The sequence below is a fragment of the Sceloporus occidentalis genome, unplaced genomic scaffold (genome assembly GCF_023333645.1).
Source record: "Sceloporus occidentalis isolate IW3139 unplaced genomic scaffold, rSceOcc1.0.p SCAF_1, whole genome shotgun sequence".
Classification (NCBI taxonomy): domain Eukaryota; kingdom Metazoa; phylum Chordata; class Lepidosauria; order Squamata; family Phrynosomatidae; genus Sceloporus; species Sceloporus occidentalis.
In genome coordinates this window covers 5,764,305-5,824,289 of record NW_028316981.1, presented here as the reverse complement: position 1 = coordinate 5,824,289, position 59,985 = coordinate 5,764,305, and the positions used below count along the sequence as shown (strand labels likewise).

The 59,985-nt window shown below is 43.0% G+C and overlaps 2 protein-coding genes, 1 non-coding gene and 1 pseudogene across 5 annotated transcripts; 2 read left to right on the top strand and 2 right to left on the bottom strand.

Annotated features, from left to right (window-relative positions):
- Positions 1-6,446: 6,446 nt before the first annotated feature.
- Positions 6,447-34,043, bottom strand: LOC149320487 (uncharacterized). Of its 2 annotated transcripts, none has more exons than XM_089500619.1 (8): positions 33,974-34,043; positions 30,613-30,695; positions 17,589-17,715; positions 17,353-17,436; positions 16,123-16,199; positions 15,603-15,729; positions 12,733-12,810; positions 6,447-12,077 (listed from the first exon to the last, which is right to left on the bottom strand). In XM_089500619.1, the coding sequence occupies exons 2-8, from the start codon at positions 30,640-30,642 to the stop codon at positions 9,781-9,783; spliced, it is 2,820 nt and encodes a 939-aa protein (XP_089356745.1). In that variant the 5' UTR covers positions 30,643-30,695; positions 33,974-34,043; the 3' UTR covers positions 6,447-9,780. The 2 variants fall into 2 exon arrangements, with proteins under 2 accessions (XP_089356745.1, XP_089356752.1); XM_089500626.1 differs by having other exon boundaries at positions 6,447-12,074.
- Positions 25,399-27,608, bottom strand: LOC149320488 (uncharacterized). The gene is made up of 3 exons (XM_089502169.1): positions 26,979-27,608; positions 26,357-26,536; positions 25,399-26,209 (listed from the first exon to the last, which is right to left on the bottom strand). The coding sequence occupies exons 1-3, from the start codon at positions 27,082-27,084 to the stop codon at positions 25,572-25,574; spliced, it is 924 nt and encodes a 307-aa protein (XP_089358295.1). The 5' UTR covers positions 27,085-27,608; the 3' UTR covers positions 25,399-25,571.
- Positions 34,044-34,140: 97 nt separating the features above from the next.
- LOC149320485 (uncharacterized) lies at positions 34,141-53,187 on the top strand (annotated as a pseudogene). The gene is made up of 6 exons (XR_016278083.1): positions 34,141-34,222; positions 45,531-45,825; positions 46,547-46,610; positions 47,039-47,124; positions 47,321-47,441; positions 49,342-53,187. The product of XR_016278083.1 is annotated as an uncharacterized LOC149320485 (transcript).
- Positions 43,900-44,002, top strand: LOC149320486 (U6 spliceosomal RNA). The gene has a single exon (XR_016279636.1). It is a non-coding gene; the product is annotated as a U6 spliceosomal RNA (small nuclear RNA).
- Positions 53,188-59,985: the final 6,798 nt, after the last annotated feature.

The following is a 59,985-nucleotide window of genomic DNA, read 5'->3' as shown; positions in this document are numbered from 1 at the left end:
AGAATTTGCCAGTCAAATTTCCGATCCAGTGTAAGGCAGCTTCCATGTCCCAAGGTACTAGAAACATACAGAATAACGAGGAGAGAAAAATATGATGTCCTGAAGGCAGGAAACAAGAAACTATGGAGGTTTCCTATCTTGCTACATCTGCTAAATAGTGTTGCAAGTGATGATGAGGTCATTATGCTTTTTCATAAACACACATAGAGGGTAAAACAAATATGTGCAAGAGAAAAAAACATTCCAATACTTGAGTTTTAAAGATTGCTGAGAACAATGTGTCATTATCAAAAATTAGCCAGGCCAGGCTGTGCAGCCATGGAAAATGTATAAAAATCTAAATCCTCCAGTCTCTGCTTGATTTACTGATAAAATCCCACTTCTGATTCTGTGCACATGCTCTTGGGATCAACTGTCCTTCTGTTTTTGGTTTGAATCTTATCTGTTACTTCTGTTTATGTAGCCAAAATTGCATCACCCACACGATTGAAGAGGCATTGGCAAAGAAACTCTGAGTGAGGATGCAAAGGGATCTTGTAGCACCTTTGCAATAAATAGAAGGTAGATGTTAGCTTCTTACAGTCTCAGAAGATGCCACAAGATCTCTTTGCATACTGATCCGGACTAATGGCTGTGTCTTTGAATCCTAAATGGGGAAACTGCCCTCCAACAGCCCCCAAAGTGTTTAATAGCAGTGAATGTTAGGTGACTAAAAAGCAAAATACCGAGCAGTTGGAGAAGGTAACAGAATGGAATGATTGGATGACAAAGACAGGTATCGAAAGACTGGAGAAAGGGGAAGCTCAAGCAGTTTCTTGGGGCCTGATTTTCCCCGTAAATTTTTGAAAGAGCATAATAATCTCATCACTTGGAACTCCAGATTTTGCTAGGCTATTTAGCAGATGTAGTAAGATAAGAAACCTCCACAGTTCCATGATCCCTGGCTGGAGTTCTTTTTAAAATTAATGGAAATGTTTCTAATATCTGCAGGAACATATAATAATAATAATAATAATAATAATAATAATTTGTTTTATTTATATACCGCTATTCCAAAGATCATAGCGGTGAACAGCAAGTAAGCTAATTAGCAAGTAAGCTAATTTGCCCCCAACAGTCTGGGTACTCATTTTAGCTCCCTCCTCGGAAGGATGCAAGCCTGAGTCGAGCTTGGGCCCTTTTGCTGGTCTTGAACTCGCAACCTTGTGGTTTCGAGTAAATGGCTGCAGTACAGGCATTTAACCACTGCGCCACCAGGGCTATCTCTAGGCAGATTGTAAATTCATCAAAACACAAGCAGGTGGAAGCAAATTAAACGTGGTCTGTAACCTGTAATATCATTCCACAGATGTCCATGTTGATGTGAAGCTGCAAACGAGTCATTGTACAGGTTTCTGTGACTTATAAATGTGTATTCAGTAAAAGAAAAAGTGGTATTGACTTTTGAATGGTCCTTGCCTTTTATACCTTATTGTGAGGTGGTTTTAAGTGTGCCCCTCAACCTGTTTGTGTGGAGGCTTCAAGTCTCCAATGAGCCAACAACCCTGCTTTTAAAACATGGGTAAGAAATCACACAGTCAATTGCTGCAGGTTGCTGTCTTACACACACACACACACACACACACACACACACACACACACCCCAAAATCCACTGTCGAAAACAACCAAAAATTAAACTGGAAGTGACTTCTGGTTACTTCCAAGTCCCATTTTCAGGTATGCTGTACCCCTCTGGGGTGATGGAGTGAATCTTAACTCCCTAATGCAGTCACTCAGGGTTATTTTTATTATTCAGGAGCAGTTGTGTTTGCCATGCAGCAAAATAAAACAAAATACAAAAAAGCACACCATAGTGATACCTTTATGGGAACAACTAAAATGGAGAAAATGCCTTGGGTGAGTTTTTGAAGCACCACAGAATCATACAGAAAAAAAAGGAGAGAGAGAGACAGTTAAGGCACAAGCATACCTTTTGTCTCAAATGTTATTTCTGTTGTCATTTAGGATTAGGGATCCTGCTGCAAGCAGAGGCCATTCCCCTTCTTAGTCATATGGGGACAAAGGGCAATAAAATACAGGTAATAACATTTCGACTTCATTAGAAACAAAAGTAACTCTTTGAGATTCAGGCTGTCCTGCTCCTGTGCAAAGGCTAATTTACCTGTTGGATTTGCTTGCTAAAACCAGGGTCATCTTTCATTTAGTTGGCTTTCTAGACATTGTGATCTCAAAGTGAGTTACTGAGATAGGCGTCCTGTTTGTCCTGGAAAACCAGGAAAATCCCCGATTGAAGGATTGAAAAAATGTCCTGATTTGCTGAGCCGGTTGAAGCAACAGATACCAAAGCCCAGAAGGCAAGAAGGGACACCAAATTAGGGAGGAGTAGCTAATAACCCAGAGGACAGGAGCAAAATTCAAAATGACCTGAATAAACTAGAGAGATGGGCCAACGCTAACAAAAAGACATTCAATACAGAAAAATGTAAGGTACTACAGTTTGGGCAGAAAAATGAAATGCACAGATATAGGATGGGGGACACCTGGCTTAAGGGGACTATGTGTGAAACGGATCTAGGTGTCCTAGTAGACCACAAGTTGAACATGAGTCAACAGTGCAATCTGGCAGCTAAAAAGTGCTGTTTTAGGCTGCATCGGTATAGTGTCTAGATCAAGGGAAGTAGCAGTCCTACTCTATTCCATCTTGGGCAGCCTCACCTGGAATACTGTGTACAGTTCTGGGCACCACAATTCAAAAAGGATGTTGAAAAATTTGAGTGTCTTCAAAGGAGGGCCACCAAAATGGTGAAGGGCCTGGAAACTATGCCTTATGAGGAACGCCTTAGGGAGCTAGGGATGTTTAGCCTGGAAAAGAGATGGTTAAGAGGTGATATGACATCCCTGTTTAAGTATCTGAAGGGGTGTTACACTGAGGATGGAGCAATCTTGATTTCTTCTGCTCCAGAGAATAGAACACGGAACAATGGATGCAAGCTACAGGAAAAGATTCCACCTTAGCCTCTAACATTAGGAAGAAATTCCTCACTGTTCAAAAGTGGGACACACTCCCTCGGAGAGTGGCAGAGTCTCTGGATGGCCATCCGTCGGGGGTGCTTTGATTGTGATTTCCTGCATGGCAAAGGGTTGGACTGGATGGCCCTTGCAGTCTCTTACAACTCTATGATTCTATGATATAAATTCCAAAAAACAAACCTTGATTTTGGCATTTTATATAAGAGACACTATCTTATTATGTCATTGTATTTAGTAGGACTTGATTTTGGTATCCACCGGGAGGGGGGTACCAGAGGCTCACTGTATAATTATGTGTTGTCATTTTAATTTTAAACTTACATTTATTGGGATTCGTTATGTTTTTATGTAGCCCCCGAAGAAGGCCACTGAAATATATACAGTGGTACCCCGGGATACGAATGCGCCGCCTTACGAAATTTCCGGGTTACGAAAAAAATTCACTTAATTAATTGTTTCCGGGTTACGAAGGTTATTCCGGGTTGCGAAAGAAATTTTGGTGCTTTTCGGCGCGATTTCACACGGAATCGCGGCTTTCGCTATTAAAGCCTATGGGCTTTTTCGGCTAGCGAAAGTTTCCGGGTTACGAAAGCGGCGGCGGAACGAATTACTTTCGTAACCCGGGGTACCACTGTATAGGACAAAACACATTGGGCTTCTTCCAAAATAAAAACAGCTATCCACTGAGCACTTTTTCCCTACTGCAAACAAAAGGCAGAATTATTAATAATAAATAAAATTTTTATTTTTATACCGCCCTTCCATAGATCAGGGCGGTTGACAGTAAAATATCAAACAACATATACATCAGGGTTAAAAACAATTACACACAAACAGAATAAAACCCCCGTTAGCCAGTCCTCTTTGCCACAGAAGAGGAAGGGAGGCCCACTGGACTTTAATCGGGGAATGCAAGCTGAAATAGAAAGGTTTTTAGGTCCTTTCTAAATTGGGCCAGGGAGGTGGCCGAGCGGAGCTCTGTGGGCAGCGTGTTCCAAAGGGCCGGGGCGGCGATGGAAAATGTCTTCCTCGCGGTAGAGGTCAACCTAGCCCCTGGCACCTTAAGTAGTTGCTGCCCAGATATTCTGAGGGTGCGGGACGGAATGTACGGGGAGAGGCGGTCCTTCAGGTATCCTGGGCCCAAGCCATTTAGGGCTTTATAGGTCATCACCAACACCTTATATTGTGCCCGGAAGCGAATAGGCAGCCAATGCAGATCTTTAAGCACCGGTGTAATATGGCTGGCCCTGGAAGTTCCAGTGACCAGCCTGGCTGCCATATTCTGTACCATTTGTAGCTTCCGGGTTTGGTATAAGGGTTGCCCCATGTAGAGTGCGTTGCAGAAATCCAATCTCGAAGTTACCAGAGCATGTACTACCGTTTCAAGGTCCCTCTGGGCCAGGTATGGGCGCAGCTGGCGAATAAGCCGAAGCTGATAACAGGTGTTCTTGACCGTCGCATTCACCTGAGCAGTCAGGTGAAGCGACGAGTCAAGAAACACCCCCAGACTGCGCACAGAGTCCTTCACAGGGAGCGTGACCCCGTTCAGGACAGGTGGAACTACCACCATTCCTGGACCAGGGGAACCTATCACAAGTACCTCCGTTTTCTCTGGATTCAGCTTGAGTCGGTTTTCCCTCATCCAGCCCATTACTGACTCCAGACAGGCCACGAGAGGAGAGACACCATCCCCGGTCACTGCATCAGTCGGAGACATAGAGAAAATTATTTGGGTGTCATCAGCGTATTGATAACCCCGCGCCCCATGTCTCCGGATGATCTCTCCCAGCGGTTTCATGTAAATGTTAAATAGCATGGGAGACAGAATGGCTCCTTGAGGGACCCCAGTTATAAGGGCCCTCTCATCGGAGCACACGTCTCCCAGCTGCACCATCTGGGACCTCCCGGAGAGGTAGGACCGGAACCACTGGAGCGCAGTGCCCCCGATTCCCACCTCTGCCAGGCGTCGCAGAAGGATACCATGGTCTATGGTATCGAAAGCCGCTGAGATGTCCAAGAGCACCAACAGGGACACGCTTCCCCTGTCGAGGCCCAGACGGAGATCATCGACCAAGGCGACCATGGCCGTCTCAACCCCGTAACCCGCCCGGAAGCCAGTTTGAAATGGGTCCAGATAATCCGTTTCATCCAAGACCGCCTGAAGCTGGATTGCAACCGCCCTCTCGATCACCTTCCCCAAAAATGGCAGCAGCGAAACTGGCCGATAATTGTTATGTACCAGGGGGTCGAGGGAGGGCTTTTTTAATAAAGGTTTTACTATGGCCAATTTTAGTTCAGATGGAAATTGCCCTTCCCTCAAAGATGTGTTAATAATCCGGCGTAGCAATAAAGTTACCGCCGGTCCCCCCTGGGCCGCTAGCCATGAGGGACAGGGATCGAGAGAGCAAGTTGTCTTCTGAACACTTCCGAGGATCTTGTCCACATCATCGGTACTTACCAACTCAAACCGATCCAGTTTAATGGAGTCCACGGAGGCTCTGGACACCTCTACTCTAGGTTCTGCTTGAATGTTGGCGTTAATTATCAAATTCCTTCCTTTCACAAAAACTCCACGCAATGGTGAATGAGAACAGCATTTACAGATAAATATTTTTTAAAGAAAAAATCTGAATGGTTTCTTTGAAAAACTAAAATGTGGATTTTATCACTCAAATCAGCCATCTTGGAAGCTGGGCAGAATCTCTCTCTCTCTGGCTTTGCTTCGCGAACGAAGATTCGGGAAGGACTCATCCCACGCTTTGTACAAGCGCGTTGATGACTAAAAAGGCCAATCTGGGATAAACAGGTCCGGTTGCAGAAAGCACAGCAGAAAGTCTCCTTGGGTGATGTTTCCGGGTTGCGGTTCTTTCTGCGTTGTCGTTTCTCTTTGAGGCTCGTTCGGCGTGAGCTTTCGAAGAAGGCTGAAGCGTGATGGATAGTGCATCTCCATGCCTCCCGATGCGAGGCCAGGGAGGACCATTGTTGGTGATCAATTTGGCCAAGCCTGAGATGTTGTTTCAGGGAGTCCTTGTATCTCTTCTTTGGGACGCCCCTCTTACGCTGACCCGTGGCGAGTTCACCGTAGAATACTATTTTGGGGAGGCGATGGTCCTTCATCCTAGAAACGTGTCCTGCCCAGCGCAGCTGCGTCCTCAATAGCATAGCCTCAATGCTGGCGATCCCTGCTTGCTCAAGGACAGCAATATTTGTCACATAGTCAGTCCAGTGTATATTTAGAATTGTGCATAAACAGCGCTGATGAAAGCGTTCAAGGAGTCGTAGGTGTTGGCGATAGGTGACCCATGTTTCAGACCCATAGAGGAGAATAGACAGTACAATGGCTCTCTTGTTCAAATAAGATGAAGAAGAAACAATGGAAAATAATTTCTTTTTTAATTAATATTTTTAACTTTTATAATACAAAATGTTACACTTCCTTCATATCCAAATATGCTTTAACATTTTACTTATTTTATACTAAAAATACCTCAGTGCACCCCTTCCCCAGAGCTATTCCCATCCATATAATCCAACCAAAATCTCGCAAAGGTAATTTTCCATCTTCTTTTCTTAATACTTTTTCAATAATTTTTTTCCATATTTCATCAAAATCATTTCTTTTCCATAATCCTTTTTTCACTTTCAATTTATATATTAATTTATCATTAATCGCTACTGCCCAGACTTCTTTATACCAATCCTCCAGTTCCACATTTATTTTCGTTGTCCAACTACTCACTATGATTAATCTCGCTGCTGTAAGCAAATTTGTTACAAGACTTCTTTCTTCTTTTTTCCATTTTACATCATTATATAGTGATAGCAATACTATACTTGGTTTCTATCTATTCTTATATCCATAATATTTTCAATTTCTAATACTACTATTTCCCAATTTTTTTTACATATTTACATTGCCACCACATATGTATATATGGTCCCACTTCATTACATCCTCTCCAACAGTATTTTGAATTATCTAAATTATGTAATCTCCCTGGAGTTAAGTACCATTTCCAGATCAGTTTATAATAATTTTCCTTAATTCATACCGATAGATTTTTCAGATGTCTTTGTTCCCAAATTTTATTCCATTCATCTTCACAAAGTTTACATCCTAATTATTCTTCCCATATTTCTTTCCAAATATTTTGGTTTATTTCTCTTCTTTTATTCTATATTAATATTTTATAAATTTTACTAATTATTCCTTTCACATTTTCATTTTCTTTTCTGAATTATTTGTTCAAATTGCATATATTTTTCCTTTTCTATATTCTTTTTCTTCCAATTTTTGAACCATTGTTCTATTTGAATGTAATGAAACCATGACATTTTTATTCCCTTAAGTTTTTCTTTTATATTTTCTCTTCCTACTTTTAATTCTATCCAATTTTCTATTTTATCTATCCTCCTTTCCTTTAATTCTTTATCTAATAAATTTCTTAAATTCTTTGGGAATGACTTTACCATTATTATTGGTACTATCAATGAGTTTTCATTCAATAATTCTTTTTTATATTTGCTCCATGTTTCTAGTATATTTTTCATAAGTGGGTTCTCAATTTCCTTGATTTCTTTCCTACTAAATTCTTTTTAAAATATTCAATATTTTCATATGTATTTCTTCTTTTCCTGTTTCTAACCAGTCCAGATCTGATACACTTAACATACCTTCTATTACATATCTTAATTGATTAGCCTCATAATATCCCTTTATATTAGGGAGGCCTAACCCTCCCTTTCCCTGAGATCTATACCAAAACTGCTTATTTATTCTAGTTCTTTTTCTTCCATTACAATATATGTTTACTAATTGTTGCCACTTATTTAATTCAGCTTCTGATATTTTTAATGGTATAATTCTAAACAGAACATTTAATTTTGGTAAAATTTTCATTTTGACTAATGCTATTCTTCCAAACCATGATAGTTTTATTTCCTTATATTCTACCAATTTTTTTTCAATTTCTTTCCGTAATCCAACCAATTTTTTCCTTCCATTTCATTTAAATCTTTCGTAATAAATCTTTTATATTACTTTTTAATCTTATCTCTAAATTTTTTTGTTTTGCGAACTCTAATTCTTCTTTTGTATAGTTGAATAACATCTTTTCTGATTTATTCCAATTAATCTGAAGTCCCGTCATCTCACCAAATAAATTCAAATGTTCTTTTATTTTCCCCATTTTGTCTTTTAAATCTTTAATAGTTAATAAAGTATCATCAGCAAATAAACTAATTTTATGTTTTTCCCCAGTCCTATTCCTTCCAGATTTTTATCCTTTCTTGTAACATTTGCTAACATTTGTTACCATTGCAAATAATATTGGTGAAAGCAGGCATCCTTGTCTTGTACCTCTCATTACTTTTATTTCATTTGTTATCCCATCATTTACTATTACTTTAATTGAATTATTACAATATAATTGGTCTATCAAGCCCTTTATTTTCCCCCCATTCCAAACTTTTTCATAATTATTTTTAATGTTGGCCATTCCACACAGTCAAATGCTTTAAATATATCTAATGTCAAAATCACTGCTTTTGATTTTGTTATCCCCATTACATATATTTTACTCAAAACCATACTTACTAAATTAGACATCTGTCTTCCTTTCACAAATCCACATTGATCTTTCCCTATAAATTTATACATATATTTATTCATTCTATTTGCTATTATTGCTGTTAATATCTTTGCATCCTGATTTATTAATGATATAGGTCTATATGATCCTGAATTTGTTAAATCTGTATCTATTTTTGGTATTAATATTACTAATGATTGACACCATGATGCCAGGATTTTTTCTCCATTTATTATTCTATTATATAACTCTAACAATTTTGGAACTAGTATTTTTTCAAACATCTTATAATATTCAGGTCTTAAACCATCTACTCCTGGAATTTTCTCATTTTTATTTCTTAATTACTTCTATTATCTCTGCCTTTTCAATAAGTTTTTCCAATAGTTCCTTATCTTCTTCCTTTAATATTTGTCGCCAATTTTCTTCTACATATTTTTCAATTTGATCTAATGGTTTTTTCCCTGCTTGATATAAATCTTTATAAAATTCTTCTAAAAATTTTCTTTCTTTCGTCAATCTACACATCCTCTCAGCTTTATTCTTCACTATATTTATCATACTTTCCATTTCCTTTTTTTGTGTGGACCTGGCCAACATTTTTAAAATTATATTACTACATTCAAAATATTCTCTTCTTAAATAAATCAAATTCTCTTGTCCTTCATTTATTTCCATCTTATCCAGTTCCTGCCTTTTTGCTCTTAATTCAGCATAAATCTGTTTGTCTCTATTAAATATATATTTATTTTCCAATTGTTCTATATCTATTTCTAATTTCCTTTTTCTTTCTTCTCTATGATTCTATGACTGTATGTCTGCTGAAGTCCCAAGACCACTTGGATTTTCACACAGTACTTTTTACATTTACTATGTAATTTCTTCTCCATATAAACCCACCCATCTTTTAAAGCTGATTTACTGCCAAAGTTCTTCTTACAAACCTGAGCATTCATAAAGCTTCCTCCTAGGTAAACCCTTAGCTCTTTGTGAAGATCTATTTTATTAGGCCAAATTTCATCAGACTGGCAAAATTTTTACTAGTTCTTTGAAAAGAAAGTCCTTCAGGTTTTGATTAGATGTTAATTTTTGTAATCTGCATTTACATCGCTTTTGGTGTCTTTTGGAGGCTGAATTTAGGCTCTTCCCAGAACCCTTTCAACTGGGTTTCTCCTGAATGTGAATTTTGTGATGTCTAGTAAGACAGTCACCCAAGCGGAAGCTTTTCCCACATTCCAGGCATTTAAATGGCTTCTCTCCTGTGTGAATTCTTTGATGGGAACGAAAGTGATCACGTCGATTGAAGCTTTTGCCACACTCCAAGCATTTAAAGGGTTTCTCTCCAGCATGGAGTCTCTGATGTGCTATGAATAGCTCCTCCCCTCTGAAGCTCTTGCAACATTCCAGACATTTCCATGGATTTGCCAGTGCGTGTTTTCCCTGATGCACAGTAAGACCTGTTTTCTGGGCAAAGCTCTTTCCACACTCAAGACATTTAAATGGTTTCTCTCCTGAGTGGATTCGTTTATGTTTAATGAGGTCTCCACTCCAAATGAAGCCCTTTCCACACTCCAAGCATTTATGTGGCTTCTCCCCGGTGTGGATTTTTTGATGCGAAGTCAGGACATATTTCCGACCAAAGCTCTTTCCACAATCTAGGCATTTATATGGCTTCTCCCCTGTGTGGATAAGTTCATGGCTGGTCAGGTGAGAACGTTTACTGAACCTTTTCCCACACTCCTGGCATTCAAATGGTTTATCCCCTGTGTGAATTCTTTTGTGTGTAGAAAGGTTACTTCTCCTTGCGAAGCATTTTCCACACTCTGAGCATTCAAATGGCTTCTCTCCTGTGTGAATTCTGCGGTGTAGGGTAAGGTCTCCACTCCGAGAGAAGGACTTTCCACACTCCAGACACTTAAATAGCTTTTCATCTGTATGAGTTCTTTTATGGTTAGTGAGCGACCTTCCCAATCTGAAGGTCTTTCCACATATCAGGCATTCAAATGGCTTCTCCCCAGTATGGATGCTGTGGTGCCTAATAAGATCTCCATGCTGACGGAAACTCCTTCCACAATCAAAACATTTAAAAGGCTTCTCTCCTGTATGGATCCTTTGGTGGATGTTGAGTTGTTGTCTTGTCCTAAAGCTCCTTCCACATTCTAGACATTCATGTGACTTCTCTCCTGTGTGGCTTTTGTAGTGTTCACGGAATTGCCCACTCTGTGAGAATGTCTTTCCACAATCCAGACATTTGTATGGTTTCTCTCCTGTGTGGATTTTTTGATGCGAAGTGAGTATGGACTTTCGACTGAAGCTCTTTCCACAGTCCAGACATTTGTATGGTTTCTCTCCTGTGTGGACTCTTTGATGCAAAATTAGTTTGCTCTTCTGACTGAAGTTCTTTCCACAGTCCAGACATTTGTATGGTTTCTCTTCTGTGTGGCCTTTTTGATGTGAAGTGAGTAAGCTTCTCCGATTGAAGCTTTCCCCACATTCAAGACATTTATGTGGTTTCTTCCCTCTGTGACTTCTTTCATGCTTAGTGAGGAGTGTGAACTCTGAAAAGGTCATTCCACACTCCTGGCATTCAAAAGGTTTCTCCATTGTGTGGGTCTTTTTGTGTGAAGCAAGATCTATGCTTTGATGGAAGTTCTCTCCACATTCCAGACATTTAAATCGTTTCTCCCCTGGATGGATTTTTTGGTGTGTCAACAGGGCTCTTTTCAACTGAAAACTCTTTCCACATTCCAGGCAGTCAAATGGTTTCTCTCCTGTGTGGATTCTTTGGTGTATCATTAGGGTTCCTTTCAACAGAAAACTCTTTCCACATTCCAGGCAGTCAAATGGTTTCTCTCCTGTGTGGATACTTCTGTGGATGAGAAGGTGTCCCTTTTTACAAAAGGTCTTCCTACAATCTGGACACTTAAATGGTTTCTCCCCTGTGTGTACTCTCTGGTGGATAAAAAGCAGGGTTTTCATTCTAAAGCTCCTTTCACATTTCAGGCATTCAAATGTTTTCTCTCCTGTGTGGATTCTCTGGTGATTCGTAAAGTCTTCTTTAAACTGAAAGCTCTTTTTACATTTCAAGTATTGAAATGGTTTCTCTCCTCTGTGAATTCTGTTGTGGGTTGAGAGCTGTCGACTTGAAGAGAATGTCTTCCTGCATATTAGGCATTTAGATGGTTTTTCCCTGGTATGAGTACTTCCATGGTTATCATACGCTGATTTCTGAGCAGAGATTTCCTCATACCTTTTCCTTTTCTCTACCTTGGATCTTTTTTGATGGGCTGGTGTTTCATCCAGACAAGCAATGGCTTCCCCCCTCTTCTTATTTCTTTTCTGCTTTTTCATTCCATCTTGAATACCAATATTTTGATCTGCATCTATACACTCCTCACTTTCGTCTGAGACTTGAGGTGCTTCAATTTTATTTCCAAGCTCCCAAACATCTCCTGCTGGAAAAAAAAGGAGCATGAGAGAAAGAAGAAATGATTTCTTGAGCAAAGAGCGACCAAATGAACCGCTGTGGAGAATGTCAGTATGAAAGCATGCTCTGACTGAACCTGTCTTCCAAATGAAGTAAGGAGACTTTTCTCAGCCTCAGAGAAAGGCAAAGGCAAATCCCCTCAGAAGAAATTCTTACCAAGAAAACACTGTGTTATATTTGCCTTAGGGCTGCCATAAGTCAGAAATAACTTGAAGGCACATGGTATTATAGTTTTTTGTGGGTTTTTCGGGCTGTGTGGCCATGTTCCAGCAAAGTTTTTTCCTGACGTTTTGCCAGCATCTGTGGCTGGCATCTTCATATAATGCTTTGACTACCCTATGAGTTTCCATGGCTGAGCTAGGATTTGAACTCTAGTCTCCCAGAGTCCTAGTACAACCACAGAACCACTATGTCACACTGGCTCTCCCTGCCTTGCTACCTTGCATACAATTCAAATCCCCCCTTCTCATGTTCCTCACAGTCAGTGGAGCGGGTGGGCTCCTGTAATATATTTTTATTGTCTCTGGCCACATTCCTTGCTATACAGAGTAAGGCACAACATAAAATGAAATAATAAGAGAAAGCAAAGAAAACGCATTCTCCTAATATACCAAAGAACCTACCTGTCATTCTCTGCTGGTGAACCGCCTCTCCTCCTTCAAGCCAGGAGATGAGGAGAGATTTGGGTGACAGAGATCCTTCTGTATGAGAGAACAAAAATGTAACTTGTTTACAACACTTCCACCTATTAAAAAAAATATCAGTAAATCTAACCTATTTTGTCTGGTTGTCCCACTACAAGAATCCCACAGAAAAGAGAATTGAAAGTAAAATACTGTATTTCAAAAGAAGATTAAGAGGTGATATGATAGCCCTGCTTAAATATTTGAAGGGATGTCATATTGAGGAGGGAGCAAGCTTGTTTTCTTCTGCTCTGGAGAACAGGACCCGGAACAATGGATGCAAGCTGCAGAAAAAGTGATTCCGCCTCAACATTAGGAGGAACTTCCTGACAGTAAGGACTGTCTGACAGTGGAACACTCTCCTTCCTCAGAGTGTAGTGGAGTCTCCTTCTCTGGAGGTCTTTAAGCAGAGGCTGGATGGCCATCTGTCAGGGATGCTTTGATTGAGATTTCCTGCATGGCAGGGGGTTGGACTGGATGGCCCTTGGGGTATCTTCCAACTCTACGATTCTGTGATTCTATGATTATATGATTCTGTGATATAGTTTTGCTGGAGACTAAAAACAGGGACACACTGGAGGATGTAGAGATAACTAGTGAGGTTTTCTCTCTAGTCCTGTCTAGGTCCTCCAGCACAATTCTATGGTATGCTTGGCCAAATGGTGATCATTTCAGTAGGATTCACAATTATACGCACTCCGGGAGCATATCCCTGACAGATACAGGAGTCATACTATATTAGTCTTCATCTCTGAATCTCAGAATGATGCACAATGTAAACACTTCCAGAAGAAAATAAATAATTGAAAAAAGATAAGATGTATTAAATAAGGGAACTGTTAAAATACCTTTAAAGGCCACAGCAATTTAATACCACATAGACAGACATTTTAAAAAATATTTTTTTAGTATTAAAACAAATAATAATACAACAAATATACAAACAACAATCAATCCCATCAATTAAACATAACACTTCCACCCCAAATAAGAAACAACAGCATTCTATTTTTGTTATGTGGGATTATGATGTTATTGTTTGGAGGGAGGGTTAATGGGTTTATTTTGTATTATTGTATGTTATTATGTTGTAAGCCACCTTGATCCTGCAGGAGAGGTGGGATAAAAATAAATTATTATTATTATTATTATTATTATTATTATTACTAATTACATTCAATCATATAACTATGCTGTTTCCTAAATAACAATAAGGGTAACCCCTCCCTCATCCCTCAGACTCCTACTTCCATAAAATCCTAATTGTTTGTATTTTTCATTTTAATACACATATATAACATCTAAATAAATCAAAACTTTCATAATAACATCCTCACTCTCCTTTTTTCTCTCTTCACTCATACTTTAAATCACATAACTTACTCTTTCTTTCCAGTCCCTTCCCTTGTGTGTCCTCAAGTTGTTTCCAGCTTATGGTGACCCTAAAGCAAACTTATCACAGAGGTCTCTTGGCAAGATTTGTTCAGCAATGATTCATCATTGTCATAGAATCACAGAGTTGAAAGAGACCACTAGGGCCATCCAGTCCAACCTCCTGCCATGCAGGAAATCCAAATCAAAGCATCCCTGACAGATGGCCATCTAGACTCTGTTTAAAGACCTCCAAGGAAAGAGACTCTATCACCCTCCGAGGGAGTTTGTTCCACTGTCGAACAGCCCTTACTGTCAGGAAGTTCCTCCTAATGTTGAGGTGGAATCTCTTTTCCTGCAGCTTGCATCCATTGTTCCAGGTTCTGTTCTCTGGAGCAGTTGAAAATAAGCTTGCTCCCTCCGCAACATGACATCCCGTCAAATATTTAAATAGGGCTATCATATCACCTCTTAATCTTCTTTTCTCCAGGCTAAACATCCCCAGCTCCCTAAGTCGTTTCTCACAGGACATGGTTTCCAGACCCTTCACCATTTTAGTCACCCTCCTCTGGACATGCTCCAGTTTCTCAATGTCCTTTTTGAATTGTGGTGCCCAGAACTGGACACAATATTCCAGGTGGGGCCTGACCAAAGCAGAGTACAGTGGAACTATTACTTCCAGCATCTGCAGACGGCAAGCCTGTGGGGGGACGGTGGTGTAGGAAGAGGAGGAGGAGGAGGCAGCAGCAGGGAGGAGGAAGAGGAATAAGAAGTGGAGGTGGTGATGACAGTGGGGAAGAGAAGGAACAGGAGGAGGAGAGAAAATGGGAGGAGAAAGTGGAAAAGGGAAGAGGATGATCCAAAGGAAGAGGAGGAAGAGGCAGCCCCCTGCTGCCCACCATGGTGAGAGCGGTGAGGGGAGCTTGGGCGGGGGGCTGGAGTGGCAAAGTCCCATTGTCCATGCGGCAATGAGAGAATAATACAAAAAATAATACAAAAAATTCCCTTCTCTTCAGTGAGCCTCTGAAGCCTTGTTAAGTCTGGAAAAAATTAAAAAAGAAAAAAAGAAAAGCCTGGAAAAGTTAACTAAGGTCCAAAACACATTGCAGAAATAATTCAGTCTGAGACCACTTTAGCTGCTATGGCTCAGTGCTAGGGAGTCCTGGGAATTGTAGTTTATTATGGCCCCAGCACACTCTCTGACAGAGAAGGTTCAATGTCTGACAAAACTACAGTTCCCAGAATTCTCTAGCACTGAATCAGGGCAGTTAAAGCATTCTCAAACTGGATTATTTCTGAAGTGTGTTTTGGATCTAAGTGCAGCCACAACAGCAAAGGCATTCCTTGTCAGCCACAGAGTTCCCACTTTGTTGTAATTAATGAGAGTACAAAAAATAATTGAAGGATTCTTGCATCTTTCCAGAGAATGGCTTTCTTACCCAGAGAGGACACATGACTATAGTTCTCAACCATAACTTCCTTGTACAAGGCCCTTTGGTCTGGATCCAGGAGAGCCCACTCTGCCTTGGTAAAATGGATGGCCACCTCCTCAAAGGAAACAGAAACCTGAAAAGAAAAGAAAAGAATGTTTATTACAAATAAATAAATATGCAGGTCTCTAGATTATTGCCTCTTTCCCTCTCAAATGTTTGGTTCCAGGGCCAGCCAAAATGAGAATGTTTTCTGTCTGGGATGGTTGTGTCCTCTTGCAGGATAACAGCTGGGTGTGAGGACCATCCACCCATCCCACCACTACCACTAAACATGGAGACCTCTGCTTGTCCAACCACTGTGGCACTAAACATCTGGACATCCACTTGTCCCACCACGATGCCACTAAACATGGGTACTTCCACTTGTCCCACTGTTATGCTACTAACTGTCTGGACATCAGCTTGTCCCACCGCTATGACATTAAACATGAAGACTTTTACTTGTCCTACAAATATCTGCCCTTACCTGAGCTGGGAGGAGAGCAGCTACAACATCACGACTTTTAGAGGATCTCGCATACTTTACTGATGTTTTACCAGGCCCTATCAAGAAGGAGAAATAAGAAGGCAGTGAAAATGAAAATCTCTGTCCCAGTGAGTAAGAAGCTGAAAATAAAACAACCCAAGACTATACAGAAGCGTACTTAATTTTAGCAAGTATTGAAATCACAGCAGTTAGACAGGGAATTGGGCCTCTGAAAAGGAGACATAATATATTAATGGATTTCAGTGAAATTGCAATATAATCATACAGGTTAATCCACAATACTCCAAAATCCAAAAGTGTCGACATGGGTGAAATCTTGAAGCCTCCATACGTACTAGTGTATTAGAAAATAAACTGCCATATCATACACTTGGATCATATACCATGGGCATATCTACAAAGGCCAATTATACTGGTTTCCCATTGCTCTCAACACGATCTGACTACACGAAACAGGGTCAAATCCCCAATTCAAGTGTGGACTGTCTTTATCTTGGTTCTGCACAAATCCACACTATCCTTGCCTAAATTAGATTTTAAAATAACTACCTTTTGCTCTGAATTGTATAGGAAAATCTGGAGCACTCCATAGCGACTCCAGGCAGCTGTTTATTCATGCATCCCACTGTGCTGCTTGGTTTCAGACAAGGTATTTGTGGTGGAAGCACTGAAGGTAGAAAGGTGGTGTATTTGGAGGGATAAAAGTAGCATAAATCCTCATATGAACCTTAAGGCTACTGCTGCCCATGCAAATCACTCCCAGTCATGTGATTAATGTTTGGGCCTTGTTTTTGACCTCAGAGATAGTGCTTTGGGTAAGCGATAGTAGGAGGCAACATAGCAGACGTGTATGTAGACACTATCAGTGTTGCTATGAACTGTGGAGGTAACAGGGGGAATCTTAGACAATTCCAGAGCCAGAATACTCCAGGAGCAGCCAGTGCAGCAATAGGAAATACATTTGTATACCACTTATCAGTGCACTTAAGCACTCCCTAAGCAGTTTACAATGTGTAAGCTAATTGGCCCCAACCTTGTGTTTGTGAGTGGCTGCAGTACAGGCATTTAACCACTGCACCACCAGGGTTCTTACTGGGCCACAAAGGCTAAATGAAGCCCCTGTTTTGATTTAGAATATCCATTCCTTACAATCTGGACCACTTCTGGAAGCAAGTGAGAGAGTCCAAAGCCACAAATCAGTGCACCCACCTGGTAACTGATCCTGGACGAATTGGCACTCTTCTCCTTCTTGTAGCCAAGAGATGAGTTGTGGTTGAGGAAGGAGAGGACCTTCTTCAAGGGAAAACCAAAAGGAACATGATTAGTTCGTTCTAATTATCAAGGATGCCCAACTAGCCAGCTGGTCCACTGCCTAAACTGGTTCAGGGCACCCCAAAATTAGGGCATCCCCCCATCATTCAATCAAGATCAAAATGGGTTATTACCCAGAGAGGCCACCTTCTCATAATTATCCAGCATGATCTCCTTGTACAAAGTCCGCTGGTCTGGATCCAGCAAGGCCCATCCCTCTTTAGTTAAATGGACTGCTATCTCCTCAAAAGACACAGGCACCTGCAATAAATAAATAAATAAATAAATAAATAAATAAATAAATACTGTATTTTGTCTAGGGTTGGAGAAAAAACAGTTAACTCCCCTACCAAGCCCCCAGGGCTTTTGTCTGCTAAATTAATAAATAAAATATTTTTAAAATTTCTATCCCGCTTTTTGCCAGGCAATCAAAGTGGAGTACAACAAGCTAAAATACATCCATATATACATAGTGCCCCCCTTAAAACAAGATTAAACAGTATAACATTAAAAACTAACATGCTAACATCCAAATAATCCAAATAATAACCATGGCTAGAGTTCGACAGATGGAAAGTCTTCTTCGTGGCCGAGTATTTTATTCCAGGAAGGCCTGCCGGAAGAGATCCTTCTTAATGGCTTTTTATAAGCTCTCTAGATTGGTACTTTGATGGATCTCGTCCAGCAGGCCATTCCATAAGTTGGGAACGGCTGCAAAAAAATGTGCTGCTTGTTTGTTTAAACCTTTTTATACATTTTGTTGTTGTTTAAACCAGGGTTGTTGTTGTTGTTGTTTTGCATCAATGTGTAAGAATACATCAGTATAGGACTACTAGCAAAATGCAATCCAGATGTTATTGCCACTAGCTTTAAGGAGCTCTGGTGGCGCCATGACTATGTGCCAGTTTGCAGCCACAATGTTGTAAATTCAATCCTGGAGGGCTCCAAGATCCACTTAGCCTTCCATCCTTTCAGAGGGTAGTAAAAGGAGTACCCAGCTTGTTGGGGGCAATTGGCTTACACATTATAAATCCCAGAGAGTGCATAGTTCACTATGAAGTAGTATAGAAATGTACTATAAATATTGCTATTCCTATTAAATAATAACTGTACTTTTAAAAAGTGCTCTTTTAAAGCAAGTTGTGTGGGTTGAATTTATGTTAATTGAAGGATTTGTTTCTGAATGCCACTTCTTGCACTATAAAATAAAGTGATTGTAAAGAGGAAACTTTTTTCTTTAAAAAAACCTCTTAGGGTGCATTCCCACTCTTCATTTAAACCAATCAGTGATTCGCTTTCATTCCTGATCAATGAATCAATCTACTGGAGGCATAGTTCTCTATGAAAGCATAAGGGGGGAGGGAAATATATTGTTTTTATGTTATTTTAATGTTGTAAATCGCCCGGATTGGTTCGCCACAGGGTGGTTTATAAATAAAAATTTATTATTATTATTATTATTGTTATTAAATCTTTTCCCAATCCCGTGCAAGGGGGTGTGTGTGTTTGACCCCAAGTTATAGTTCCCACTGGTATTTGCCCCGCGTACTCTGAATTGTTTTTTTGAGATGTCAATCAATCTATGATGCAGTGAAACGTCATTTTGGTGAGATGGTGTGTTTGCACGCACCCTATTGTTGCTATTTCTGATCAATGTAAAGTTGAAGGCTTTCATGGCCGGCATCCATAGTTTTTTGTGGGCCACATAGCCCGAAAAACCCACAAAAAACTATTTCCGATCACTTTTTTAGCCATGTGGTCTGCCGGCAAGAGTAATGGATCCTATCTCCATAGCCATTTTGTGGGCAATGCTTACATATTTGAATTCCACTTTGCTGATTTGTCTCTTGGTGAGAAAAACTGGGCAGCACAGAATTAATATTTTGCAAGCATTCTTGCAAGAGAACGTGGATGATAGGAGTGTTTGCTGACAGATGAGACACAATGCTGATGATAACATGAATGCTTTTTCCAATTTTGTTGCAGATACTCGGTTTTGGACTGTCATGCCATGCTGTTATGAACCTATGCCCAGGAGATGGTGGTATACCCTAAATCAAGGGAATTGTGAAACGTTTTTGCCACTATTGTGTGGTCCGACAAGAGGTGAGGCAGATGTTCTGAATGAAGCGGGGAGTCTTCAACATGATTGTCAAGGAGCTATTCCCACATCTTTAATGCTTTCAAAATGACAACCACCAGTTAAGTGTTGCAATGGTCGCATAGGATCCAAGAAATATACAGCCTTGGGGGGAGGGGCAGCTGGGAGACCCAGCTGGTGTGAGAGGCGATCAGCAGGAAAGTAAAATGCTTTCATGTTTTGGTGTCAAGGGTGGGTTAAAGAGGTCCATTGCTTTGCTAACTTGTCCCTTATAAAATTTCTAGGTGCTAGGCGGAGGAGGGTAGTGGACACTTCCTCCTCCTCCTCTGAAGACTCACCTGCTGCTTCCGCAGCTCGAGTACCTGTGTCTCCAGAGGAAAGTATGTAGCATGGCTCATATTACATACATACATATATATGGTATATAATGTAAATATTACATAATCTATCTATCTATCATCTATCTATCTATCTATCTATCTATCTATCTGCACATATATAATTAGGATATATATATGATATATATACTATCAGAATCTGATGTGATGCAAGATTCTGCAGATAGTGGACGTCCTGAGCATCGTTCTGCCCTAATAGCCCATGAACTGTCACGACTTAACATCAACATTGCTGCTCTTAGTGAAGTTCGTCTCCACGAGGAAGGCAGCCTTAAAGTACATGGTGCCAGCTACACACTCTACTGGTCTGGCAAACCCAAAACTGAAAAACATCTTTCAGGTGTAGGCTTTATGATCAAAAACTCCATTGCCTCCAAACTCGAAACCTTGCCAACAGGACACTCTGACTGCATTATCTCCTTACGCCTCCCACATGTTGCTCTCTTCAGTATATATACAGTGGACCCTTGTTATACGCTGGGGTTTGGTTCCAAGATCCCCTGTGTCTAACAAAATCCGTGTATGCTCAAGTCCCATTAAATATAATGACATAGCAAAACATGAAAAATCAAGGTAAATGTATACTATACCCTTATAAAAATGAAAAATCAAGGTAAATGTATACTTTTTTGGGACATTTTCAAACCGTGTATGCTTGAATCCGTGTATAAAAAATTCGTGTATAAGAAGGGCCGACTGTATATGCCCCAACTATGCAAGCCGACCCTGCGGAGAAAGACAAATTCTACTCATACCTACGCCACCTTATGAGCAGTCCCTGCAGAAGTCCCTGCAGTCCCTGCAGAAGACAAAATCATTATCCTTGGTGACTTCAATGCCAGAGTAGGAAAGAACTTTGAAGCCTGGAAAGGTGTTTTAAGCAAGCATGGTGTTGGAAACTGTAATGATAACTGACACCTCCTGCTAGAGTTTTGTGCAGAACAGCAGCTGACTATTACAAACACTATCTTTCAGCAGAAAGACAGCTTGAAGACAACCTGGATGCATTCCCCAATCCAAACACTGGCACCTCATTGACTACGTTCTAGTGCACCAGAGAAATATTAGCAATGTCCGTCATACCCTAGTGATTCCCAGTGCAGAATGTCAAACAGATCATTGCCTCGTAAGATGTAAACTAAATCTTCATTTTAAGTTTAAACCTAAAAGGGGTGGCATCCTAAAGAGGAGACTCAGCTATTCAACATATGACATAACAACCAATGAAGAAGGAATTGGACATAGCTCCCACTTTGGAAGAAACCGTTAAGGCCATACAGCAGATGAAAAATGGCAAGGCTGCCAGGATTGATGGAATTTCACCTGAAGCCTGGAAACATGGAGGTCATGTACTCTACGCTAAACTCCACAAACTCCTTGTCAGTTGCTGGGAAAAAGGCAAACTGCCATCAGATCTCCGAGATGCAGTCATCACCACCCTGTACAAAAAAAGGAGCAAAATCGGATTGCTCAAACTATTGAGGAGTAACACTGCTCTCCATCACTGGAAAAATCCTTGCAATGATACTCCTGAACAGATTAGTTCCTGATACTGCAGAAGAACTTCTCCCTGAAAGCCAATGTGGCTTTATAGCTAATAGGAGCACTACAGACATGGTATTTGCCCTTAGACAACTGCAAGAGAAATGTAGAGAACAGAACAAAGGACTCTATGTAACATTTGTCGACCTCACCAAAGCCTTCGACACTGTAAGTAGAAAAGGTCTGTGGCAGATCCTGGAACGACTAGGATGCCCCCCTAAATTCCTCAAAATGATCATCCTGCTACATGAAGGCCAGCAAGGTCAAGATATGGCAACACTTTCTCTGAGCCCTTTCTAATAACTAATGGTGTGAAACAAGGTTGTGTTCTCGCTCCAACTCTATTTAGCATCTTCTTCAAAGCAAATATGATATAATAGGCATCACTGAAACCTGGTGGGATGAGTCTCATAATTGGAATGTGGAAATAGATGGGTATAACCTTTTTAAGAGAAATAGGACAAACAAGAAAGGAGGAGGAATAGCACTATATGTCAGAGATATTTACACCAGTGAAGAACCCAAAGGGTGCTCAACAATGGCTCCTTTTCATCCTGGAAAGAAGTGACCAGTGGGGTCCCACAGTGCTCTGTCCTGGGCTCAGTGCTATTCAACATCTTTATCAATGACTTGGAGGACAAAATTGGGGGCATACTTATCAAATTTGCAGATGACACCAAATTAGGGGGAGTAGCTAATACCCCAGAGGACAGGATCAAAATTCAGAATGACCTGAACAGACTAGAAAACTGGGCCAAAGCTAACAAAATGAAATTCAACACGGAGAAATGTAAGGTATTGCACTTAGGGCGGAAAAACGAAAAGCACAGATATAGGATGGAGGACACCTGGCTGAATGAAACTTCATGTGAAAGGGATCTAGGAGTCCAAGTAGACCATAAGTTGAACATGAGTCAACAATGTGATGCGGCAACTAAAAAGGCCAATGCGATTTTAGGCTGCATCAATAGAAGTATAGTGTCTAGATCAAGAGAAGTAAAATTGCCACTGTATTCTGCTCTGGTCAGGCCCCAGCTGGAATATTGTGTCCAGTTCTGGGCACCACAATTCAAAAAGGACATTGAGAAACTGGAGCGTGTCTAAAGGAGGGCGACTAAAATGGTGAAAGGTCTGGAAACCATGCCCTATGAGGAACGACTTAGGGAGCTGGGGATGCTTAGCCTGGAGAAAAGAAGCTTAAGACGTGATATGATAGCCCTGTTTAAATATTTGAAGGGATGTCATATTGAGGAGGGAGCAAGCTTATTTTCTGCTGGTCCAGAGAACAGAACCCGGAACAATGGATGCAAGCTACAGGAAAAGATATTCCAGCTCAACATCCGGAGGAACTTCCTGACAGTAAGGACTGTTCGACAGTGGAACACACTCCCTCGGAGTGTAGTGGAGTCTCTTTCCTTGGAGGTCTTTAAACAGAGGCTGGATCTGTCAGGGATGCTTTGATTGTGATTTCCTGCATGGCAGGGGGTTGGACTGGATGGCCCTAGTGGTCTCTTCCAACTCTACGATTCTATGATTCAGTATGATGCTCCAAAGGGCTATGGCAGATCTCAAAGAAGATTTATATTTATATATGCTACTGTACTGATGGTAACTTGTTTAACTTAAGCTGTCTGAGAGCTTGCACTAAGACTCTAAACTATCTGGTCCGTGAGCTGCTTTTTGCTGACGATGCTGCCCTCGTTGCCCATACGGAAGCAGCTCTGCAGCGCCTAACATCTTGTTTTGCAACTGCTGCAGAGCTCTTTGGACTAGAAGTCAATCTGAAGAAAACGGAAGTTCTCTACCAGCCTGTGCCACAGGAAGAACACTACCATCCCCACATCACTGTAGGCACATCTGTGCTTAAGTCCATCAAGCAGTTCACCTACCTGGGAAGAATCATCTCCTCAGATGCCAAGATTGATAAAGAGATCGATCACAGACTTGCAAAGGCATATAGTGCATTCGGAAGGCTTCACAAGAATCTGGAGTAACAAACACTTGAGGCGAAGCACAAAAATCAGTGTGTATTGTACTGTCTATTCTCCTCTATGGGTCTGAAACATGGGTCACCTATCGCCAACACCTACGACTCCTTGAACGCTTTCATCAGCGCTGTTTACGTCCAATTCTAAATATACACTGGGCAGACTATGACAAATGTTGCAGTTCTTGAGCAAGCAGGGATCGCCAGCACTGAGACAATGCTATTGAGGACGCAGCGGCGCTGGGCAGGACATGTTTCTAGGATGAAGGACCATCGCCTCCCAAAAATAGTATTCTACGGTGAACTCGCCACGGGTCAGCGTAAGAGGGGCGCCCCAAAGAAGAGATACAAGGACTCCCTGAAACAACATCTCAGGCTTGGCCAGATAGATCACCAACAATGGTCCTCCCTGGCCTCGCATCAGGAGGCATGGAGACGCACTATTCATGACGCTGCAGTCTTTTTTGAAAGCTCATGGCGAACGAGTCTCAAAGAGAAACGACAACGCAGAAAGAACCACAACCCGGAAACATCACCCAAGGAGACTTTCTGCTGTGCTTTCTGCAACTGGACCTGTTTATCCCAGATTGGCCTTTTAGTCATCAACGCGCTTGTACAAAGCATGGGATGAGTCCTTCCTGAATCTTCGTTCGCGAAGCAAAGCCAGAGAGAGAGAGATACTATCATATTTCTACAGATATTTATGCATATATGTGTATTGTATGCATGTGTGTATGTGCATATACATATACAAAATGGTGTGCATGTGTGTGCGTGCACACGTGTCCAGTACATTACCAGATAACATAATAAAATGTTACTCTGCTTACACAAACAGCTGCAGTGGAGACAGTGGAGGAGGAGGAGCAACCCAGGACCTCAGCTGCTTCTGCAGGCGTGCCACCTTTTGTAATATGTAAATGTAGTCATATGAGTGGGAGAACAAAAATGTTGATACATGTACATGGATGTGACTATTTGTACATGTAAGCATATATCTACATTGATATATACACACGCATATATTTTGATATGGCGTGCATGTGCACTTGTGTATTCATGTATTATGTATGTTTATATGTGGAGTGGCTGAGTGAGTGAGTTCACATCCGCACAAATATATTTATGAATATCATGTATTCACGGCTATAAGTTAGCATGTACGTACATACACATGCATGCACAAACATACTTATACACACATGCACAAGCACATACTTTCTACTGTATTTGACTGCACATGTATGCGTTTTGCTAAAACATGAACACCATGAACATAAAACCAGAACATATACCATTATTTTTTTATAGGTAGCCATGAATGCTCACATATATGTATGCATGCACAAATGTGCACACATACACATACATCAAAAAACAGTGCCCGGAAATAAAATATTACAGACAGCTCCAGCGGAGACAGACATGGAAAAGCAACCCAGGACCTTAGCTGCTTCTGAAGGAATATGTAAGTGTACTGACTGAGTGCATATATCTGTGTAAGTGTGTGTGTGTGTATGTATTCTTGTATGTTTGCATGTTCGTGAGTGAGCACATTTTGGTGCATATTCTGTTGCTTATGAATACTGACACACATATTGGTATGCATATCATATATTCATGGCTGTATGTTGGCATGCACATACATATGAATGCATACACACACATGCACACATACATGCATTCCACTATAGTTGCCTGCACATGTAAGGATTTAGTTCCAACTCAGATACCACTGTGAAAATGTACCATTCATATATTACAATATATAGTTGTATATCTATAGATATATCTTAGCATATATAACACATATGCATACATACATACAGGTAAATGTACAGCATAGATTTAAAATGCCCCCCATACATGAAATATTGGGAGTAATTGTGCTGTGTTTTATGAAATAATCAAAAATATTTTATTTCTGAAATATTTATTGTTTTCATATTATGTAACCAATGTAATTATTATCAAATTATTTAATATTTTTTTACATAACACTGGAACTGTCTTCTGGTTTTTTGGGAGGTACAGCATCTCACTCACAGGGATAGTGGAATAGGTTTCCTTATCTTCCTTAGCAGCCTGCCTAAGGGTGTTCCATTAAACATGATGCCTGTGGCCATTGCATGCCAGAGTCTTGAGCCTGAGGTGGTGTTGTATTTACCACCCCAAGAGATGAGGTTGAGGGCTGTGCAGTCATGGCTGGGATGGGGGTAGGGGGACCAGTAGCCGCTGCTGGAGGGTCAATTCTACTGAGGTCACTTCGAGACCTACTAGTCGAAAGGCCACTGCTGAGTGAAGACCTTGCATGTAATCTTTTCCTCTTCCCCACCCGTCCACCTCGCCCACCAGTGGCATTGTACAGCAACAGAGAACTAGCAAGGTCCCGAATGACATGTGTCCGCTCCTTTAAAGCGTTTTGCAGATCACTAAATTGCCTTTCAGACTGCTCTAGCAATCTTTCATAGAATGTTTCCATAGTTCCCCTCTCTCTTTCTCTACCTTCCCACTCTCTTTTTCTGCCTTCACTCTCTGTTTCTTTAAATTGCAGGTCCCTTTCATCCCTTCCCTCCATATGGTCTAGGAGAACATTTGACTGACTGGAGGAATGTTGCATCAGCTTCTCTGACATTTTTTCTGCTGTGCTGTGTTCCTGCTTTGTTTTGATCATGGCTAGCTGCTCAGCCTGGGATAGTGGAACCATCTGTCTTGAAGTGTTGGTCTCTGAGGAAAACAAATGTAAATAATATATATATATATATATATATATATATATATATATATATATATAAAATTAGCATGGAATTGCTAAACAGGCACAACACATATCTCACACCCACCCATTGTAGAAGGTGGGTACCAACTACCAACCATTTGGCTTGACTGGCACAAATGTTGCAGGTCCAGGCGAGTCTTCTTCACTGGGGCCAGCACTGGTTTCATCCTGCTGTGGAGTACCCCCTTCTTGTAAATCTGCCTGTGTACTGTCTTTATCTTGATCCACAGGGATATGGGTGAGCACATATGGTTCCCCTTCCTCAACTGTGACATCTGCAGGCAGGAGGAGAGGAAAAATTGTTTCTATGAGGTTGGAAACAGCAACAGAATAATTTTCAACATTTTAAATTAAAAAGTGCTTATTGCACAAGGATACCCAACATGTGTATGCAGCGAAACCACCGTTATCACTAATGTTCATCTGACATAATAAGTGTAGCAAGTGTGGTCTCCTCCCTACTGTACCTGTACAACTGCAAGTTTAAACACAAGCCCAAATAATAACAACAATAATAAGGAGCCGTGCCTCTATGTCACCTATTGAATATTTTTATTTTTACCCATGCACACCTGACATAATAATCATTGGTAGTGTGGTGTCCTCCATAATATACCTGCATAACTTAACATGAAAACACAAGCCCCACCCAAATCCACCAAACACCCATGCATCTATATGTCATCTATTGGACATGTTTATTTTTGGGAAACGTACCTTGTGAAAAGAGCTCCTTGGAGCCCTCCACTGGCTTCAGATGTTGATGGGGTGCCATGCTGGAGTCCTGATGAGCAGCACCTCCTGACACTATTACAACTTCCATTCCAGAAGTTACTCGTTTCGCCTGTACACTGAAATTGCCGTCGAAGATCTCCTTCAGTTTAAAAGGGGGGGGGGGGGCATGGTTATTGCTCCAGTCCCGCTCCAGTTTGCTAGCTGGATTGCCTTCTTAAAGTTCTACTTCATTGCTTTGGCCTTTGTTCAACATTCTGATCCTGTCTTATCATGCTCTTTTGGCTCTCAACTTAGCTGTGATTGTTTCATACACATCTATACTGTAGTGATTTTTATTTAGTTGCATCTGCACCGCCTCCTTGCCCCAAATTGCTATCAAATCCTTGGTCTCATCCATCTTCCATGATATCCCCCTCCCACGTTTTTTCAAGGTATCTGCCATGGAAAAGCAGAAGGAGAAGAAAAAATGCCTGTGAAATTAAATGGTGCCTGGGCTGCAAATCCAACATCTTGCTTCATGTGGAAGGCTTTTAAAAATGGTTATATGCCAGGGGTTTAGGGGTGGGCACAAAGGTGGGTGGGCACAGGTAACTATAGGCATCGGCAACCCTTACCCAACTGGTAACACCCTCTCTTCTTGTAGGGATGACCAAAATGTCCCCTATGCTCATCCCCCCATTAGCCCCCCCCCAAAAAAGGTACAGGCATATTTCCCCAACTACCACAACAGTACTGCCACCCAGCATGGAAGCAATGGATCGCTAAATAAATTTCATGCAAGATCAATTGATTGCATATATCTATTTTGCTGTTCGTCAAAAAACCATGGAATCAATCATATTAAAAAAAAATTAAATAATCAAACCCCCACAAATAGGATCACATTGTCATCTTACCTCTAGAAACACAGTGGAAAAACGTTCATGTGAACCACATTCACAGGAGGAATCAATTAGCTTATAACTGATTTGATGAGAAAATTGAAGCCGAGCCACACGATCAGTAGACAAAAGCCAGCCCTCCAAAAATGGTGGATTTCAAGCAAACAGAAGGCAGGGTGGGTGACACCCCTGGCCAGCCCCTCTGCTATTGTCCCTCCTCTCCAGAATGATGCAATTCAGATCCAAACATCGTTCCCACTTGATGAACACGCTCTGGAATCAATTCTTTTCAAAAGAACCACTAGAAAACTAGTGTCAGGAAAAAACGAGGGTTTTGAGTTTGCCTCATTTTATTGCGATATAAATCGATCAAATAAAGATTGGAACTGGTTTCAGAGATATTTAGGTTGGCAAATCAAAGTAAGTTCTTCCTCAGAGAAGTGAGGAAGGTCTCATTGTGGTAGCATGGATGAGTAGCTGTGACAATACAATGGTGGTTGCCTGTGCACCTGATTTAAACCTGTCTATGGCGGGTTACGCACCGCCATAAGGGACGTCCTCAGGACATCCTAAATTTAAAAAGGGGCGTCACTTCTTGACACCCCCAAGCCTAATACGTCCGGAGGACTACAAGATGGCGGCGACCCATGTACATGGGGGACGCCATGATGCCGTCGCGAACGTGCCGCCTCCAAACGAGGCGGCGCGGACGTGACGCCATCACTCTGCACGAGGGCGCTTAATGCGCCCTTTTGTCGGAGCAGGAAGGAGCTCCGAAACAGAGCTCCTTCCTGGTTTTGCGTAGCTGGGCGCAGCCTTTATATGGCTGCGCCCAGCGACGCAAGGGAGAAAGGGGCCAAGCAGCCCCTTTCTCCTCCTCCCCGCCTCTGCGGGGTATCCTTGGGGCTTGAAGCCCCAAGGACACTCCTTTCCAGGCCTCAGGGAAGGGGCCTTTTGCCGCTTCCCTGCGGCCTGGAAAGCGGCGGATCGGGGCCTCAGTGGCTGCCGCTCTAGCCGCTGAGGCCCTGATCCGGTGGGGAAAGGGGCGGGTGCAGGTCACCGCTTTTCGGCGGTCTGTAACCCACCAATGTCTCTTTCTAACATCAAGAAAATCATACGAAGAGAAGAAGATGCCTTCTTTTGGTCCACCCAGCCTTTTATTGCTTAGTCTGGTAGCAGTGGCTTTCCAGTTTCAGACCAGCTCTCTTCTATCACTTGGGGGTTTCCCATCCAAGGCCTAACTTAGTGTGACCCTGTTTAGCTTCCAAAATTAAGTGAGTTTAGTGTGATCACTGCCATGTAGATCAGGGGTAGGCAACCTTTTTGAGCAGGGGGCCGGGTTGCTGTCCCTCAGACAACTGGGGGGGGGGGGGCGAAGCCGGGGGGGGAGCTTCCACCCTCCGGGGGCGGGGCCGTGTGCCAGGGGTGGAGCTTCCACTCTCTGGGGGCAGAGCCGCATGCCGGGGGTGGAGCTTCCACCCTCCGGGGGCCAGGCCTCCTCCTCTTTGCCGGCCCCTGATGGGGCTCCAGGCCCTGTCAGAGGCTGGGAAAGTGCCGGCAGGGGCCGCCAGCGCTGGCGGGCCTCCCTCTCTTTGCCGGCCCCTCATGGGGCCCCAGGCCCCGTCAGAGGCCGGAAAAAAAGCCAGCGGGGGCCACCAGCGCTGGAGGCCTCCCCCTCTTTGTTGCCGGAGCCCTCCTGGGGGGGCCCCAGCAATGGCATCAGGCTCCCAAGAGGCCTGCTGCTGCCGCCGGACCCCTCCTGAGGTGCCCCAGTGACAGCATCTTGCCTTCCAGAGGCCCGCCGCCGCCACCAGACCCCTCCTGAGGTGCCTCCAGCGACGGCATCGGGCCTCCCAGAGGCCAGCTACCGGAGCCCTCCTGGGGGACCCCAGGAATGGCATCGGGCCTCCCAGAGGCCCGCTGCCACCGCCGGAGCCCTCCTGTTCCAGGACTCCGGCAGCTGCAGTGGGCCTCCTAGAAGCCATTGCCAATGGCGGCGAAGTCTTGCACGACCTTTTGTGTGGTTGCGCGAGACTTCACCGCTATGGGTGCCGCCATTTTGGGGGGGAAATGGTGGCGCCCATAGCAGTGAAAAGCTGCAATTGGTGGCAGCCGCGGCGGCAGCCGGGGGCCAGCTGAAAGGCCTCCGCGGGCTGGATCCGGCCCGCAGGGCGGAGGTTGCCAACCCCTGATGTAGGTTCTGCTTTATTGCCTGAAATCTATGTGTATGACTGAATTTCTTGGTTTTCAAAGTAACAGTAGTTAAATTCTCCAAGGATGCCTTACGACATTCACTGTCCTTTGTGTGTCCCAACACACCTCAGATTGTTTGCATCTGATATAACCCAGCAGGATTTTCTAGCAGAATTGAGCGATTCTGGAATTTAAAGTCCAGAAGGTGGCTTCTCCAACCTATAGGACAATAGTTCTCAAACTTTGATCCTATAGGTGCTTTGAACATCTTCTAGAAAACCCCGACACCTTGGCCAACAGTCAGAAATTCTGGGAGATGAAGTCCAAAATATCTGGAGTACCAAAGTTGGGAAACTGCTTGTTATAGGATATGTTTATTACCTCCTGTGTGCAGCTGTGATATTTTAGGATATATTAGAATATATTTGTTACTTTTATGTGCAGCCTTGATATTTTGCATTCCTAGAAGCCAAGTGGAAGAGAGATGTTCTTTGCATACTCATTAACATCTCTTCTGTTCTTTACAGCGAGCCCTCACTTACCTGAGGTAGCTCCATAGCAGCTCTCTCCATTTTTCCACAAAGAGGACTAGATTCAGGATGTCACTGAGATGTCTTCCTACTTCCTGTGGGTGAAGGAAACAAGAAAAATGGTGAAATTTTATCATGCTTCCTAGGGCAATCCTTTGTGTCTACCACTTGGGTCTCTTGTCTGTTTGGCCAGAGTTCTGTATTGGACTATGAAAGGCTGAGTTTTTAATTAATGGCAGGACTAGGAATTGTGTTGGGAGTGCCAACACATCTGATGGTCCTGGTGAGAAATCTGTACTCAGGACAGAACATGGAGAATCAGAATGGTTCGCAATTGACAAAGGAGTCAGACAAGGCTGCATCTTACCACCCTACTTGTTTAACTTATATGCAGCACGTATTGTTAGAAAAGCAGGCTTGGACACAGAAGGAGGAGTGAAAATAGGAGGAAGGAATATCAACAACCTAAGATAAGCAGATGACACCATAATACTAGCAGCTAACTTCACAGACCTGGAACAACTACTAAGGAAGATCAAGGAAGAAAGTGCAAAGGCAGACATATTGTTGAACATAAAGAAAACAAAAATAATGACCATGGAGAATCTATACAATTTCAACCTATACAATGAAGAAACTTAAATAGTAAAAGAGTTCTCATACTTAGGATCAAACACTGGGCACGAACAGACAGGACAAAATAAAACTGCTTCAGGTCACTTTAGTGGTATGCTGTTTAAATGATGCACACATCTTAAGAGGTCAAAAGCCGTGCCAAAGTTGCGTCCCAGTCCTTAGCACTGGGGCGTGGCTTTACACGGCTTCTAGCTTCTTATGACCCATGCATCATTTAAACAGCATACCTCCAAAGTGACCTGAAGCAGCTTTATTTTGGCCTGTCTCTTCTGGCCCATTGATAGGAACAGGGACTGTAGCCAGGAAATCAGAAGAAGATTAAAATGGGAGGAACAGCTATGAAAGAACTAGAACAGATCCTAAAATGCAAAGATATACAACTGAGCACAAAAATTAGAATCATACAAACTATTGTATTCCCTATTACCATGTATGAATGTGAGAGCTGGACAATTAAGAAAGATGATAGGAAGAAAATCCATTCATCTGAGATGTTGTGCTGGAGAAGAGTGCTGAGGATCCCATGGAAAGTCAAAAGGACTAACAAATGGGTCCTAGAGCAGATCAAGCCGGAAACCTCCCCGGAAGCCAAGATGACCAAATGAAGCTGTCGTACTTTGGACACATCATGAAAAAGGAGGAATCATTGGGGGAAAAAACAATAATGCTGGGAAAGGCAGGGGGAAGCAGAAAGAGAGGAAGGCTGCATGCTAGATGGATGGACTCTATTAAAGAGGTCACAGGTATGGGCTTGGAGGAATTAAGTAAAGCAGTGGAAGATAGGGAGTCTTGGAGATGCCTCATCCATAGGGTTGCCATGAGTCAAGATCAACCCAAGGGCAATTAAGAACAAAGGACTGAGAAAGGTTCAACCCTCTAGACAACTCCATTTCAGGGAAAATGCAGAGAAGGCCAAAAAATGACAAATTTGGTTCCAGTGCCCTTTAGCAGGACAAAACAACACATACACACAATACACCCCTGAGTGGGGGCCCTCTAAGTTACCCTGGAGGAGCAATGTTGTCTCCTCAGACCCAACAGTTGACCACCTTTGATTGAGAGGTAATGAGAGCAAAAAGAGTAGCATTTTAAAAAAATTATTACTAGGGCTGCATCCACATTGGAGAAATAACCCAGTTTGGCATGGCTTTAACTGCCCTGGCCAAGGCTATGGAATTCTGGGAGCTGGAGTTTGTGTGGGCCCAGAGCAGAGCACAGCAGCCTTGATGTCCATTCTCCAATTCAAAAGGTTCCAGGGTTTTAGATCTTGGAGAGGGTTTCTGAAAAGCAAGGAACATGAGGAAGTGACATGAACATTAACCGCTGGGCCACTTCTCCTTTTTTTGGGTGGGTGGGGGAGGGATGCCATGGCCCAGAGCACACCAAGACACACCCAGAGACACCTTCATTTTGTGTGATTCATTTTGGAACTCTGAAGGAGAACTTTGTGAGAGACTCCTCTGTGATAAAACTTTGGAGCCCAAACCAGTGGCTTTTCAAAACTCTGAGGTTTGTGATACAAACTCTGTTGCAGGCACAATATTACCGTGTACAAAATCACCTTCAGGCTCATGTGTGGAAAGCGTATATGAAACACAAACGAATTCCATGTTTAGAGTTGGGTCCCGTCTCCTAGTGCAGAGGGAATTTAGATATGAACTGGAATTTTACTTATGCTCAGGAGTTGAACACTATAGTACTACAATGTACTGAGAGCAAAGTTTGCCAGGATGATGGAATTCAGCTCATGTCAAATCCTCTTCTGGAACGCAAGACAATTTGGAAATGGTTCCTAACTTAAGATAACTTAAGATTTTAACCCAAATAAAGGAAGTACTGCAAGAGACAGTTTGAGAACAAAGAAACTAAACATATCGATAACAATTTGATTGAGGGATAGAGACGCACGTTGGGTGTAATATTTGAACATCCAATGAATATACAGGGCGTAGATGTTTATGTTATATGTAACCAATGAAATGTGATGTGTGGTTTTCTTTGTCCAAGGAACTATAAAGGGCTGATTGTTTGGGGGATCTGGGTCCCAGTAGTTTGGATGTATTTCCTTCCCAATCTGGCTCCTGGGTCTCCCTGCTAATCCTGACAAAATTATTCCGCAGCAGTAGCTATCACATGTTTATGCAAAGACTGAATGCCACAATCTGGAGGGAGGGAATCCCAGACTTTTGATCCCAGGCATTTCAGCCTGTATTTAATTAATCCACATCCCAATGGAAACAGAGCATCCCCAGCACTATGGGTTGCTAAGCAGTCTCTTAAAGAAGCATTAAGCCCTAGGTCCAAGTGGCAGAGGAGCCTGAGCGCTGGGGTCTGCTCTGGCATGGGAACCTTGGGCAAGAAGCCACACTCTCTCAGCCTCAGAGGAAGGCAAAGGCCGGCCCTCTCTGAACAAAGCTTCCAAGAGAAGCCCCATGACTTTAGGGTTGGGAACGACTCCAAGGCACACAGCAAAGGCAACCACCATTAAAAGGCGACTTTCCCATTGAAGACACTGAAGGCACATGGACTTCTGCATCCCAAAAACAGCCTTCTCCCTCTGCCCCGCGCACTCCAGGCTAAAGGTCTCTTTACTAGTAGTAGTAGTAGTAGTAGTACCCTGCTCTTTCCCCAGAGCTTTCACCTTTAAGCAAGATAAACTCAGTGGATGATGGGAGCTGCAGCCCAAAGAAGGGAGTCGGAACTCCTCGCATGGGAGCTGCAGTCCAAGAGAGCCTACCTCTGCATCGAGTCCTTTGGCTTCCTGTTCTCTGATGGGAAGGAGCAGGACCATAGAGTCCTTGGGAGGGAGGGGCCTCTGGTCTGGGAGACCCCGCCCCTTCCGCCCACGCTTCCGGCCGCTCTAGGAATCGGCTACTCTCTTCCTTTAACCCTTCCTGGGCCAGGAGCTGAGCTCGTCTTCTTCCCTAAAAACAACGGAAGGAGCCAGAGGGTTGCCATAATTGTCCAGTGAGACCAGGGACAAAATGTAGGACTTTGACATTTGTGGATTTCATTATTCACGGATTTTATTAATATGTCCTCTCTAGGAATATCTAGGTCCTCCAGGGCAACTCTATGGTTAATTTTAAGCAAAGGTCGCACTGAAGGACCCAGAGATTCATAGAGAGTACATACCTCTAGACAACGTAGCTCCTCCAGCGCAATTCAATGGTCACTCTCTGGCAGATGTCGGCCACAGATTTGCACTGGAGGACCTAGAAGTGTTCTCTCTGGTTAGAGACGTGAACAAACAAACAAGCTGGTGAAATGTGGGCTAGACAAGGCAACTGTTGCATGGATCTGTAATTGGTTGACCAGCTGAACCCAAAGGGTGCTCAACAATGGCTCCTTTTCAGCCTGGAGAGAAGTGACCAGTGGGGTCCCACAGGGCTCTGTCCTGGGCCCAGTGCTGTTCAACATCTTTATCAATGACTTGGAGGACAGAATTGGGGGCATACTTATCAAATTTGCAGATGACACCAAACTAGGAGGAATAGCTAATACTCCAGAGGACAGGATCAAGATTCAAAATGACCTGAATAGACTTGAAAGCTGGGCCAAAGCTAACAAAATGAACTTCAACACAGAGAAATGTAAGGTACTGCACTTAGGGCAATTTTAGGCTGCATCAATAGAAGTATTGTATCTAGATCAGGGGAAGTAATAGTGCCACTCTGTTCTGCTTTGGTCAGGCCTCACCTGGAATAATGTGTCCAGTTCTGGGCACCACAATTTAAAAAGGATGTTGAGAAATTGGAGAATGTCCAAAGGAAAGCGACTAAAATGGTGAAGGGTCTGGAAACCATGTCCTATGAGGAACACCTTAGGGAGGTGGGGATGTTTAACCTGGAAAAGAAAAGGTTAAGAGGTGATATTGAGGTGGACAAACCCAAATATCAATGTTTGGTAATATGCAAGAGTCAATATATAAATGGAACAAAAGATGAGAGTGAACCAAGGCTTTTGGGAGAGTGGAATGCAGAAGGGGGGCAGATGTAGAGATGTTCAAGGTGAAGCGCTCATCCAGGCGCCTAAAGAGAACAAAGAGCCTTAGTAAAAGACTGATAGAGAATGTAATTTCACTGGCAGAAGGGCCTCTCAGTGTTAACATAGCAGATAAGGGGGCAATGGGGTGTAGCCAAGTGTATTTTAAAGTATATTTAAATGTATTCATGTCTCTGAACTATGTTTGCTGGGGATTTATATGTTTGGAGTGTGAAATGCTCAATGAGGTGATGAAGATGAGTTTTCTTTGTCTGTTTTCCTATAAAGTTAGCCATTTTCTTTGACTCAAGGCCTCAGTTTTGTTGGAATGGGAATTCTTCTGGAGACAGCTAGCTTTGAATAAATCTGAATTTGCAACGAAATCTGGGTCCCCTGCCTTACTCTATTCTGTCAGAACCTTTTAAAGCATATCATCCACAACAATATGATAGCCCTGTTTAAATCTTTGAAGGGATGTCGTATTGAGGAGGGAGCAAGCTTGTTTTCTGCTGCTCCAGAGAATAGGACACAGAGCAATGGATCCAAGCTATAGGAAAAGAGATTCCACCTCAACATTAGGAAGAATGTCCTGACAGTAAGGGCTGTTCGACAGTGGAACAAACTCCCTTGGAGTGTAGCAGAGTCTCCTTCCTTGGAGGTCTTAAAACAGAGGCTGGATGGCCATCTGTCGGGGATGCTTTGATTGAGATTTCCTGCATGGCAGGGGGTTGGACTGGATGGCCCTTGTGGTCTCTTCCAACTCTATGACACACACACACACACATACACATTTTTTATTATATATAAACACATACACACTCACACACTTGTCCCTCCACATTTGTGGCTTTCACTTTTGCGGATTTGATCATTCACAGATTTTATTAATACCTGTATGTTCTCTCTAGGAATATCTAGGTCCTCCAAGGTAACTCTATGGTCAACTTAAGCAAAAGACGCACTGAAAGACCTAGAGATTCCTAGAGAGTACACTCCACTAAACAATGTAGCTCCTCCAACCCAATTCAATGGTCACTGTCTGGCAGATGTTGACCACAGTCGAGTTGCACTGGTGGGCCTAGAAGAGATTCCTAGAGAAGTGTTCTCTCAGGTAAAAGCATAGAGGGTTTTTTTGTTTTGGTTTGGTTTTCCAACATTCACGGGGATCCTGTGCCTCTAATGCAGTGAATGCCATATAATACCATGCAAACCGTCTGGTATTATATATATACAAAAATATAACTATATAAATAAATCACACACATATACATATATGTACATACACATTTTATAATTATTACTATATGTATATCTGTTATTGGGTGTGTGTGTGTGTGTGTGTGTGTGTATAATTATACAAAAATAATACAATATATTTATACAAATGTATAAATGTTTAGAGAAATTTTTAAAAATGTTAGTCCTCTTGTATGCAGCTCTTTGAAAGGCAAAGGAGGGAAGGAAACAACTCCCATTATGACATTTTCTCTCTAGGCAGAAGGTGTCAAACCTCCCAGGCGCATAATTTGGGACAACTGAGATTTGGGTATGAAGTCAAAGGCTTTCACGGCTGGCATCCATAGGTGTCCCTGGTTTTTTTGGACTGTGAGGCTGTATTCTAGAATTTATTCCTGACATTTCGCCTGCATCTGTGGTTGGCATCTTCAGAGAACAGTGACATGTGGAAGTTGTGTGGGGTATATCTATGTATACTGTGTGACCCTTGGCTGGGAGGGAGTGATTTACATGTTAATCTGCGTGTTGGTCTTTTGGTGAATAGCCAGGCCACAGGATGGCAGGATATGCAAGCAGGATTTGTGTCTATTCCATTTGCATGTGCAGAGTCTTGATTCTGGTGTTTTTCAGGAGCGGTAGTCAGCCTTTTTTCTTACCTGTTGAAGCTGCCTGGTGTTTGTGAATTTCTATTGCCTCCCTGTGCATTCTGACCTGATAGTTGTTGGCATGGTCCAGAATTACAGTGTTTTCAAACAGCATTTTATGCCCAGGATGGTTTTTAACATGTTCTGCTACTGCTGATTTTTCTGGCAGTGTCTCTCTTGTCCCTTGATTCGTGTTTAAACACAAGAGGGTCACTACTGTCTGTTGAGCGAAGCATTTGCTGGATTTTGTTGGTTGATTTATAGATCATCTGGAGGTTGTGTTTACTCACGTTTCCCTATTCTGTCTGTGACTCCTTTGATGGATGGTAAAAATACCTTCCCTTGGGTTGATTGTTTGTCTTCACTCCTGTTTCTCCCCCCTGAAATGTGGGTGTTTTTTGCTCTGGGCATGCCAGGAACCGACAATCTAACCCTGTCTGGATCTGTCCACCAATGTAGGGGGGGAGGGTGTGCGGCTATGCCTATGTGAGTGTGCGTATAGTTCAGTGTATAGTATAGTATAGTATAGCCAGCCTGGCATAGTGGTTTTGTTAAGGTTAAAAAAATAGTTATTTAATTAATGATTGAGTCTCAAACCAAAATCCAGTTCTCAGATAAACTTTTATTGCTAGCAGTCCAGCCTCCTGAATATTTCCAGAGATGCTGGCACCTGGACAGAGATTGCGAATTCTTTTTATTGACAAAAACCACAGAGTGTCTCAGGTACATTTTGCTTAGGCAACCACATTTCATGTTCTGCTTCTTTTGCAACTGTAAGCAGAATTGTTTCAGTAAGTAAGACAATGCATTTTGCTCCTTGTCTCCCCCCTCCCCTATGCATTTCCTTGGCTTGCCACAGAGCTATCTTTAAGGCAGTTAGCTTGAGCTGACAAAACAACTTCCTCTTGCAAAAAGCACCTCGCTGCATAGTTTTAAGATCAGACCATGTATTTCAAATCTTTGCTTTTAGCTTATATTTCTAAGGTAGCTTTAATCCTTTACATTCAGCCTTTGACCTAAGGCCTTTGCTATGTCAGTTTGAGTGTTGGGCTAAGACTCTGGAGACCAGAGTTCAATTCTTGCTCAGCCATGAAACCCACTGGGTGGCCTTGGGCAAGTTACACTCTCTTAGCCTCAGAGGAAGGCCATGGCAAACCTCCTTCGGACAAATCCTGCCATGATAGGTTGTCCTTAGGATCACTGTAAGTAGGAAACAGCTTGAAGGCACACAACAACCCACCCACCCACCCACCCACATGTATAGTAAGGGTGGGAAATGCAGTAGGTCTCATTTTGGAAGGCCTCCAGGGCAGATCATTCAACTCCATATTTTTCTTTTCTGACCCAGAAAAGGAGTGCTTTGGGGAACCTGGTATGGCCTATGGCCGAAAAGGAAGTTTGAATAAATCTTGCCAAGAAACCCCATGATAGGTTCACTTTATTTTTGTGTGCCTTCAAGTCATTTCTGACGTACGGCGCAGCCAAGGTTTTCTTGGCAATATCTGTTCAGAGAAGGTTTGCCATTGCCTTCCCCTGAGACCGAGAGAGTGTGACTTGCCCAAGGTGGGCTTCCATGGCAAAGTGGGGAATCAAACCCTTGTCTCAAAAGTCGTAGTGCACATTCAAACCACTAATGCTGACTCCATAAATCAACTCAAATCAACTCCGACAGATGGCCATCTAGTCTCTGTTTAAAGACCTCCAAGGAAGGAGACTCTGCTACACTCCGAGGGAGTGTGTTCCACTGTCGAACAGTCCTTACTGTCAGGAAGTTCCTCCGGATGTTGAGCTGGAATCTCTTTTCTTGTAGCTTGCATCCATTGCTCCGGGTCCTAGTCTCTGAAGCAAGTGAAAACAAGTCAGCTCCCTCCTCAGTATGGCATCTTTTCAAGTATTTAAACAGGGCTATCATATCACCTCTTAACCTTCTCTTTTCCAGGCTAAACATCCCCAGTTCCTTAAGTCGTTCCTCATAGGACATGGTTTCTAGACATTTCACCATTTTGCTTGCCCTCCTTTGGACACGTTCCAGTTTTTCAACATCCTTTTTGAATTGTGGTTCCCAGAACTGGACACAATATTCCAGGTGGGGCCTGTGAAAGACTATGTCCGCAGCTTGGAGGTGCTCCTGGATTCATCGCTTCAGCTGTCTTCTAAGATTGATGTGACAGCCAGGAGTGCCTGTTATCAGCTTCGGCTGATACGCCAGTTGCGCCCCTATCTGGAGCAGCAGGACCTAGAAACGGTGGTACATGCTCTAGTAACCTCTCACCTTGGTTTCTGCAATGTGCTCTACATGGGGCAACCTTTGTGCCACGTCCGGAAGCTTCAATTGATACAAAACATGGCAGCCAGACTGGTTGCTGGAAAATCCAAGTTCGACCATATTACACCTATTTTAAAATCACTACATTGACTGCCTATTAGCTTCCAGGCTCAGTATAAGGTGTTGGTTATCACCTATAAAGCCCTACATGGCCTGGGTCCAGTCTACTTGAAGGAACACCTCCTCCCATACAATCCTTCTCGTACATGCCGATCCTCCGGGGAAAAACTCATACAATCTAGAAAGACCAGAATGGCGGTGACCTCCTGGAGGTCCTTCTCTGTCACCGCTCCAAAAACTTGGAATGACCTGCCGGAAGAGATTCGCCAATTATACTCACTCGAGGCTTTTAAAAAGGTAACAAATACCTTTCTCTTCTGGCAGGCCTTCCCCGATTGATAATGTCCAGAACCAATTGAATCCCCCTTTTATTATTTTTATTATTTGTGATTTGTTTTTAACTTTGATGTATTGTTATGTACTGTTGAAACATTTTTTTACTGTTTAATTTTATAGTTGGGAGGGAGGGTTGGGTCGGGGTTTTGTGGGGCTTGTTGTTTTTATTGTTGTATATTGTATTTACTTTGTTGTTACCCGCCTCGATCCTGAATCGTAAGAGGCAGGATATAATTATTATTATTATTATTATTATTATTAGTGATTACATTGGTCATGATGTTACATGGGGAGGGTGTGGGATGCGGGTTCCAATTTCAGACCTTACTCTGGAAGGTAACTCTGACATTTTGGGAAGCAACTGCTTCTGTAAGTGTGAATGAGCCATTGCAGAATAAGGGGCCCCTTCACACCACATGATTGGAGTGCTATGATTCCACTTTAGCTGCCATGGCTCCATCCTGTGGAATCCTGGGATTTGCAATTCTGGTATTTAGAATCCACAGCCAGGGAGCTCTAGTGCTACCTTACAATTTCACAAGATGCTGCCATGGTAGTTAAAGTGGAATCAAAGTGCTATAATGGTGTAATAAGGTCCAAAATGAAGGGAGCCTATGTAAAAGGAGACTTTCTGTATCTACCTGTCTGGGGTGACTGTCTATTTTTGTGTTTAGACCTTGCATGTTCCTATATATGGCAGTGGGTTTTAAAACAATCAAATACAATATTTATTTATTGTTGTGTGCCTTAGAATTTGTTTTGAGTTGTTTTAAATAGAGGTGGGATTTTGTTGACATTTTGTTGTATATTTTTGATGCTGATGGTTTGAACTGTGAGGTTGTGCTGTAAGAGTTAATGAGTCTCACAAGAACAAAAAAAGGTCTGTAAAATACAGTTCCTTTGAGATGTCTGTGGGGTGATTTTATCTTGGCTGAAGAGAGAGGCTTGAGTTTTAATGTGGCTAAGAAGCTAATGGACAGTTTCAATAAGTAGTTTTAATAAGTGATGGGTTTAGTTTTATGTGTGCTTAGTTATGAAGGTTGGTCAAATATATGTGATGATATTGTTAAATGTATGATACCAGTCCCAAGTGCTATAGCATACACAAATGGCAGATGTTACTTCAAGGTTGTTTAGTCTAGTTTTGGTGAGAAGCTGTACATTCACACACTCATCATGCCAATTGCTGGATATTCTGGACAGGAACTATTACATCATGTCAAACAAAATAAAAAAACAAGCTTCATTTATATACCGCTTCATACCACCTAAGCAGTGTCTAAGCGGTTTACAACTGTAAGCTAATTTGCCCCCAACAATTTGGGTACTCATTTTAGCGACCTCCTCGGAAGGATGCAAGCCTGAGTCAATCTTGAGCCCTTTTCCTGGTCTTGAACTCGCAACCTTATGGTTTTGAGTGAGTGGCTGCAGTACGGGCATTTAACCACTGCACCACCAGGGTTCATGTCAATGGCTAAAGTGTGGGTACTGGGAGCCAATTACTGAGTTACACAATCTTATGGGGAGGGATTTTGCGTCTCAATGTGTTCTGCCTCCAGACTTGTCAAAAAAGTCACTGACCTGTCTACTAAGATTTTATTTTCTACAATAAAGCTATTCTAAGACTGAGAGTCTAGAACTTTTTTTTATATGAAAGATGGTCTTTAGACAAGCTGTACCTGAAAAAACCTGTTGTTCGTCTACTTGGCATGATTCATTCAGAGATTTGCTTTTGCCTTTCCTTGAGGCTGAGAGTCTTACTTTGGACACATTGTGAGAAGGCATGAATCACTGGAAGAGAGAATAATGATGGGAAAAGTAGAGGACAAGAGAAAGACCACGTGCCGGATGGTTGGATTCAGTGAGAAAGACCATGGGCATGGGACTGTAGGACCAGAGCAGAGGAGGACTGGGGGTCTTGGAGATGTCTCATCCAGAAGGTCAGCATGAGTTGAGATCAATTTGAGTGCAGTTAACAACAGCAAAGCCTAGATTACCTATATTTTAAATATTGCCAAAAATGCACACCTCCAGGCTGCCCAGTATTATCAGGCTACACCTCAGCCTTAGAGCCAATTGTTCAATTTATGGACCAATTTAAAAAACCCTTTGCACCCAAAATCCCACCTTATACATGAGACTCTTCAAGCTTGAGAACAACTTTTATTGGCAGATAAAAGAAGTGGTCATGGGAAGTCCTGTGGACCCAGATGTGTTCAATTCATACATGGAAGGTTTAGAACATGAGACAACCTGTTCTGGAAGTAGGTTTAAAAAAAGCACTGATATTGGGAGCTGGGGATGTTTAGCCTGGAGAAGAGAAGGTTAAGAGGTGATATGATAGCCCTGTTTAAATACTTGAAGGGATGTCATATTGAGGAGGGAGCAAGCTGGTTTTCTGCTGCTCCAGAGAACAGGACCCGGAGCAATGGGAAAGAGATTCCAGCTCAACATTTGGAGGAACATCCTGACAGTAAGGGCTGTTCGACAGTGGAACACACTCCTTTCTCGGAGTGTAGTGGAGTCTCCTTCCTTGGAGGTCTTTAAGCAGAGGCTGGATGGCCATCTGTCGGGGATGCTTTGATTGTGATTTCCTGCATGGCAGAATGGGGTTGGACTGGATCAGGGCCCTTGAGGTCTCTTCCAACTCTACGATTCTATACTGCACTGTACATGTACAGTAAGAAAAAAGAATATTTTCAACTACCTGCATGTAGTAACAGCATGTTTCTCTGTGTGAGTTTTGATTCTTGCATTTGTACAAGCATTTTTTGTATGAGGAGCTGGATATTGGAGTGTACAGGTTCACCTTAGGTCTGCCATGAGGACATGATTCATGAGAACAAAGGGAAATACTGCACACCATTTATTTCAATGAGACATGGGATGTGGGGGTGGTGGAAGGCAACAGCAAGCCAAGCTCCCTTCTCTCCTGATGATAAAGCCAAGCACCATTCTCCTGATGCTTTTGGCTCCCTGTTCAATTCCTTTCCCTGATTGTCTTCAATGGAGAGGGGGAGTGAATGAGGAGAGAGGGGAGATTCCACCTCAACATTTGGAGGAACTTCCTGAGAGTAAGGGCTGTTCAACAGTGGAACACACTCCTTACTTGGAATCTCCTTCCTTCGGGGTCTTTAAACAGAGGCTGGATGGCCATTTGTCATGATGCTTTGATTTAGATTACCTGCATGGCAGAATGGGGTTGGACTGGATGGCCCTTGTGGCCTCTTCTGATTCTATGATTGATTCCTTTGGGTAAGGGAGGAGGACAGGGAGACAGAAGAGAGGAGATTGCAGGGCATCCCCCTAGCAAAGCAACCCCCATGCAGACCCATAATGCTCTGCACTACCTCCTTTTAAACTCCATGTTTTGATTGATTCCTATGGGGAAGGGAGGAGGAGAGAGAGGAGAGGAGATTGCAGGGCATCCCCATAGCAAAGCAACCCCCATGCAGACCCATAATGCTCTGCACTACCTCCTTTTAAACTCCATGTTTTGATTGATTCCTATGGGGAAGGGAGGAGGAGAGAGAGGAGAGGAGATTGCAGGGCATCCCCATAGCAAAGCAACCCCGCCCCCCTCAGATGCAGACCCATAGTGCTCTCCTCTGCCTCCTTTTAAACTCTGTGTTGGGATTGGTTCCTGTGGGGAAGGGAGGAGGATGGAGAAAGAGAGAGGGGGGAGATTGCAGGGCATCCCCATAGCAAAGCAACCCACCCACCCCCAGATGCAGACCCATAGTGCTCTCCTCTGCCTCCTTTTAAACTCCATGATGGGATTGATTGCTAAGGGAGGTGGGGGATTTCAATTAGCAAAGAGGGACTTAGGAGGAGGGGCAACCTCTAAGCCCTGTGCCTCCCTTCTTCCTGTTTCCTGGGAGCAAGGAAACCTTCCCCTCCTGATGAAGCCAAATTGGGGAGGAAGCATGGCAAATGTTTCCTGGTGCTAGAGCTTATCCCCAAAGCTGTGAGAGTGCTTCTCAGCCTGGCTGACATCAATTGAAGGTAAATTTAAATGCGGACTTGAGCATACGTGGTTTTTTAATACGTGGTGGATCCTGGAAGCAAACCCCAGCGTATAATGAGGGTCTACTGTACTAAAATTGGAAGAAAACACAGAAGATTAGCTTGGCCCCTGAGCAAGGATGACATGAACATTTGTAAAACATATTTTCATCTGCTTTCATAATTTAACATTGATTTAATGTATGTTTATATTTAGCTGTTTTAATCTTGCAAGCTGCTCTGACTCCCAGTTTTGGGAAAAGGGCCTGATATAAATGATAATAATAGTAATTAATAATTAATAATAATTTGTTTTATTTATATACCGCTATTCCAAAGATCATAGCGGTGAACAGCAAGTAAGCTAATTAGCAAGTAAGCTAATTAGTATCAGTACTACTAGTCATAATACTAATACTAATAACAACATGGCCATGAAAGCCACTGGGTTAGACAAGTGGCATGCTTATTTTGTTCATCAAACTCAATGAAGTTTTCTTGTTGTTAATATTATTGGTATTGTTTGAGTGTAGCCTTAGAGTTTCCATCTTTAAAGAACACAACAACAATTTCAAATCCATGCTGCTCAGCTCCCATTTCCTTCCTTCCGGAGCCATTCATTTGTCTTCTAGTTGACTTCTTCCTTCCTTCTGGGTTCCCTGAAGTTCCTCTCTAAGAAAATGATCTCTCACACAAACACAGCTTAAAGGAATCATAGAATAATAGAGTTGGAAGAGACCACAAGGGCCATCCAGTCCAACCCCATTCTGCCATGCAGGAAATCTCAATCAAAGCATCACTGAGCCTCTGCTTAAAGACCTCTAAGGAAGATGACTCCACTAGACTCCGAGGAAGGAGTTTGTTCCACTGTCGAAGAGCCTTTAGTGTCAAGAGGTTCCTCCTAATGTTGAGCTGGAATCTCTTTTCCTGTAGATTGCATCCATTGTTCTGGTTCCTAGTCTCTGGAGCAGCAGAAAACAAGTTTGCTCCCTCCTCAGTATGACATCCCTTCAAATATTTGAACAGGGCTATCATATCACCTCTTAATCTTCTCTTCTCCAGGCTAAACATCCCCAGCTCCCTAAGTCGTTCCTCGTAGGGCATGGTTTCCAAACCCTTCACCATTTTAGTCACCCTCCTTTGGACACACTCTAGTTCCTCCACATCCTTTCTGAATTGTGGTGCCCAGAACTGAACACAGTTTTCCAGTTGGAGCCTGACCAGAGCAGAATAGAGTGGCCCTATTACTTCTCTTGATCTAGACACTATACTTCTATTGATGCAGCCTAAGCCAGAGAGGAGAGTGATGTCCAGGCAGAGAGTTGAGCCCTGTTCCTCCAGGAAGCCCTTCTGAAGAGGAGCTCAAAGGGGTGTTCCATCCCTCTCCCTTCTTTATTGTTGGGGGAAGAGAGAAAAGGGAGCCCCTTGTATTCCAAAGGTCATCATTATTGATGGGGTGTCATCTTGTCCTTTGCTTCAGGCAGCAAAAAGGGTTATAAGCAATGTTTAAAGATGAAAAAGCCACCCCATTGCTGTTGACAGAGGTGTGCTAAAATATGGGTCAAGGCAATAGGGACAGAGCAAGTGGAAGGATGCTGCAGTGAGAATCTGAGTGATGTGGATTAATTGTCAAATCTCCTCTGAAGAGTCTTTAGAACATCTCATTCACAGGATGTCTTGTTTTCCATTCTTCTTTTGGGAAGAGCCATGCAGAGGAGCTTCGGGGAGAAGATGCTCAGTTCTGAGGTCCAGGCTTTGGGGCCCCGAGAGGTTTGCAGCCAGCTCCACAATCTCTGCTGTCAGTGGCTGAAGCCAGAGAGACACACCAAGGCTGAGATGCTGGACCTGGTGATCCTGGAGCAGCTCCTGGCCATCCTTCCCCCAGAGATGGAGAGCTGGGTTCGAGAGTGTGGAGCGGAGACCACCTTCCAAGCAGTGGCCTTGGCAGAGGGTTTCCTCCTGAGCCAGGCAGAGGAGACGAAAAGGGAAGAGGAGCAGGTGAGCTTATTTATAGTGCCCATTATTATTATTTATTAAGGATTTTGAAAAAATTTAAGTAAACTCATGTAAAGTCAAAGGATTTTCATGGTCAGCATCCGTAGTTTTTTGTGGGTCTTTCGGGCTATGTGGCCATGTTCTAGCAGAGTTTCTTTCTGACGTTTCACTAGCATCTGTGGCTGGCATATTGATCCATGAGGAACTATATTAAAGGGCCGTGGCATTAGAAAGATTGGGAACCACTGGGCTAGAGCCAGAGCTGTCCTTGAGGCCTGAACTCCCTTCATGTGGAACTTAGGCTGTTTCCGTCCCAAGATGAAAATAGCCTTCTCAAAACTACCTGAAACTGGGTTTAGCGATGTGCATTTCTATTGTTTTAATCTGTCCTTTTAGTCTTTTACGTTTTAATGGCTTCAATTCTGTAGATGCTTTGATTTTTAACTATTATCTGTGTATGCATTTATTTTTATGTATTTTGTTGTTGTTCTGCTTTCTGTAAATCACCATGAAACCAAATCCTGAGGAATAGAAGCAAGGGATGCAAATGAATAAAAAAATCATCATAATGATGTAAATCTAGCTACCACTTTCCAGGTTTGTTTTTTTTCTTTCTGGAAATCATCTGCAATGGGGATGATGCCTCACAAGGCCTTGTCCTCTTCCTTTCCTTTCCTAATTATTATCTCCTCCTCCTCTCTCCCCATTTCTGCTTCTGCTGCAGGACATGTTTATGAAAGTGATGGCCGAGAAGGAGAAGTGTCCTTTTGAATCCAGTCCAAGGCAGGGTAAGTAAGGGCTAGGAGGGTAGTTTCTTGTTTGACTCCCCTTCCAAATATGTCTGAAATAGCCAGACTCTATCAATTGCAGCACTTGGACCATTTTATCAACGCTAACTAGCACTTTGAAAATACAGACGTACCTCAAGTTAACAAAGCCTCTGACCGTGAAGTATATTTTACAAGGACTTTTTATGCCTCCTCTGCCTTCCTTTACTCCTCCTCCTCCTCTTTGTAGCTGGTTTTTTGCAACATTGGCACTAGGAGGATTTGAGAAGCACAGGCTTTGAGTATCCAGTTATAGTAATATGTCTGCAGAAGACAATGCAATAAAGCCTGATGTGAGAAATGGTGTGTGCTGCATTTGCACATGTAGGAGGGACTGAAAGGAGAGGGAAGGGTTAGAAATACTATCTTTCCTTTTTTCTTCCTCCCAGGAGGTGGAAGACGGACTGAATCTATGTGTACAAGGACATCTCTTCATCCTGATGGATTCAGAACAGCTTCTGGGAGACTAGCTCAGGTAGGGGACAAGATCTCAAGTGAGCCAAGAAAGGGGTGGGCTGGGTGCCCATCTGGCCACTCCCTGGTCCCCACAGAATCTTGTTCTTTCCCTCTGCTTCCATCACGAGTTGCCACTGTAAGGAGTCTGTGGATTGCATCCTGTAGGAATTTCAATTTTCTTGAGAATTTGAAAAAATTACTTTCTCTTTCTACAGGTGACTTTTGAGGACGTGGTTGTGGATTTCACAGAGGATGAGAGGGCCCTGCTGGATCCAGGCCAAAGAGCCCTTCATCGAGAAGTGATGGAGGAGATTGTGGAGGCCCTGTCCTCTCTAAGTAAGGTTCCCGCTTTCTTCTGATTGCGTAACTTTCTTGTGATTGTGCAAGTGCTGAAAAGTAACCCTGGAAGTTTGTCTTTTATCTTGATATCTTAAAGCAGGCTGAGTGGTTTTCTTTTAGAATTGCTGCTATTTCTGGCCTCTCTTCCCAGAAAGCCCTTCACTAGCAGACTTTGGTCAAGGTGACAGTGGATGATGTCAGGTCCAGTTGCACTCCAGAGCTCCACACGCTGACCCCCCAGACCCTGCTTTGCCTTCCCAGTTGCCATAAAAAATGAAATGAAAGATTGGATTTTTAAGGACAAATGGGAAGGCGGAAGGAGAAATCAGCCACATCTTGCTTCCTTGATCCCACTTCGTTTCGTCCCTCTCCCTGAATCCTTTAAAAATTGATACAAAGGGACAGCCTTCCAGGGACTGGAGAGGAGGGGAGGACTTGGAGGAAGTGGCTGCCATCACTTGCTGAGATCTCCTTGCCAAAAAAGACAGAGAAATCCAAACCCTGGTGTGGAGAGAGGGGCTAACTAGCGTATGGTGACCTTTAGGTGAACCTGCCATGAGGTTTCCTATCAAGAGAGGCTGAGAAGGTGTGACCTGCCCAAGGCCACCCAGTTCATTTCTACCCTGGTCTCCAGGAATCCTGGTCCAACGCTCAAACTACTACATGCTGGTTCTCCCTTGGCCCCTTTAGATAGCTAAGATCTCCTCATGCTCTCAGTATAAGAACAAATTTTGGGACTGACCAAACAAAACTGAAGTAGATAATGAAGGGTTTTTTTCCCCCATGGATTCAAGCATCCACAGTGTGAAAACATTGAAAAAAACATATAAATTCCAAAAAGCAAACTTTGATTTTGCATGTTATTTTAAGAGATACTCAGCTATTGTATTTTAATGGGACTTGAGCAATCCCAGCAGATAGCAGTGGTACTCTGTACCTACTTTGTTGTCCGGATATTTTAGGATGAGAAATTCCAAATCGTTTGTTAGTTTTTAAAAACTTTATTATGATGCTAGTACAGTCAGCCATTGGTATCTTTGGGGATTCTGTTCTGGACAGCCCCGTCCCCACATGAATGGCAAAAAACACAGGACCTCAAGTCCTCTCCTTCCCAATTGCCAATAGACCTCATGTGCGCACTGCCCTTGGGGAGAATGAGGTGAGGCCATCTGTGGATGCTTCATTACATTTCAGAAGACTAAGTGGACCTTATCTTGCTGTTCCCCAAACTTATTTTCACACAATTTGATAATTTCTTATTAAAATATGTCATATAATTAAAAATTCCTGAAATGGAAACCTGCCAGAAATTTAGTGGGTAATCTTTAAATCCTAAATTAAGTTCACAGATAGATGTTCTTCTAAATTTCTTTCTTCAAATCAAATTTGGTCTGTCTTTCAGTATTACTAATGGATATAAAAGGTAGGAATTGATCCCCAGTCTCCAGGGATGTGAAACCACTTGCTGCACAATACTGATTCTGCATTAGTGTCACCAAGCACCATCTGTTCCGTTATTGAGAAGTTCCCCTCCTTCCCAGGTACATTTTATTGAAGATCAGATACAATCCAGATATTGCTTGCTCAGTGGCTTCCTGTGGGAAAGGAACTTTAGAACAGGAAAATCAAGATAACTGTGTTTAAGGAGATGGGCAGGGTGTTAGTTCATATGCTATTTCGATTGTGTATTCCTTCACATCAGGGGATTGGACTGGATGGACCTTGTGGTCTCTTCCAACTCAATGATTCCTTGTTTTAAAACTATGATTCTATGATGCCAAAATCCTTAGGGCTGCCTCCTTTCAAGGAAAGAGAACTTATCTCTTTGGAGTCCCATCTGTGTATGAGGTTTTCTGAGATTCTTTGTGTTCTGAGCAGTACTTTTTCTTCCTTCCAGGCAGTGATAGGCATCTGAAACAGGATAATGGGAAACCATGCCAAGCATTGATGCAAAGAGACCAGAGCAAACAGGTCGAAATGAAGGAAGGAAAAAATAACGCCAGAAACGAGGGGAGAACCACACGCCCTTTTCAAAAAGGTGATGTTTCTAGAACCTCAATTGAAGGAAGAATACAGAAACGAAACAAAAGGAGTAAATATCTTTGTCTTGCACATGACAGAAGTTGCAGCTTTAAAAGACGTCATATTCTTCACAGGAGAATTCAGACTAAAGAGAAATCATTCAAAGGTGGTGAGTGTGGCAGCTCCAGTTTTATCTCACTTAAAACTATTTACAGAAGAATGAGACCATTCAGATGCTTGGAGTGCGGAAAAGGTTTCACTCAGAAGATAGACCTCACTCATCACCAAACAACTCACACTGAGGAGAAACCATTTAAATGCCTGTTGTGTGGGAAAGGCTTCATTCAGAAGACATGGCTCTCATATCATCAAAAAACCCACACAGGAGAGAAACCGTTTAAATGCCTGGAATGTGGAAAAGTTTTCATTGGGAAGAAAAATGTCACCAATCATAAAAAAACTCACACAGGAGAGAAACCATTTAAATGCCTGGAGTGTGGGAAAAGTTTCATTTGGAAATCAGCCCTCACTCATCACCAAGCAATCCATACAGGAGAGAAACCATTTAAATGTCTTGAGTGTTCGAAATGTTTCACTCAAAAGCCAGTCCTCACTCGTCACCAAACAACTCACAAAGGAGAGAAACCATTTAAATGCCTGGAGTGTGGGAAAGGCCTCACTCGGAAGACACACCTCACTCATCACCAAGCAACTCACACAGGAGAGAAACCATTTAAATGCCTGGAATGTGGGAAAGGCTTCACTCAGAAGTCAGCCCTCACTCGTCACCAAGCAATTCACACAGGAGAGAAACCATTTAAATGCCTGGAGTGTGGAAAAGGCTTCATTCAGAAGACACAGCTCACCTATCATCAAAAAACTCACACAGGAGAGAAACCATTTAAATGCCTGGAGTGTGGAAAAAGTTTCATTCGGAAGACACACTTAACCTATCATCAAAAAACTCACACGGGACAGAAACCATTTAAATGCCAGGAGTGCGGAAAAGGTTTCATTTGGAAGACACACTTAACCTATCATCAAAAAACTCACACAGGAGAGAAACCATTTAAATGCCTGGAGTGTGGAAAAGGCTTCACTCAGAAGTCAGCCCTCACTTATCACCAAGCAACTCACACAGGAGAGAAACCATTTAAATGCCTGGAGTGCGGAAAAGGTTTCATTTGGAAGACACACTTAACCTATCATCAAAAAACTCACACAGGAGAGAAACCATTTAAATGCCTGGAGTGTGGGAAAGGCCTCACTCGGAAGACACACCTCACTCGTCATCTAGCAACTCACACAGGAGAGAAACCATTTAAATGCCTGGAGTGTGGGAAATGCTTCACTCGGAAGACACACCTCACTCGCCACCAAACAACACATGGAGCAGAAAAACCATTTAAATGCCTGGTGTGTGGAAAAAGTTATATTGAGAAGGCACGGCTCACCTATCATCAAAAAACTCACACAGGAGAGAAACCATTTAAATGCATGGAGTGTGGGAAAAGTTTCATTGCGAAAAGAGACTTCACTTGTCACCAAGCAACTCACACTGGAGAGAAACCATTTAAATGCCTGGAGTGTGAGAAAGGCTTCATTCGGAAGTGAGCCCTCACTCGTCACCAAGCAATTCATACAGGAGAGAAACCATTTAAATGCCTGGAGTGTGGAAACATTTATATTCAGAAGGCACATCTCACTTATCATTACAAAAACTCACACAGGAGAGAGACCATTTAAATGCCTGGTGTGTGGGAAAAGTTTCCTTTGGAAGACACGGCTCTCATATCATCAAAAAACCCACACAGGAGAGAAACCATTTAAATGTCTGGAGTGTGGAAAAGGTTTCATTCGGAAGACACAGCTCTCAGATCATCAAAAAACCCACACAGGAGAGAAACCATTTAAATGTCTGGAGTGTGGAAAAGGCTTCACTCAGAAGGCAAATCTCACTCGCCATCAAGCAATTCACACAGGAGAGAAACCATTTAAATGCCTGGAGTGTGGGAAAAGTTTTATTGAGAAGGCACAGCTCTCATATCATCAAAAAACCCACACAGGAGAGAAACCATTTAAATGTCTGGAATGTGGAAAAGGTTTCATTCGGAAGACACAGCTCACCTGTCATCAAAAAACCCACACAGGAGAGAAACCATTTAAATGTCTGAAGTGTGGGAAATGTTTCATTTGGAAGACACAGCTCACCTGTCATCAAAACACCCACACAGGAGAGAAACCATTTAAATGTCTGGAGTGTGGAAAAGGTTTCATTGGGAAGACACAGCTCACCTGTCATCAAAAAACTCACAAAGGAGAGAGACCATTTAAATGCCTGGAGTGTGGAAAAGGTTTCATTGGGAAGACACAGCTCACCTGTCATCAAAAAACGCACACAGGAGAGAAACCATTTAAATGTCTGGAGTGTGGGAAATGTTTCATTTGGAAGACACAGCTCACCTGTCATCAAAACACCCACACAGGAGAGAAACCATTTAAATGCCTGGAGTGTGGAAAAGGTTTCATTGGGAAGACACAGCTCACCTGTCATCAAAAAACGCACACAGGAGAGAAACCATTTAAATGCCTGGAGTGTGGAAAAGGTTTCATTCGGAAGACACAGCTCACCTGTCATCAAAAAACGCACACAGGAGAGAAACCATTTAAATGTCTGGAGTGTGGGAAATGTTTCATTTGGAAGACACAGCTCACCTGTCATCAAAACACCCACACAGGAGAGAAACCATTTAAATGTCTGGAGTGTGGGAAAAGTTTCCTTTGGAAGACACAGCTCACCTGTCATCAAAACACCCACACAGGAGAGAAACCATTTAAATGTCTGGAGTGTGGAAAAGGTTTCATTGGGAAGACACAGCTCACCTGTCATCAAAAAACTCACAAAGGAGAGAAACCATTTAAATGTCTGGAGTGTGGGAAAGGCTTCACTCGGAAGACAAATCTCACTTGCCACCAAGCAACTCACACAGGAGAGAAACCATTTAAATGCCTGGAGTGTGGAAACAGTTATAGTCAGAAGGCACATCTCACTAATCATTACAAAAACTCACACAGGAGAAAAACCATTTAAATGCCTGGAGCGTGAAGAACATTACATTCAGAAGATGCAGCTCACTTATCAAAAAACTCACATAGGAAAAGAAACCATTTCAATCCCTGGTTTGTGGGAAAAGCTTTACTCAGAAGACAAACTTCTGTCATCAAAAAACTCAAAATATGAGAGAAACCTGAAATGGGGAAAAGGTATATGTAGAAGGCATTCCTCCCTCATCAATAAAATAAACTGCACAAGAGAAAAACCATTTAAATGTTTTTGCGTGGGAAAGAGTTTCATTGAGTAATGAGCCCTCTATCATCATCCAGCAGCTTACACAGGAAAGAAGCCATTCAAATGCTTGGAGTGCAGGAAGGGTTTTATTGGGAAGAAATGGCTCACTCATCCTCACATAACTTTCACAGGAGAGAAACCAGTTAAATAGCAAGAGTGTGGCAAAGGTACACTCAAATCAAGGAACTCACAGGGCAGAAGCAATGAAAACTATTTTAAAATATCATGCTCTCCAGAAGGTTGAAAATGTTGTTTTTATTTCATGTGTGCATACTGTTAGTTTGAATAAACATTTGATGAAACATGTTGAACTGCTCCTCTCTTTTGTGGTGAAAGAACCTATCCCCATTACTTCAATTTTATTTCTACCATTGGTGCCAAACCTCTTTTAATGAAGCCTAAGCATATCACGGTCACCTATGAGGTGAATCTATTTTTAGTTATATGCCCACTTTCTCCCAAAATTGGGACTGAATTGGGATTGCAGTTTAAAAGAACAATTATTCTAATGCTCTGCCAGCCTTCTAGAGATGGAGAGCCTTAGTCCTGCCTCTGGTTGGTGTGTGCTAGACTTTTGGATCTGCATTGCAGCACCTTAGAGTTGTCCAAGACAGGAGCTGAGAAAATGAAGCCAAGTCTCAGCTGACTCTACAAGACCCAGGAAGCCCTAGAAGCATAGAATCATATTGGAAGAGACTGCAAGGGCCATCCAGTCCAACCCCCTTCTGCCATGCAGGAAATCTAAGTCAAAGTATCCCCGACAGGTGGCCATCCAGCCTCTGTTTAAAGACCCCCAAAGAAGGAGACTCCACTACACTCCTAGGAAGTGTGTTCCACTGTCGAACAGCCCTTACTGTCAGGAAGTTCCTCCTAATGTTCAGGTGGAATCTATTTTCCTATAACTTGCATCCATTGATCCAGGTCCTAGTCTCCGGAGCAGCAAAAAACAAGCTTGCTCCCTCTTCAATATGACATACTTTCAAGTATTTAAATGGGGCTATCATATCACCTCTTAACCTTCTTTTCTCCAGGCTAAACCTCCCCAGCTTTCTAAGTCAATGAGTTGGATGACAGAATTGGGAGCATACTTATCAAATTTGCAGATGACACCAAATTAGGACCAATAGCTAATACTCCAGAGGACAGGATCAAAATTCAAAATGATCTTAATAGATTAGAAAGCTGGACCAAAGCTAACAAAATTAATTTCAACACGGAGAAATGTAAGGTACTGCACTTAGGGCAGAAAAATGAAATGAACATATATAGGATGGGGGACACCTGGCTGAAAGAGACTACATGTGAAAGGGATCTAGGAGTCCAAGTAGACCACAAGTTGAACACGAGCCAACAGTACGATGCGGCAGCTAACAAGGCCAATGTGGTTTTAGGCTGCATTTTAGGCTACATCAATGAAAGTATAGTGTCTAGATCAAAACAAGTAATAGTGCCACTGTACTCTGCTTTGTTCAGGCCCCACCTGGAATACTGTGTCCAGTTCTGGGCATCACAATTGAAAAAGGACAAAGGAGAATGACTAAAATGGTGAAGGGTCTGGAAACCATGTCCCATAAGCAATGACTTAGGGAGCTGGGGATGTTTAGCCTGGAGAAAAGAAGGTTAAGAGGTGATATGATAGCTCTATTTAAATATTTGAAGGGATGTCATATTCAGGAGGGAGCAAGCTTGTTTTCTGCTGCTCCAGAGAACAAGACCCGGAATAACGGATGCAAGGTGCAGGAAAAGAGATTCCGCCTCAACATTAGAAGGAATTTCCTGACAGTAACGGCTGTTCGACAGTGGAACACACTCCCTCGGAACATAGTGGGGTCTCTTTCTTTGGAGGTCTTTAAGCAGAGGCTGGATGGTCATCTGTCAGGTATGCTTTGATTGAGATTTCCTGCATGGCAGGGGGTTGGACTGGATGGCCCTTGAGGTCTCTTCCAACTCTACGATTCTATGAAAGCCCCCTGACAAATGGCCACCCAGCTTCTGTTTCAGAACCTCTAAAGAAGGAGATTACAATGCGCTCCAGTGCAGCCTATTCCACTGCCAAATAGCCCTCAGGAAATTCCTCTTCTTCTTCCTAATGTTTAGGTGGAATCTATTTTCCCACCGTTTGAATCTGTTGTCCTATTTTGAATCTATATGCCCTAGTCTTACAGAAAACAGGTTTGCTCCACTGTAAATATGACACCCTTCAAATATTTAAGCACAGCTATCATGTTAGCCCTTAACCTTCTCTTCTCCAGGCTAAACATACCCAACTCCCTAAGTCTCTCCTGACAGGTCATGGTTTCCATAACTTTCACCATTTTGGTCACCCTCCTCTGGACCCACTGCCGCTTCAAAACATCCCTATTGAATTGTAGTGCCCAGAACTGAATATAGGATTCCAAGTGAAGTTTGACCAAAGCAGAATAGAGTGGGACTATTTCTTTCCTCCTTGTGCTGCACCATCGAAAATCCACGAAACTGTGACACCGTTATTGGAGCAACCAAAATGCACATTATACAGGTTGCAAGCTTTCATAACTCTACTGGCTTCTTCATCAGATGAGAGGAAAAAAATAAAGATGTTCCTTCATTCTGATCACCTTGCTCTGGACATGCTGAAGCTTATCAATATGCTCCACAAACTGTGGTGCCCAGAACAGTTCCAATAATCCTGAGAAGGCCTAACCAAAGCAGAATAGAGTAATATTATTACTTCCCTTGATTAGGACACTATACTCCTATTGAAGGTACTTCCGGGAAAGATGGCGGAGTGAAAGCTGCAACTCGCGGTAGCAGGTGAGGAAGCAGCACCGCTTATAGTGCTTTTTTGTGGGGAAATCGCTCCCCCTGGTAAAGGGGTCTCGGGCGGGCCCGCGGGGTTCTCTAGGAACCATTAGATTTTGCAGAGGGAGTCCCCCAAGGGGCTCTTTCTGGAGGATCGGTGGTGGAAAGGAGGACGAGGGCAAACCGCAACTATAAGCAGGGCACAAGCAAAGCCCCGCCGGCCCGGATTTTAAGGGAAGAAAGAAGAACAAGATGGAGAGGAAAGAAGCTGTTGCTGCAGACTGAGATCCTCATCAAATACACTTTATCGGAGGCAGAGAGGAGGAGAGTTGGAATGAGAGAAGGACAATCTAAGACTATAAAATAACAAGATGGAGGAAACTTGTGATATCAGAAGGGGAGTTACAAACTGAGGGGTGAAGTAACCCAGCCTCCAGCTTGGAGGAAGAGAGAGGAGGGAAGACGGCGGGTATAGATGAGAAGATAGAGTGAAGGAGAAGTAGATTGGGAGGAGAAGAAGATGACAACGGGCCAGGAAGAGAAGAAGACGACAACGGACCAGGAGGAGAAGAAGACGACAGCGGACCAGGAGGAGAAGACGACGACAGCGGACCAGGAGGAGAAGAAGACATCAACGGACCAGGAGGAGAAGAAGACGACAACGGACCGGGAGGAGAAGACGACGACAGCGGACCGGGAGGAGAAGAAGACGACAGCGGATTGGGAGGAGAAGAAGACGACAGTGAACCGGGAGGAGGAGAAGACGACAGCGGACCAGGAGGAGAAGAGGACGACAGCGGACCAGGAGGAGAAGACGACGACAACGGACCGGGAGGAGAAGAAGACGACAGCGGACCAGGAGGAGAAGAGGACGACAGCGGACCAGGAGGAGAAGAGGACGACAGCGGACCAGGAGGAGAAGAGGACGACAGCGGACCAGGAGGAGAAGAAGACGACAGCGGACCAGGAGGAGAAGAAGACAACAACGGACCAGGAAGAGAAGAAGACGACAACGGACCAGGAGGACAAGAAGACGACAGCGGACCAGGAAGAGAAGAAGACGACAACGGACCAGGAGGACAAGAAGACGACAGCGGACCAGGAAGAGAAGAAGACGACAACGGACCAGGAGGACAAGAAGACGACAGCGGACCAGGAAGAGAAGAAGACGACAACGGACCAGGAGGACAAGAAGACGACAGCGGACCAGGAGGAGAAGAAGACGACAGTGGACCGGGAGGAGAAGACGACAGCGGACCAGGAGGAGAAGAAGACATCAACGGACCGGGAGGAGAAGACGATGACAGCGGACCGGGAGGAGAAGAAGACGACAGCGGATTGGGAGGAGAAGAAGACGACAGCGAACCGGGAGGAGGAGAAGACGACAGCGGACCAGGAGGAGAAGAAGACGACAGTGGACCAGGGGGAGAAGAGGACGACAGCGGACCAGGAGAAGAAGAAGACGACAGCGGACCAGGATGAGAAGAAGACAACAACGGACCAGGAGGAGAAGACGACGACAACGGACCGGGAGGAGAAGACGACGACAGCGGACCAGGAGGAGAAGAGGACGACAGCGGACCAGGAGGAGAAGAAGACGACTGGAGTGTGAAAAACATTATATTCAGAAGATGCAGCTCACTTATCAAAAAACTCACAAAGGGAAGAAACCATTTCAATCCCTGGTTTGTGGGAAAAGCTTTACTCAGAAGACAAACTTCTGTCATCAAAAAACTCAAATAGGAGAGAAACCTGAAATGTGGAAAAGGTATATGTAGAAGGCATTCCTCCCTCCTCAATAAAAAAACCCGCACAAGAGAAAAAACATTTAAATACAATACAATAGATGAGTATAATGGTGTCTTTTAAATAATATGCAAAATCAAAGTTTGCTTTTGAGGATTTATATATTTTTTTCAATATTTTAAAACAGTGGATGCTTGAATCCGTGGATAAACCATAGAATCATAGAATCATAGAGTTGGAAGAGACCGCAAGGGCCATCCAGTCCAACCCCCTGCCATGCAGGAAATCTAAATCACAGCATCCCCGACAGATGGCCATCCAGCCTCTGTTTGAAGACCTCCAAGGAGGGAGACTCCACTACACTCCTAGGAAGTGTGTTCCACTGTCGAACAGCCCTTACTGTCAGGAAGTTCTTCCTAATGTTGAGCTGGAATCTCTTTTCCTGCAATTTGCATCCATTGCTCCGGGCCCTAGTCTCTGGAGCAGCAGAAAACAAGCTAGCTCCCTCCTCAATATGAAATCCCTTCAAGTATTTAAACAGGGCTGTCATATCACCTCTCAACGGTCTCCTCTCCGGCCTAAACATCCCCAGCTCCCTAAGTCATTCCTCACAGGTTATGGTTTCCAGACCCTTCACCATTTTAGTCACCCTCCTTTGGACACACTCCAGTTTCTCAATGTCCTTTTTAAATTGTGGTGCCCAGAACTGGACACAATATTCCAGGTGAGGCCTGACCAGAGCAGAATATAGTGCACTATGACTTCCCTTGATCTAGACACTATACTTCTATTGATGCAGCCTAAATTCGCATCACACTGTTGACTCATGTTCAACGTATGTCTACTTGGACTCCCAGATCCCTTTCACATGTAGTTTCGTTCAGCCAGGTGTCCCCCATCCTATATCTGTGCATTTCATTTTTCCACCCTAAGTGCAGTACCTTACATTTCTCTGTGTTGAATTTCATTTTTTTAGCTTTGGCCCAGTATTCTAGTCTATTCAGGTCATTTTGAATCTTGATCCTGTCCTCTGGAGTATTAGCTATTACTCCTAATTTGGTGTCATCTGCAAATTTGATAAGTATGCTCCCAATTCTGTCATCCAGGTCATTGATAAAGATGTTGAATAGCACTGGGCCCAGGACAGAGCCCTGTGGGACCCCACTGGTCACTTCTCTCCAGGATGAAAAGGAGCCATTGTTGAGTATCCTTTGGGTTCGGCCGGTCAACCAATTACAGATCCATGTAACAGTTGCCTTGTCTATCCCACATTCTACAAGCTTGTTTGCAAGAATATCATGGGAAACCTTGTCAAAGGCCTTACTGAAATCCAGATATACTACATCCACAGCATTCCCTTCATCTACCAAGCTGGTAATTTTATCAAAGAAAGAGATTAGATTTGTCTGGCATGACTGCTTTCTCTGAAACCCGTGTTGGCTTTTTCTGATTATGGCATTGCTTTCTAGATGTTCATAGACTCTCTTTTTAATGATCTGCTCCAGAATCTTTCCTGGTATCGATGTCAGACTAACTGGACGAGAATTGTTGGGATCCTCTTTTTTCCCCTTTTTGAAGATGGGGACAACGTTTGCCCTCCTCCCGTCTGCTGGGACTTCTCCTGTTTTCCAGGAGTTTTCAAATATGATTGCCAATGGCTCCGATATTACATTTGCCAGTTCTTTTACTACCCTTGGATGTAGTTCATCTGGTCCTGGAGACTTAAATTCATTTAGATTAACAAGGTATTCCTCTACTATCTCTTTACTTACTCTGTGCTGAAATTCCCCTATTCTGTCCTCTGCTCCATTATCCTCAGGTTGAGCACCCTTTGCCTTTTCTGAGAAGACTGAGGCAAAGAAGGTGTTGAGTAATTCTGCCTTTTCTCTGTCCCCTGTTAGCATTTTGCCATCTTCTCCACGCAGTGGCCCTACCGTTTCCTTCTTCTTCCTTTTGCTGTGGACATATCCAAAAAAAGCCCTTTTTGTTGTTCTTAACCTCTCTAGCAACCCTGAGGTCATTCTGCTCTTTAGCATTTCAGAGTTTACCCCAATATTTATTTGTTTGAACTCCTCTTTGGTCATTTCCCCATTTTTCCATTTCTTATGCTTAGCTCAGTTGAAAGTTCTTTACTCATCTTCCCTTGATTTGGACACTATATTCCCATTGATGCTGACTGGAATTGCATTGGCTTTTCTATCTGTCCTATCACACTGTTTGTCAAAGGCTTAAATAACATCTTGTTTGTGGTGAGGACATCTGGTTACCCTGAGACAGAGTGACCAAAGGTCCTCTTTTCTGAGGACATATCCTCCATTTCAGCCTTAGGTCCAGGAAGAATTCCCAAATGTCCTCCATTTTAGCACGAAGAAGAAGCCTGCATTTATATTTATATTAGTGTTAGTAGCCATGGCTACAGTTTTCTTGTATGCACTCCATTTTGCAGTATCTTCTCCTCCTTTACAGTGAGGATATCTGGTCACCATCTCCATTTTTAAACTTAGATTCAACAAGAGTAGGGAGCCACTGGGTGGCCTTGGCCAAAATTCCCACTCTCTCAGAGAAAGGCAAAGATATTTATTTTACATCCTAATTCTTCTTCCCGTAGTCCCTTTAGAGTATTTCCTTTTATTTTTCCTCCTT

Coding starts and splice junctions, on each gene's coding strand:
- LOC149320487 (XM_089500619.1), bottom strand. CDS start 30,642: ATGGAGAGAGCTGCTATGGAGCTACCTCAG. Junction 15,730..16,122: donor CTGCTCTCCTCCCAGCTCAG/GTAAGGGCAGAT, acceptor TTTTCTTTTCAG/GTTTCTGTTTCCTTTGAGGA. Junction 12,078..12,732: donor TCACCAGCAGAGAATGACAG/GTAGGTTCTTTG, acceptor TTTTTTTTCCAG/CAGGAGATGTTTGGGAGCTT.
- LOC149320488 (XM_089502169.1), bottom strand. CDS start 27,084: ATGGAAGTTGTAATAGTGTCAGGAGGTGCTGCTCATCAGGACTCCAGC. Junction 26,537..26,978: donor CAAGGAGCTCTTTTCACAAG/GTACGTTTCCCA, acceptor TCCTGCCTGCAG/ATGTCACAGTTGAGGAAGGG. Junction 26,210..26,356: donor TGTGCCAGTCAAGCCAAATG/GTTGGTAGTTGG, acceptor TGTTTTCCTCAG/AGACCAACACTTCAAGACAG.